Genomic DNA, 72089 nt, shown 5'->3' with positions numbered 1-72089 from the left:
ACATTGCAGCTCAATATTCAGTGAGGACAGGGCCTTTTTAAGTCGAAATGTGCAAAAAAGCATCCTATCGCTCTGAAACGGCTGTTTTGCTCTCCACCACATTTACTGTCAGACTGGCCGAATTAGACCGATTCTGCCTCTTTCTTGCCTCTACATGTGAAGAACAGGGTGCTTGTGAGCATATTGTGCAGTTTCACGCAGATAGCTGGCTTGGAACGGGACCGGTGGGGCAGAGCAATCCTAGCGGCTCGCCCGAGCAGTGGAAGCCGGCGAGGGTGCGCGTTCAGCCGGATGAATGGGGCGCTGTCAGGGCCCCTCTCGTGGAGGATAAAAATCATGCTTTTTCCCTCATTACACATCCCATGCGAGCTTGTAATGATAAAACCTCATCCAAATCACACATTGCAGCTCAATATTCAGTGAGGACAGGGCCTTTTTAAGTCGAAATGTGCAAAAAAGCATCCTATCGCTCTGAAACGGCTGTTTTGCACTCCACCACATTTACTGTCAGACTGGCCGAATTAGACCGATTCTGCCTCTTTCTTGCCTCTACATGTGAAGAACAGGGTGCTTGTGAGCATATTGTGCAGTTTCAAGCAGGTAGCTGGCTTGGAACGGGACCGGTGGGGCAGAGCAATCCTAGCGGCTCGCCCGAGCAGTGGAAGCCGGCGAGGGTGCGCGTTCAGCCGGATGAATGTGGCGCTGTCAGGGCCCCTCTCGTGGAGGATAAAAATCATGCTTTTTCCCTCATTACACATCCCATGCGAGCTTGTAATGATAAAACCTCATCCAAATCACACATTGCAGCTCAATATTCAGTGAGGACAGGGCCTTTTTAAGTCGAAATGTGCAAAAAAGCATCCTATCGCTCTGAAACGGCTGTTTTGCACTCCACCACATTTACTGTCAGACTGGCCGAATTAGACCGATTCTGCCTCTTTCTTGCCTCTACATGTGAAGAACAGGGTGCTTGTGAGCATATTGTGCAGTTTCAAGCAGGTAGCTGGCTTGGAACGGGACCGGTGGGGCAGAGCAATCCTAGCGGCTCGCCCGAGCAGTGGAAGCCGGCGAGGGTGCGCGTTCAGCCGGATGAATGGGGCGCTGTCAGGGCCCCTCTCGTGGAGGATAAAAATCATGCTTTTTCCCTCATTACACATCCCATGCGAGCTTGTAATGATAAAACCTCATCCAAATCACACATTGCAGCTCAATATTCAGTGAGGACAGGGCCTTTTTAAGTCGAAATGTGCAAAAAAGCATCCTATCGCTCTGAAACGGCTGTTTTGCACTCCACCACATTTACTGTCAGACTGGCCGAATTAGACCGATTCTGCCTCTTTCTTGCCTCTACATGTGAAGAACAGGGTGCTTGTGAGCATATTGTGCAGTTTCAAGCAGGTAGCTGGCTTGGAACGGGACCGGTGGGGCAGAGCAATCCTAGCGGCTCGCCCGAGCAGTGGAAGCCGGCGAGGGTGCGCGTTCAGCCGGATGAATGGGGCGCTGTCAGGGCCCCTCTCGTGGAGGATAAAAATCATGCTTTTTCCCTCATTACACATCCCATGCGAGCTTGTAATGATAAAACCTCATCCAAATCACACATTGCAGCTCAATATTCAGTGAGGACAGGGCCTTTTTAAGTCGAAATGTGCAAAAAAGCATCCTATCGCTCTGAAACGGCTGTTTTGCACTCCACCACATTTACTGTCAGACTGGCCGAATTAGACCGATTCTGCCTCTTTCTTGCCTCTACATGTGAAGAACAGGGTGCTTGTGAGCATATTGTGCAGTTTCAAGCAGGTAGCTGGCTTGGAACGGGACCGGTGGGGCAGAGCAATCCTAGCGGCTCGCCCGAGCAGTGGAAGCCGGCGAGGGTGCGCGTTCAGCCGGATGAATGGGGCGCTGTCAGGGCCCCTCTCGTGGAGGATAAAAATCATGCTTTTTCCCTCATTACACATCCCATGCGAGCTTGTAATGATAAAACCTCATCCAAATCACACATTGCAGCTCAATATTCAGTGAGGACAGGGCCTTTTTAAGTCGAAATGTGCAAAAAAGCATCCTATCGCTCTGAAACGGCTGTTTTGCTCTCCACCACATTTACTGTCAGACTGGTCGAATTAGACCGATTCTGCCTCTTTCTTGCCTCTACATGTGAAGAACAGGGTGCTTGTGAGCATATTGTGCAGTTTCACGCAGATAGCTGGCTTGGAACGGGACCGGTGGGGCAGAGCAATCCTAGCGGCTCGCCCGAGCAGTGGAAGCCGGCGAGGGTGCGCGTTCAGCCGGATGAATGGGGCGCTGTCAGGGCCCCTCTCGTGGAGGATAAAAATCATGCTTTTTCCCTCATTACACATCCCATGCGAGCTTGTAATGATAAAACCTCATCCAAATCACACATTGCAGCTCAATATTCAGTGAGGACAGGGCCTTTTTAAGTCGAAATGTGCAAAAAAGCATCCTATCGCTCTGAAACGGCTGTTTTGCACTCCACCACATTTACTGTCAGACTGGCCGAATTAGACCGATTCTGCCTCTTTCTTGCCTCTACATGTGAAGAACAGGGTGCTTGTGAGCATATTGTGCAGTTTCAAGCAGGTAGCTGGCTTGGAACGGGACCGGTGGGGCAGAGCAATCCTAGCGGCTCGCCCGAGCAGTGGAAGCCGGCGAGGGTGCGCGTTCAGCCGGATGAATGGGGCGCTGTCAGGGCCCCTCTCGTGGAGGATAAAAATCATGCTTTTTCCCTCATTACACATCCCATGCGAGCTTGTAATGATAAAACCTCATCCAAATCACACATTGCAGCTCAATATTCAGTGAGGACAGGGCCTTTTTAAGTCGAAATGTGCAAAAAAGCATCCTATCGCTCTGAAACGGCTGTTTTGCTCTCCACCACATTTACTGTCAGACTGGCCGAATTAGACCGATTCTGCCTCTTTCTTGCCTCTACATGTGAAGAACAGGGTGCTTGTGAGCATATTGTGCAGTTTCACGCAGGTAGCTGGCTTGGAACGGGACCGGTGGGGCAGAGCAATCCTAGCGGCTCGCCCGAGCAGTGGAAGCCGGCGAGGGTGCGCGTTCAGCCGGATGAATGGGGCGCTGTCAGGGCCCCTCTCGTGGAGGATAAAAATCATGCTTTTTCCCTCATTACACATCCCATGCGAGCTTGTAATGATAAAACCTCATCCAAATCACACATTGCAGCTCAATATTCAGTGAGGACAGGGCCTTTTTAAGTCGAAATGTGCAAAAAAGCATCCTATCGCTCTGAAACGGCTGTTTTGCACTCCACCACATTTACTGTCAGACTGGCCGAATTAGACCGATTCTGCCTCTTTCTTGCCTCTACATGTGAAGAACAGGGTGCTTGTGAGCATATTGTGCAGTTTCAAGCAGGTAGCTGGCTTGGAACGGGACCGGTGGGGCAGAGCAATCCTAGCGGCTCGCCCGAGCAGTGGAAGCCGGCGAGGGTGCGCGTTCAGCCGGATGAATGTGGCGCTGTCAGGGCCCCTCTCGTGGAGGATAAAAATCATGCTTTTTCCCTCATTACACATCCCATGCGAGCTTGTAATGATAAAACCTCATCCAAATCACACATTGCAGCTCAATATTCAGTGAGGACAGGGCCTTTTTAAGTCGAAATGTGCAAAAAAGCATCCTATCGCTCTGAAACGGCTGTTTTGCACTCCACCACATTTACTGTCAGACTGGCCGAATTAGACCGATTCTGCCTCTTTCTTGCCTCTACATGTGAAGAACAGGGTGCTTGTGAGCATATTGTGCAGTTTCAAGCAGGTAGCTGGCTTGGAACGGGACCGGTGGGGCAGAGCAATCCTAGCGGCTCGCCCGAGCAGTGGAAGCCGGCGAGGGTGCGCGTTCAGCCGGATGAATGGGGCGCTGTCAGGGCCCCTCTCGTGGAGGATAAAAATCATGCTTTTTCCCTCATTACACATCCCATGCGAGCTTGTAATGATAAAACCTCATCCAAATCACACATTGCAGCTCAATATTCAGTGAGGACAGGGCCTTTTTAAGTCGAAATGTGCAAAAAAGCATCCTATCGCTCTGAAACGGCTGTTTTGCACTCCACCACATTTACTGTCAGACTGGCCGAATTAGACCGATTCTGCCTCTTTCTTGCCTCTACATGTGAAGAACAGGGTGCTTGTGAGCATATTGTGCAGTTTCAAGCAGGTAGCTGGCTTGGAACGGGACCGGTGGGGCAGAGCAATCCTAGCGGCTCGCCCGAGCAGTGGAAGCCGGCGAGGGTGCGCGTTCAGCCGGATGAATGGGGCGCTGTCAGGGCCCCTCTCGTGGAGGATAAAAATCATGCTTTTTCCCTCATTACACATCCCATGCGAGCTTGTAATGATAAAACCTCATCCAAATCACACATTGCAGCTCAATATTCAGTGAGGACAGGGCCTTTTTGAGTCGAAATGTGCAAAAAAGCATCCTATCGCTCTGAAACGGCTGTTTTGCTCTCCACCACATTTACTGTCAGACTGGTCGAATTAGACCGATTCTGCCTCTTTCTTGCCTCTACATGTGAAGAACAGGGTGCTTGTGAGCATATTGTGCAGTTTCACGCAGGTAGCTGGCTTGGAACGGGACCGGTGGGGCAGAGCAATCCTAGCGGCTCGCCCGAGCAGTGGAAGCCGGCGAGGGTGCGCGTTCAGCCGGATGAATGGGGCGCTGTCAGGGCCCCTCTCGTGGAGGATAAAAATCATGCTTTTTCCCTCATTACACATCCCATGCGAGCTTGTAATGATAAAACCTCATCCAAATCACACATTGCAGCTCAATATTCAGTGAGGACAGGGCCTTTTTAAGTCGAAATGTGCAAAAAAGCATCCTATCGCTCTGAAACGGCTGTTTTGCACTCCACCACATTTACTGTCAGACTGGCCGAATTAGACCGATTCTGCCTCTTTCTTGCCTCTACATGTGAAGAACAGGGTGCTTGTGAGCATATTGTGCAGTTTCAAGCAGGTAGCTGGCTTGGAACGGGACCGGTGGGGCAGAGCAATCCTAGCGGCTCGCCCGAGCAGTGGAAGCCGGCGAGGGTGCGCGTTCAGCCGGATGAATGGGGCGCTGTCAGGGCCCCTCTCGTGGAGGATAAAAATCATGCTTTTTCCCTCATTACACATCCCATGCGAGCTTGTAATGATAAAACCTCATCCAAATCACACATTGCAGCTCAATATTCAGTGAGGACAGGGCCTTTTTAAGTCGAAATGTGCAAAAAAGCATCCTATCGCTCTGAAACGGCTGTTTTGCTCTCCACCACATTTACTGTCAGACTGGCCGAATTAGACCGATTCTGCCTCTTTCTTGCCTCTACATGTGAAGAACAGGGTGCTTGTGAGCATATTGTGCAGTTTCACGCAGGTAGCTGGCTTGGAACGGGACCGGTGGGGCAGAGCAATCCTAGCGGCTCGCCCGAGCAGTGGAAGCCGGCGAGGGTGCGCGTTCAGCCGGATGAATGGGGCGCTGTCAGGGCCCCTCTCGTGGAGGATAAAAATCATGCTTTTTCCCTCATTACACATCCCATGCGAGCTTGTAATGATAAAACCTCATCCAAATCACACATTGCAGCTCAATATTCAGTGAGGACAGGGCCTTTTTAAGTCGAAATGTGCAAAAAAGCATCCTATCGCTCTGAAACGGCTGTTTTGCACTCCACCACATTTACTGTCAGACTGGCCGAATTAGACCGATTCTGCCTCTTTCTTGCCTCTACATGTGAAGAACAGGGTGCTTGTGAGCATATTGTGCAGTTTCAAGCAGGTAGCTGGCTTGGAACGGGACCGGTGGGGCAGAGCAATCCTAGCGGCTCGCCCGAGCAGTGGAAGCCGGCGAGGGTGCGCGTTCAGCCGGATGAATGTGGCGCTGTCAGGGCCCCTCTCGTGGAGGATAAAAATCATGCTTTTTCCCTCATTACACATCCCATGCGAGCTTGTAATGATAAAACCTCATCCAAATCACACATTGCAGCTCAATATTCAGTGAGGACAGGGCCTTTTTAAGTCGAAATGTGCAAAAAAGCATCCTATCGCTCTGAAACGGCTGTTTTGCACTCCACCACATTTACTGTCAGACTGGCCGAATTAGACCGATTCTGCCTCTTTCTTGCCTCTACATGTGAAGAACAGGGTGCTTGTGAGCATATTGTGCAGTTTCAAGCAGGTAGCTGGCTTGGAACGGGACCGGTGGGACAGAGCAATCCTAGCGGCTCGCCCGAGCAGTGGAAGCCGGCGAGGGTGCGCGTTCAGCCGGATGAATGGGGCGCTGTCAGGGCCCCTCTCGTGGAGGATAAAAATCATGCTTTTTCCCTCATTACACATCCCATGCGAGCTTGTAATGATAAAACCTCATCCAAATCACACATTGCAGCTCAATATTCAGTGAGGACAGGGCCTTTTTAAGTCGAAATGTGCAAAAAAGCATCCTATCGCTCTGAAACGGCTGTTTTGCTCTCCACCACATTTACTGTCAGACTGGCCGAATTAGACCGATTCTGCCTCTTTCTTGCCTCTACATGTCAAGAACAGGGTGCTTGTGAGCATATTGTGCAGTTTCACGCAGGTAGCTGGCTTGGAACGGGACCGGTGGGGCAGAGCAATCCTAGCGGCTCGCCCGAGCAGTGGAAGCCGGCGAGGGTGCGCGTTCAGCCGGATGAATGGGGCGCTGTCAGGGCCCCTCTCGTGGAGGATAAAAATCATGCTTTTTCCCTCATTACACATCCCATGCGAGCTTGTAATGATAAAACCTCATCCAAATCACACATTGCAGCTCAATATTCAGTGAGGACAGGGCCTTTTTAAGTCGAAATGTGCAAAAAAGCATCCTATCGCTCTGAAACGGCTGTTTTGCACTCCACCACATTTACTGTCAGACTGGCCGAATTAGACCGATTCTGCCTCTTTCTTGCCTCTACATGTGAAGAACAGGGTGCTTGTGAGCATATTGTGCAGTTTCAAGCAGGTAGCTGGCTTGGAACGGGACCGGTGGGGCAGAGCAATCCTAGCGGCTCGCCCGAGCAGTGGAAGCCGGCGAGGGTGCGCGTTCAGCCGGATGAATGGGGCGCTGTCAGGGCCCCTCTCGTGGAGGATAAAAATCATGCTTTTTCCCTCATTACACATCCCATGCGAGCTTGTAATGATAAAACCTCATCCAAATCACACATTGCAGCTCAATATTCAGTGAGGACAGGGCCTTTTTGAGTCGAAATGTGCAAAAAAGCATCCTATCGCTCTGAAACGGCTGTTTTGCTCTCCACCACATTTACTGTCAGACTGGTCGAATTAGACCGATTCTGCCTCTTTCTTGCCTCTACATGTGAAGAACAGGGTGCTTGTGAGCATATTGTGCAGTTTCACGCAGGTAGCTGGCTTGGAACGGGACCGGTGGGGCAGAGCAATCCTAGCGGCTCGCCCGAGCAGTGGAAGCCGGCGAGGGTGCGCGTTCAGCCGGATGAATGGGGCGCTGTCAGGGCCCCTCTCGTGGAGGATAAAAATCATGCTTTTTCCCTCATTACACATCCCATGCGAGCTTGTAATGATAAAACCTCATCCAAATCACACATTGCAGCTCAATATTCAGTGAGGACAGGGCCTTTTTAAGTCGAAATGTGCAAAAAAGCATCCTATCGCTCTGAAACGGCTGTTTTGCACTCCACCACATTTACTGTCAGACTGGCCGAATTAGACCGATTCTGCCTCTTTCTTGCCTCTACATGTGAAGAACAGGGTGCTTGTGAGCATATTGTGCAGTTTCAAGCAGGTAGCTGGCTTGGAACGGGACCGGTGGGGCAGAGCAATCCTAGCGGCTCGCCCGAGCAGTGGAAGCCGGCGAGGGTGCGCGTTCAGCCGGATGAATGGGGCGCTGTCAGGGCCCCTCTCGTGGAGGATAAAAATCATGCTTTTTCCCTCATTACACATCCCATGCGAGCTTGTAATGATAAAACCTCATCCAAATCACACATTGCAGCTCAATATTCAGTGAGGACAGGGCCTTTTTAAGTCGAAATGTGCAAAAAAGCATCCTATCGCTCTGAAACGGCTGTTTTGCACTCCACCACATTTACTGTCAGACTGGCCGAATTAGACCGATTCTGCCTCTTTCTTGCCTCTACATGTGAAGAACAGGGTGCTTGTGAGCATATTGTGCAGTTTCAAGCAGGTAGCTGGCTTGGAACGGGACCGGTGGGGCAGAGCAATCCTAGCGGCTCGCCCGAGCAGTGGAAGCCGGCGAGGGTGCGCGTTCAGCCGGATGAATGGGGCGCTGTCAGGGCCCCTCTCGTGGAGGATAAAAATCATGCTTTTTCCCTCATTACACATCCCATGCGAGCTTGTAATGATAAAACCTCATCCAAATCACACATTGCAGCTCAATATTCAGTGAGGACAGGGCCTTTTTAAGTCGAAATGTGCAAAAAAGCATCCTATCGCTCTGAAACGGCTGTTTTGCTCTCCACCACATTTACTGTCAGACTGGCCGAATTAGACCGATTCTGCCTCTTTCTTGCCTCTACGTGTGAAGAACAGGGTGCTTGTGAGCATATTGTGCAGTTTCACGCAGGTAGCTGGCTTGGAACGGGACCGGTGGGGCAGAGCAATCCTAGCGGCTCGCCCGAGCAGTGGAAGCCGGGGAGGGTGCGCGTTCAGCCGGATGAATGGGGCGCTGTCAGGGCCCCTCTCGTGGAGGATAAAAATCATGCTTTTTCCCTCATTACACATCCCATGCGAGCTTGTAATGATAAAACCTCATCCAAATCACACATTGCAGCTCAATATTCAGTGAGGACAGGGCCTTTTTAAGTCGAAATGTGCAAAAAAGCATCCTATCGCTCTGAAACGGCTGTTTTGCACTCCAACACATTTACTGTCAGACTGGCCGAATTAGACCGATTCTGCCTCTTTCTTGCCTCTACATGTGAAGAACAGGGTGCTTGTGAGCATATTGTGCAGTTTCAAGCAGGTAGCTGGCTTGGAACGGGACCGGTGGGGCAGAGCAATCCTAGCGGCTCGCCCGAGCAGTGGAAGCCGGCGAGGGTGCGCGTTCAGCCGGATGAATGGGGCGCTGTCAGGGCCCCTCTCGTGGAGGATAAAAATCATGCTTTTTCCCTCATTACACATCCCATGCGAGCTTGTAATGATAAAACCTCATCCAAATCACACATTGCAGCTCAATATTCAGTGAGGACAGGGCCTTTTTAAGTCGAAATGTGCAAAAAAGCATCCTATCGCTCTGAAACGGCTGTTTTGCACTCCACCACATTTACTGTCAGACTGGCCGAATTAGACCGATTCTGCCTCTTTCTTGCCTCTACATGTGAAGAACAGGGTGCTTGTGAGCATATTGTGCAGTTTCAAGCAGGTAGCTGGCTTGGAACGGGACCGGTGGGGCAGAGCAATCCTAGCGGCTCGCCCGAGCAGTGGAAGCCGGCGAGGGTGCGCGTTCAGCCGGATGAATGGGGCGCTGTCAGGGCCCCTCTCGTGGAGGATAAAAATCATGCTTTTTCCCTCATTACACATCCCATGCGAGCTTGTAATGATAAAACCTCATCCAAATCACACATTGCAGCTCAATATTCAGTGAGGACAGGGCCTTTTTAAGTCGAAATGTGCAAAAAAGCATCCTATCGCTCTGAAACGGCTGTTTTGCACTCCACCACATTTACTGTCAGACTGGCCGAATTAGACCGATTCTGCCTCTTTCTTGCCTCTACATGTGAAGAACAGGGTGCTTGTGAGCATATTGTGCAGTTTCACGCAGGTAGCTGGCTTGGAACGGGACCGGTGGGGCAGAGCAATCCTAGCGGCTCGCCCGAGCAGTGGAAGCCGGCGAGGGTGCGCGTTCAGCCGGATGAATGGGGCGCTGTCAGGGCCCCTCTCGTGGAGGATAAAAATCATGCTTTTTCCCTCATTACACATCCCATGCGAGCTTGTAATGATAAAACCTCATCCAAATCACACATTGCAGCTCAATATTCAGTGAGGACAGGGCCTTTTTAAGTCGAAATGTGCAAAAAAGCATCCTATCGCTCTGAAACGGCTGTTTTGCACTCCACCACATTTACTGTCAGACTGGCCGAATTAGACCGATTCTGCCTCTTTCTTGCCTCTACATGTGAAGAACAGGGTGCTTGTGAGCATATTGTGCAGTTTCAAGCAGGTAGCTGGCTTGGAACGGGACCGGTGGGGCAGAGCAATCCTAGCGGCTCGCCCGAGCAGTGGAAGCCGGCGAGGGTGCGCGTTCAGCCGGATGAATGGGGCGCTGTCAGGGCCCCTCTCGTGGAGGATAAAAATCATGCTTTTTCCCTCATTACACATCCCATGCGAGCTTGTAATGATAAAACCTCATCCAAATCACACATTGCAGCTCAATATTCAGTGAGGACAGGGCCTTTTTAAGTCGAAATGTGCAAAAAAGCATCCTATCGCTCTGAAACGGCTGTTTTGCACTCCACCACATTTACTGTCAGACTGGCCGAATTAGACCGATTCTGCCTCTTTCTTGCCTCTACATGTGAAGAACAGGGTGCTTGTGAGCATATTGTGCAGTTTCAAGCAGGTAGCTGGCTTGGAACGGGACCGGTGGGGCAGAGCAATCCTAGCGGCTCGCCCGAGCAGTGGAAGCCGGCGAGGGTGCGCGTTCAGCCGGATGAATGGGGCGCTGTCAGGGCCCCTCTCGTGGAGGATAAAAATCATGCTTTTTCCCTCATTACACATCCCATGCGAGCTTGTAATGATAAAACCTCATCCAAATCACACATTGCAGCTCAATATTCAGTGAGGACAGGGCCTTTTTAAGTCGAAATGTGCAAAAAAGCATCCTATCGCTCTGAAACGGCTGTTTTGCACTCCACCACATTTACTGTCAGACTGGCCGAATTAGACCGATTCTGCCTCTTTCTTGCCTCTACATGTGAAGAACAGGGTGCTTGTGAGCATATTGTGCAGTTTCACGCAGGTAGCTGGCTTGGAACGGGACCGGTGGGGCAGAGCAATCCTAGCGGCTCGCCCGAGCAGTGGAAGCCGGCGAGGGTGCGCGTTCAGCCGGATGAATGGGGCGCTGTCAGGGCCCCTCTCGTGGAGGATAAAAATCATGCTTTTTCCCTCATTACACATCCCATGCGAGCTTGTAATGATAAAACCTCATCCAAATCACACATTGCAGCTCAATATTCAGTGAGGACAGGGCCTTTTTAAGTCGAAATGTGCAAAAAAGCATCCTATCGCTCTGAAACGGCTGTTTTGCACTCCACCACATTTACTGTCAGACTGGCCGAATTAGACCGATTCTGCCTCTTTCTTGCCTCTACATGTGAAGAACAGGGTGCTTGTGAGCATATTGTGCAGTTTCAAGCAGGTAGCTGGCTTGGAACGGGACCGGTGGGGCAGAGCAATCCTAGCGGCTCGCCCGAGCAGTGGAAGCCGGCGAGGGTGCGCGTTCAGCCGGATGAATGGGGCGCTGTCAGGGCCCCTCTCGTGGAGGATAAAAATCATGCTTTTTCCCTCATTACACATCCCATGCGAGCTTGTAATGATAAAACCTCATCCAAATCACACATTGCAGCTCAATATTCAGTGAGGACAGGGCCTTTTTAAGTCGAAATGTGCAAAAAAGCATCCTATCGCTCTGAAACGGCTGTTTTGCACTCCACCACATTTACTGTCAGACTGGCCGAATTAGACCGATTCTGCCTCTTTCTTGCCTCTACATGTGAAGAACAGGGTGCTTGTGAGCATATTGTGCAGTTTCAAGCAGGTAGCTGGCTTGGAACGGGACCGGTGGGGCAGAGCAATCCTAGCGGCTCGCCCGAGCAGTGGAAGCCGGCGAGGGTGCGCGTTCAGCCGGATGAATGGGGCGCTGTCAGGGCCCCTCTCGTGGAGGATAAAAATCATGCTTTTTCCCTCATTACACATCCCATGCGAGCTTGTAATGATAAAACCTCATCCAAATCACACATTGCAGCTCAATATTCAGTGAGGACAGGGCCTTTTTAAGTCGAAATGTGCAAAAAAGCATCCTATCGCTCTGAAACGGCTGTTTTGCACTCCACCACATTTACTGTCAGACTGGCCGAATTAGACCGATTCTGCCTCTTTCTTGCCTCTACATGTGAAGAACAGGGTGCTTGTGAGCATATTGTGCAGTTTCAAGCAGGTAGCTGGCTTGGAACGGGACCGGTGGGGCAGAGCAATCCTAGCGGCTCGCCCGAGCAGTGGAAGCCGGCGAGGGTGCGCGTTCAGCCGGATGAATGGGGCGCTGTCAGGGCCCCTCTCGTGGAGGATAAAAATCATGCTTTTTCCCTCATTACACATCCCATGCGAGCTTGTAATGATAAAACCTCATCCAAATCACACATTGCAGCTCAATATTCAGTGAGGACAGGGCCTTTTTAAGTCGAAATGTGCAAAAAAGCATCCTATCGCTCTGAAACGGCTGTTTTGCACTCCACCACATTTACTGTCAGACTGGCCGAATTAGACCGATTCTGCCTCTTTCTTGCCTCTACGTGTGAAGAACAGGGTGCTTGTGAGCATATTGTGCAGTTTCAAGCAGGTAGCTGGCTTGGAACGGGACCGGTGGGGCAGAGCAATCCTAGCGGCTCGCCCGAGCAGTGGAAGCCGGCGAGGGTGCGCGTTCAGCCGGATGAATGGGGCGCTGTCAGGGCCCCTCTCGTGGAGGATAAAAATCATGCTTTTTCCCTCATTACACATCCCATGCGAGCTTGTAATGATAAAACCTCATCCAAATCACACATTGCAGCTCAATATTCAGTGAGGACAGGGCCTTTTTAAGTCGAAATGTGCAAAAAAGCATCCTATCGCTCTGAAACGGCTGTTTTGCACTCCACCACATTTACTGTCAGACTGGCCGAATTAGACCGATTCTGCCTCTTTCTTGCCTCTACATGTGAAGAACAGGGTGCTTGTGAGCATATTGTGCAGTTTCAAGCAGGTAGCTGGCTTGGAACGGGACCGGTGGGGCAGAGCAATCCTAGCGGCTCGCCCGAGCAGTGGAAGCCGGCGAGGGTGCGCGTTCAGCCGGATGAATGGGGCGCTGTCAGGGCCCCTCTCGTGGAGGATAAAAATCATGCTTTTTCCCTCATTACACATCCCATGCGAGCTTGTAATGATAAAACCTCATCCAAATCACACATTGCAGCTCAATATTCAGTGAGGACAGGGCCTTTTTAAGTCGAAATGTGCAAAAAAGCATCCTATCGCTCTGAAACGGCTGTTTTGCACTCCACCACATTTACTGTCAGACTGGCCGAATTAGACCGATTCTGCCTCTTTCTTGCCTCTACATGTGAAGAACAGGGTGCTTGTGAGCATATTGTGCAGTTTCAAGCAGGTAGCTGGCTTGGAACGGGACCGGTGGGGCAGAGCAATCCTAGCGGCTCGCCCGAGCAGTGGAAGCCGGCGAGGGTGCGCGTTCAGCCGGATGAATGGGGCGCTGTCAGGGCCCCTCTCGTGGAGGATAAAAATCATGCTTTTTCCCTCATTACACATCCCATGCGAGCTTGTAATGATAAAACCTCATCCAAATCACACATTGCAGCTCAATATTCAGTGAGGACAGGGCCTTTTTAAGTCGAAATGTGCAAAAAAGCATCCTATCGCTCTGAAACGGCTGTTTTGCTCTCCACCACATTTACTGTCAGACTGGCCGAATTAGACCGATTCTGCCTCTTTCTTGCCTCTACGTGTGAAGAACAGGGTGCTTGTGAGCATATTGTGCAGTTTCACGCAGGTAGCTGGCTTGGAACGGGACCGGTGGGGCAGAGCAATCCTAGCGGCTCGCCCGAGCAGTGGAAGCCGGGGAGGGTGCGCGTTCAGCCGGATGAATGGGGCGCTGTCAGGGCCCCTCTCGTGGAGGATAAAAATCATGCTTTTTCCCTCATTACACATCCCATGCGAGCTTGTAATGATAAAACCTCATCCAAATCACACATTGCAGCTCAATATTCAGTGAGGACAGGGCCTTTTTAAGTCGAAATGTGCAAAAAAGCATCCTATCGCTCTGAAACGGCTGTTTTGCACTCCACCACATTTACTGTCAGACTGGCCGAATTAGACCGATTCTGCCTCTTTCTTGCCTCTACATGTGAAGAACAGGGTGCTTGTGAGCATATTGTGCAGTTTCAAGCAGGTAGCTGGCTTGGAACGGGACCGGTGGGGCAGAGCAATCCTAGCGGCTCGCCCGAGCAGTGGAAGCCGGCGAGGGTGCGCGTTCAGCCGGATGAATGGGGCGCTGTCAGGGCCCCTCTCGTGGAGGATAAAAATCATGCTTTTTCCCTCATTACACATCCCATGCGAGCTTGTAATGATAAAACCTCATCCAAATCACACATTGCAGCTCAATATTCAGTGAGGACAGGGCCTTTTTAAGTCGAAATGTGCAAAAAAGCATCCTATCGCTCTGAAACGGCTGTTTTGCACTCCACCACATTTACTGTCAGACTGGCCGAATTAGACCGATTCTGCCTCTTTCTTGCCTCTACGTGTGAAGAACAGGGTGCTTGTGAGCATATTGTGCAGTTTCAAGCAGGTAGCTGGCTTGGAACGGGACCGGTGGGGCAGAGCAATCCTAGCGGCTCGCCCGAGCAGTGGAAGCCGGCGAGGGTGCGCGTTCAGCCGGATGAATGGGGCGCTGTCAGGGCCCCTCTCGTGGAGGATAAAAATCATGCTTTTTCCCTCATTACACATCCCATGCGAGCTTGTAATGATAAAACCTCATCCAAATCACACATTGCAGCTCAATATTCAGTGAGGACAGGGCCTTTTTAAGTCGAAATGTGCAAAAAAGCATCCTATCGCTCTGAAACGGCTGTTTTGCACTCCACCACATTTACTGTCAGACTGGCCGAATTAGACCGATTCTGCCTCTTTCTTGCCTCTACATGTGAAGAACAGGGTGCTTGTGAGCATATTGTGCAGTTTCAAGCAGGTAGCTGGCTTGGAACGGGACCGGTGGGGCAGAGCAATCCTAGCGGCTCGCCCGAGCAGTGGAAGCCGGCGAGGGTGCGCGTTCAGCCGGATGAATGGGGCGCTGTCAGGGCCCCTCTCGTGGAGGATAAAAATCATGCTTTTTCCCTCATTACACATCCCATGCGAGCTTGTAATGATAAAACCTCATCCAAATCACACATTGCAGCTCAATATTCAGTGAGGACAGGGCCTTTTTAAGTCGAAATGTGCAAAAAAGCATCCTATCGCTCTGAAACGGCTGTTTTGCACTCCACCACATTTACTGTCAGACTGGCCGAATTAGACCGATTCTGCCTCTTTCTTGCCTCTACATGTGAAGAACAGGGTGCTTGTGAGCATATTGTGCAGTTTCAAGCAGGTAGCTGGCTTGGAACGGGACCGGTGGGGCAGAGCAATCCTAGCGGCTCGCCCGAGCAGTGGAAGCCGGCGAGGGTGCGCGTTCAGCCGGATGAATGGGGCGCTGTCAGGGCCCCTCTCGTGGAGGATAAAAATCATGCTTTTTCCCTCATTACACATCCCATGCGAGCTTGTAATGATAAAACCTCATCCAAATCACACATTGCAGCTCAATATTCAGTGAGGACAGGGCCTTTTTAAGTCGAAATGTGCAAAAAAGCATCCTATCGCTCTGAAACGGCTGTTTTGCTCTCCACCACATTTACTGTCAGACTGGCCGAATTAGACCGATTCTGCCTCTTTCTTGCCTCTACGTGTGAAGAACAGGGTGCTTGTGAGCATATTGTGCAGTTTCACGCAGGTAGCTGGCTTGGAACGGGACCGGTGGGGCAGAGCAATCCTAGCGGCTCGCCCGAGCAGTGGAAGCCGGGGAGGGTGCGCGTTCAGCCGGATGAATGGGGCGCTGTCAGGGCCCCTCTCGTGGAGGATAAAAATCATGCTTTTTCCCTCATTACACATCCCATGCGAGCTTGTAATGATAAAACCTCATCCAAATCACACATTGCAGCTCAATATTCAGTGAGGACAGGGCCTTTTTAAGTCCAAATGTGCAAAAAAGCATCCTATCGCTCTGAAACGGCTGTTTTGCACTCCACCACATTTACTGTCAGACTGGCCGAATTAGACCGATTCTGCCTCTTTCTTGCCTCTACATGTGAAGAACAGGGTGCTTGTGAGCATATTGTGCAGTTTCAAGCAGGTAGCTGGCTTGGAACGGGACCGGTGGGGCAGAGCAATCCTAGCGGCTCGCCCGAGCAGTGGAAGCCGGAGAGGGTGCGCGTTCAGCCGGATGAATGGGGCGCTGTCAGGGCCCCTCTCGTGGAGGATAAAAATCATGCTTTTTCCCTCATTACACATCCCATGCGAGCTTGTAATGATAAAACCTCATCCAAATCACACATTGCAGCTCAATATTCAGTGAGGACAGGGCCTTTTTAAGTCGAAATGTGCAAAAAAGCATCCTATCGCTCTGAAACGGCTGTTTTGCACTCCACCACATTTACTGTCAGACTGGCCGAATTAGACCGATTCTGCCTCTTTCTTGCCTCTACATGTGAAGAACAGGGTGCTTGTGAGCATATTGTGCAGTTTCAAGCAGGTAGCTGGCTTGGAACGGGACCGGTGGGGCAGAGCAATCCTAGCGGCTCGCCCGAGCAGTGGAAGCCGGCGAGGGTGCGCGTTCAGCCGGATGAATGGGGCGCTGTCAGGGCCCCTCTCGTGGAGGATAAAAATCATGCTTTTTCCCTCATTACACATCCCATGCGAGCTTGTAATGATAAAACCTCATCCAAATCACACATTGCAGCTCAATATTCAGTGAGGACAGGGCCTTTTTAAGTCGAAATGTGCAAAAAAGCATCCTATCGCTCTGAAACGGCTGTTTTGCACTCCACCACATTTACTGTCAGACTGGCCGAATTAGACCGATTCTGCCTCTTTCTTGCCTCTACATGTGAAGAACAGGGTGCTTGTGAGCATATTGTGCAGTTTCAAGCAGGTAGCTGGCTTGGAACGGGACCGGTGGGGCAGAGCAATCCTAGCGGCTCGCCCGAGCAGTGGAAGCCGGCGAGGGTGCGCGTTCAGCCGGATGAATGGGGCGCTGTCAGGGCCCCTCTCGTGGAGGATAAAAATCATGCTTTTTCCCTCATTACACATCCCATGCGAGCTTGTAATGATAAAACCTCATCCAAATCACACATTGCAGCTCAATATTCAGTGAGGACAGGGCCTTTTTAAGTCGAAATGTGCAAAAAAGCATCCTATCGCTCTGAAACGGCTGTTTTGCACTCCACCACATTTACTGTCAGACTGGCCGAATTAGACCGATTCTGCCTCTTTCTTGCCTCTACATGTGAAGAACAGGGTGCTTGTGAGCATATTGTGCAGTTTCAAGCAGGTAGCTGGCTTGGAACGGGACCGGTGGGGCAGAGCAATCCTAGCGGCTCGCCCGAGCAGTGGAAGCCGGCGAGGGTGCGCGTTCAGCCGGATGAATGGGGCGCTGTCAGGGCCCCTCTCGTGGAGGATAAAAATCATGCTTTTTCCCTCATTACACATCCCATGCGAGCTTGTAATGATAAAACCTCATCCAAATCACACATTGCAGCTCAATATTCAGTGAGGACAGGGCCTTTTTAAGTCGAAATGTGCAAAAAAGCATCCTATCGCTCTGAAACGGCTGTTTTGCACTCCACCACATTTACTGTCAGACTGGCCGAATTAGACCGATTCTGCCTCTTTCTTGCCTCTACATGTGAAGAACAGGGTGCTTGTGAGCATATTGTGCAGTTTCAAGCAGGTAGCTGGCTTGGAACGGGACCGGTGGGGCAGAGCAATCCTAGCGGCTCGCCCGAGCAGTGGAAGCCGGCGAGGGTGCGCGTTCAGCCGGATGAATGGGGCGCTGTCAGGGCCCCTCTCGTGGAGGATAAAAATCATGCTTTTTCCCTCATTACACATCCCATGCGAGCTTGTAATGATAAAACCTCATCCAAATCACACATTGCAGCTCAATATTCAGTGAGGACAGGGCCTTTTTAAGTCCAAATGTGCAAAAAAGCATCCTATCGCTCTGAAACGGCTGTTTTGCACTCCACCACATTTACTGTCAGACTGGCCGAATTAGACCGATTCTGCCTCTTTCTTGCCTCTACATGTGAAGAACAGGGTGCTTGTGAGCATATTGTGCAGTTTCAAGCAGGTAGCTGGCTTGGAACGGGACCGGTGGGGCAGAGCAATCCTAGCGGCTCGCCCGAGCAGTGGAAGCCGGCGAGGGTGCGCGTTCAGCCGGATGAATGGGGCGCTGTCAGGGCCCCTCTCGTGGAGGATAAAAATCATGCTTTTTCCCTCATTACACATCCCATGCGAGCTTGTAATGATAAAACCTCATCCAAATCACACATTGCAGCTCAATATTCAGTGAGGACAGGGCCTTTTTAAGTCGAAATGTGCAAAAAAGCATCCTATCGCTCTGAAACGGCTGTTTTGCACTCCACCACATTTACTGTCAGACTGGCCGAATTAGACCGATTCTGCCTCTTTCTTGCCTCTACATGTGAAGAACAGGGTGCTTGTGAGCATATTGTGCAGTTTCAAGCAGGTAGCTGGCTTGGAACGGGACCGGTGGGGCAGAGCAATCCTAGCGGCTCGCCCGAGCAGTGGAAGCCGGCGAGGGTGCGCGTTCAGCCGGATGAATGGGGCGCTGTCAGGGCCCCTCTCGTGGAGGATAAAAATCATGCTTTTTCCCTCATTACACATCCCATGCGAGCTTGTAATGATAAAACCTCATCCAAATCACACATTGCAGCTCAATATTCAGTGAGGACAGGGCCTTTTTAAGTCGAAATGTGCAAAAAAGCATCCTATCGCTCTGAAACGGCTGTTTTGCACTCCACCACATTTACTGTCAGACTGGCCGAATTAGACCGATTCTGCCTCTTTCTTGCCTCTACATGTGAAGAACAGGGTGCTTGTGAGCATATTGTGCAGTTTCAAGCAGGTAGCTGGCTTGGAACGGGACCGGTGGGGCAGAGCAATCCTAGCGGCTCGCCCGAGCAGTGGAAGCCGGCGAGGGTGCGCGTTCAGCCGGATGAATGGGGCGCTGTCAGGGCCCCTCTCGTGGAGGATAAAAATCATGCTTTTTCCCTCATTACACATCCCATGCGAGCTTGTAATGATAAAACCTCATCCAAATCACACATTGCAGCTCAATATTCAGTGAGGACAGGGCCTTTTTAAGTCGAAATGTGCAAAAAAGCATCCTATCGCTCTGAAACGGCTGTTTTGCACTCCACCACATTTACTGTCAGACTGGCCGAATTAGACCGATTCTGCCTCTTTCTTGCCTCTACATGTGAAGAACAGGGTGCTTGTGAGCATATTGTGCAGTTTCAAGCAGGTAGCTGGCTTGGAACGGGACCGGTGGGGCAGAGCAATCCTAGCGGCTCGCCCGAGCAGTGGAAGCCGGCGAGGGTGCGCGTTCAGCCGGATGAATGGGGCGCTGTCAGGGCCCCTCTCGTGGAGGATAAAAATCATGCTTTTTCCCTCATTACACATCCCATGCGAGCTTGTAATGATAAAACCTCATCCAAATCACACATTGCAGCTCAATATTCAGTGAGGACAGGGCCTTTTTAAGTCGAAATGTGCAAAAAAGCATCCTATCGCTCTGAAACGGCTGTTTTGCACTCCACCACATTTACTGTCAGACTGGCCGAATTAGACCGATTCTGCCTCTTTCTTGCCTCTACATGTGAAGAACAGGGTGCTTGTGAGCATATTGTGCAGTTTCAAGCAGGTAGCTGGCTTGGAACGGGACCGGTGGGGCAGAGCAATCCTAGCGGCTCGCCCGAGCAGTGGAAGCCGGCGAGGGTGCGCGTTCAGCCGGATGAATGGGGCGCTGTCAGGGCCCCTCTCGTGGAGGATAAAAATCATGCTTTTTCCCTCATTACACATCCCATGCGAGCTTGTAATGATAAAACCTCATCCAAATCACACATTGCAGCTCAATATTCAGTGAGGACAGGGCCTTTTTAAGTCCAAATGTGCAAAAAAGCATCCTATCGCTCTGAAACGGCTGTTTTGCACTCCACCACATTTACTGTCAGACTGGCCGAATTAGACCGATTCTGCCTCTTTCTTGCCTCTACATGTGAAGAACAGGGTGCTTGTGAGCATATTGTGCAGTTTCAAGCAGGTAGCTGGCTTGGAACGGGACCGGTGGGGCAGAGCAATCCTAGCGGCTCGCCCGAGCAGTGGAAGCCGGCGAGGGTGCGCGTTCAGCCGGATGAATGGGGCGCTGTCAGGGCCCCTCTCGTGGAGGATAAAAATCATGCTTTTTCCCTCATTACACATCCCATGCGAGCTTGTAATGATAAAACCTCATCCAAATCACACATTGCAGCTCAATATTCAGTGAGGACAGGGCCTTTTTAAGTCGAAATGTGCAAAAAAGCATCCTATCGCTCTGAAACGGCTGTTTTGCACTCCACCACATTTACTGTCAGACTGGCCGAATTAGACCGATTCTGCCTCTTTCTTGCCTCTACATGTGAAGAACAGGGTGCTTGTGAGCATATTGTGCAGTTTCAAGCAGGTAGCTGGCTTGGAACGGGACCGGTGGGGCAGAGCAATCCTAGCGGCTCGCCCGAGCAGTGGAAGCCGGCGAGGGTGCGCGTTCAGCCGGATGAATGGGGCGCTGTCAGGGCCCCTCTCGTGGAGGATAAAAATCATGCTTTTTCCCTCATTACACATCCCATGCGAGCTTGTAATGATAAAACCTCATCCAAATCACACATTGCAGCTCAATATTCAGTGAGGACAGGGCCTTTTTAAGTCGAAATGTGCAAAAAAGCATCCTATCGCTCTGAAACGGCTGTTTTGCACTCCACCACATTTACTGTCAGACTGGCCGAATTAGACCGATTCTGCCTCTTTCTTGCCTCTACATGTGAAGAACAGGGTGCTTGTGAGCATATTGTGCAGTTTCAAGCAGGTAGCTGGCTTGGAACGGGACCGGTGGGGCAGAGCAATCCTAGCGGCTCGCCCGAGCAGTGGAAGCCGGCGAGGGTGCGCGTTCAGCCGGATGAATGGGGCGCTGTCAGGGCCCCTCTCGTGGAGGATAAAAATCATGCTTTTTCCCTCATTACACATCCCATGCGAGCTTGTAATGATAAAACCTCATCCAAATCACACATTGCAGCTCAATATTCAGTGAGGACAGGGCCTTTTTAAGTCGAAATGTGCAAAAAAGCATCCTATCGCTCTGAAACGGCTGTTTTGCACTCCACCACATTTACTGTCAGACTGGCCGAATTAGACCGATTCTGCCTCTTTCTTGCCTCTACATGTGAAGAACAGGGTGCTTGTGAGCATATTGTGCAGTTTCAAGCAGGTAGCTGGCTTGGAACGGGACCGGTGGGGCAGAGCAATCCTAGCGGCTCGCCCGAGCAGTGGAAGCCGGCGAGGGTGCGCGTTCAGCCGGATGAATGGGGCGCTGTCAGGGCCCCTCTCGTGGAGGATAAAAATCATGCTTTTTCCCTCATTACACATCCCATGCGAGCTTGTAATGATAAAACCTCATCCAAATCACACATTGCAGCTCAATATTCAGTGAGGACAGGGCCTTTTTAAGTCGAAATGTGCAAAAAAGCATCCTATCGCTCTGAAACGGCTGTTTTGCACTCCACCACATTTACTGTCAGACTGGCCGAATTAGACCGATTCTGCCTCTTTCTTGCCTCTACATGTGAAGAACAGGGTGCTTGTGAGCATATTGTGCAGTTTCAAGCAGGTAGCTGGCTTGGAACGGGACCGGTGGGGCAGAGCAATCCTAGCGGCTCGCCCGAGCAGTGGAAGCCGGCGAGGGTGCGCGTTCAGCCGGATGAATGGGGCGCTGTCAGGGCCCCTCTCGTGGAGGATAAAAATCATGCTTTTTCCCTCATTACACATCCCATGCGAGCTTGTAATGATAAAACCTCATCCAAATCACACATTGCAGCTCAATATTCAGTGAGGACAGGGCCTTTTTAAGTCGAAATGTGCAAAAAAGCATCCTATCGCTCTGAAACGGCTGTTTTGCACTCCACCACATTTACTGTCAGACTGGCCGAATTAGACCGATTCTGCCTCTTTCTTGCCTCTACATGTGAAGAACAGGGTGCTTGTGAGCATATTGTGCAGTTTCAAGCAGGTAGCTGGCTTGGAACGGGACCGGTGGGGCAGAGCAATCCTAGCGGCTCGCCCGAGCAGTGGAAGCCGGCGAGGGTGCGCGTTCAGCCGGATGAATGGGGCGCTGTCAGGGCCCCTCTCGTGGAGGATAAAAATCATGCTTTTTCCCTCATTACACATCCCATGCGAGCTTGTAATGATAAAACCTCATCCAAATCACACATTGCAGCTCAATATTCAGTGAGGACAGGGCCTTTTTAAGTCGAAATGTGCAAAAAAGCATCCTATCGCTCTGAAACGGCTGTTTTGCACTCCACCACATTTACTGTCAGACTGGCCGAATTAGACCGATTCTGCCTCTTTCTTGCCTCTACATGTGAAGAACAGGGTGCTTGTGAGCATATTGTGCAGTTTCAAGCAGGTAGCTGGCTTGGAACGGGACCGGTGGGGCAGAGCAATCCTAGCGGCTCGCCCGAGCAGTGGAAGCCGGCGAGGGTGCGCGTTCAGCCGGATGAATGGGGCGCTGTCAGGGCCCCTCTCGTGGAGGATAAAAATCATGCTTTTTCCCTCATTACACATCCCATGCGAGCTTGTAATGATAAAACCTCATCCAAATCACACATTGCAGCTCAATATTCAGTGAGGACAGGGCCTTTTTAAGTCCAAATGTGCAAAAAAGCATCCTATCGCTCTGAAACGGCTGTTTTGCACTCCACCACATTTACTGTCAGACTGGCCGAATTAGACCGATTCTGCCTCTTTCTTGCCTCTACATGTGAAGAACAGGGTGCTTGTGAGCATATTGTGCAGTTTCAAGCAGGTAGCTGGCTTGGAACGGGACCGGTGGGGCAGAGCAATCCTAGCGGCTCGCCCGAGCAGTGGAAGCCGGCGAGGGTGCGCGTTCAGCCGGATGAATGGGGCGCTGTCAGGGCCCCTCTCGTGGAGGATAAAAATCATGCTTTTTCCCTCATTACACATCCCATGCGAGCTTGTAATGATAAAACCTCATCCAAATCACACATTGCAGCTCAATTTTCAGTGAGGACAGGGCCTTTTTAAGTCGAAATGTGCAAAAAAGCATCCTATCGCTCTGAAACGGCTGTTTTGCACTCCACCACATTTACTGTCAGACTGGCCGAATTAGACCGATTCTGCCTCTTTCTTGCCTCTACATGTGAAGAACAGGGTGCTTGTGAGCATATTGTGCAGTTTCAAGCAGGTAGCTGGCTTGGAACGGGACCGGTGGGGCAGAGCAATCCTAGCGGCTCGCCCGAGCAGTGGAAGCCGGCGAGGGTGCGCGTTCAGCCGGATGAATGGGGCGCTGTCAGGGCCCCTCTCGTGGAGGATAAAAATCATGCTTTTTCCCTCATTACACATCCCATGCGAGCTTGTAATGATAAAACCTCATCCAAATCACACATTGCAGCTCAATATTCAGTGAGGACAGGGCCTTTTTAAGTCGAAATGTGCAAAAAAGCATCCTATCGCTCTGAAACGGCTGTTTTGCACTCCACCACATTTACTGTCAGACTGGCCGAATTAGACCGATTCTGCCTCTTTCTTGCCTCTACATGTGAAGAACAGGGTGCTTGTGAGCATATTGTGCAGTTTCAAGCAGGTAGCTGGCTTGGAACGGGACCGGTGGGGCAGAGCAATCCTAGCGGCTCGCCCGAGCAGTGGAAGCCGGCGAGGGTGCGCGTTCAGCCGGATGAATGGGGCGCTGTCAGGGCCCCTCTCGTGGAGGATAAAAATCATGCTTTTTCCCTCATTACACATCCCATGCGAGCTTGTAATGATAAAACCTCATCCAAATCACACATTGCAGCTCAATATTCAGTGAGGACAGGGCCTTTTTAAGTCGAAATGTGCAAAAAAGCATCCTATCGCTCTGAAACGGCTGTTTTGCACTCCACCACATTTACTGTCAGACTGGCCGAATTAGACCGATTCTGCCTCTTTCTTGCCTCTACATGTGAAGAACAGGGTGCTTGTGAGCATATTGTGCAGTTTCAAGCAGGTAGCTGGCTTGGAACGGGACCGGTGGGGCAGAGCAATCCTAGCGGCTCGCCCGAGCAGTGGAAGCCGGCGAGGGTGCGCGTTTAGCCGGATGAATGGGGCGCTGTCAGGGCCCCTCTCGTGGAGGATAAAAATCATGCTTTTTCCCTCATTACACATCCCATGCGAGCTTGTAATGATAAAACCTCATCCAAATCACACATTGCAGCTCAATATTCAGTGAGGACAGGGCCTTTTTAAGTCGAAATGTGCAAAAAAGCATCCTATCGCTCTGAAACGGCTGTTTTGCACTCCACCACATTTACTGTCAGACTGGCCGAATTAGACCGATTCTGCCTCTTTCTTGCCTCTACATGTGAAGAACAGGGTGCTTGTGAGCATATTGTGCAGTTTCAAGCAGGTAGCTGGCTTGGAACGGGACCGGTGGGGCAGAGCAATCCTAGCGGCTCGCCCGAGCAGTGGAAGCCGGCGAGGGTGCGCGTTCAGCCGGATGAATGGGGCGCTGTCAGGGCCCCTCTCGTGGAGGATAAAAATCATGCTTTTTCCCTCATTACACATCCCATGCGAGCTTGTAATGATAAAACCTCATCCAAATCACACATTGCAGCTCAATATTCAGTGAGGACAGGGCCTTTTTAAGTCGAAATGTGCAAAAAAGCATCCTATCGCTCTGAAACGGCTGTTTTGCTCTCCACCACATTTACTGTCAGACTGGCCGAATTAGACCGATTCTGCCTCTTTCTTGCCTCTACATGTGAAGAACAGGGTGCTTGTGAGCATATTGTGCAGTTTCACGCAGGTAGCTGCCTTGGAACGGGACCGGTGGGGCAGAGCAATCCTAGCGGCTCGCCCGAGCAGTGGAAGCCGGCGAGGGTGCGCGTTCAGCCGGATGAATGGGGCGCTGTCAGGGCCCCTCTCGTGGAGGATAAAAATCATGCTTTTTCCCTCATTACACATCCCATGCGAGCTTGTAATGATAAAACCTCATCCAAATCACACATTGCAGCTCAATATTCAGTGAGGACAGGGCCTTTTTAAGTCGAAATGTGCAAAAAAGCATCCTATCGCTCTGAAACGGCTGTTTTGCACTCCACCACATTTACTGTCAGACTGGCCGAATTAGACCGATTCTGCCTCTTTCTTGCCTCTACATGTGAAGAACAGGGTGCTTGTGAGCATATTGTGCAGTTTCAAGCAGGTAGCTGGCTTGGAACGGGACCGGTGGGGCAGAGCAATCCTAGCGGCTCGCCCGAGCAGTGGAAGCCGGCGAGGGTGCGCGTTCAGCCGGATGAATGTGGCGCTGTCAGGGCCCCTCTCGTGGAGGATAAAAATCATGCTTTTTCCCTCATTACACATCCCATGCGAGCTTGTAATGATAAAACCTCATCCAAATCACACATTGCAGCTCAATATTCAGTGAGGACAGGGCCTTTTTAAGTCGAAATGTGCAAAAAAGCATCCTATCGCTCTGAAACGGCTGTTTTGCACTCCACCACATTTACTGTCAGACTGGCCGAATTAGACCGATTCTGCCTCTTTCTTGCCTCTACATGTGAAGAACAGGGTGCTTGTGAGCATATTGTGCAGTTTCAAGCAGGTAGCTGGCTTGGAACGGGACCGGTGGGGCAGAGCAATCCTAGCGGCTCGCCCGAGCAGTGGAAGCCGGCGAGGGTGCGCGTTCAGCCGGATGAATGGGGCGCTGTCAGGGCCCCTCTCGTGGAGGATAAAAATCATGCTTTTTCCCTCATTACACATCCCATGCGAGCTTGTAATGATAAAACCTCATCCAAATCACACATTGCAGCTCAATATTCAGTGAGGACAGGGCCTTTTTAAGTCGAAATGTGCAAAAAAGCATCCTATCGCTCTGAAACGGCTGTTTTGCACTCCACCACATTTACTGTCAGACTGGCCGAATTAGACCGATTCTGCCTCTTTCTTGCCTCTACATGTGAAGAACAGGGTGCTTGTGAGCATATTGTGCAGTTTCAAGCAGGTAGCTGGCTTGGAACGGGACCGGTGGGGCAGAGCAATCCTAGCGGCTCGCCCGAGCAGTGGAAGCCGGCGAGGGTGCGCGTTCAGCCGGATGAATGGGGCGCTGTCAGGGCCCCTCTCGTGGAGGATAAAAATCATGCTTTTTCCCTCATTACACATCCCATGCGAGCTTGTAATGATAAAACCTCATCCAAATCACACATTGCAGCTCAATATTCAGTGAGGACAGGGCCTTTTTAAGTCGAAATGTGCAAAAAAGCATCCTATCGCTCTGAAACGGCTGTTTTGCACTCCACCACATTTACTGTCAGACTGGCCGAATTAGACCGATTCTGCCTCTTTCTTGCCTCTACATGTGAAGAACAGGGTGCTTGTGAGCATATTGTGCAGTTTCAAGCAGGTAGCTGGCTTGGAACGGGACCGGTGGGGCAGAGCAATCCTAGCGGCTCGCCCGAGCAGTGGAAGCCGGCGAGGGTGCGCGTTCAGCCGGATGAATGGGGCGCTGTCAGGGCCCCTCTCGTGGAGGATAAAAATCATGCTTTTTCCCTCATTACACATCCCATGCGAGCTTGTAATGATAAAACCTCATCCAAATCACACATTGCAGCTCAATATTCAGTGAGGACAGGGCCTTTTTAAGTCGAAATGTGCAAAAAAGCATCCTATCGCTCTGAAACGGCTGTTTTGCTCTCCACCACATTTACTGTCAGACTGGTCGAATTAGACCGATTCTGCCTCTTTCTTGCCTCTACATGTGAAGAACAGGGTGCTTGTGAGCATATTGTGCAGTTTCACGCAGGTAGCTGGCTTGGAACGGGACCGGTGGGGCAGAGCAATCCTAGCGGCTCGCCCGAGCAGTGGAAGCCGGCGAGGGTGCGCGTTCAGCCGGATGAATGGGGCGCTGTCAGGGCCCCTCTCGTGGAGGATAAAAATCATGCTTTTTCCCTCATTACACATCCCATGCGAGCTTGTAATGATAAAACCTCATCCAAATCACACATTGCAGCTCAATATTCAGTGAGGACAGGGCCTTTTTAAGTCGAAATGTGCAAAAAAGCATCCTATCGCTCTGAAACGGCTGTTTTGCACTCCACCACATTTACTGTCAGACTGGCCGAATTAGACCGATTCTGCCTCTTTCTTGCCTCTACATGTGAAGAACAGGGTGCTTGTGAGCATATTGTGCAGTTTCAAGCAGGTAGCTGGCTTGGAACGGGACCGGTGGGGCAGAGCAATCCTAGCGGCTCGCCCGAGCAGTGGAAGCCGGCGAGGGTGCGCGTTCAGCCGGATGAATGGGGCGCTGTCAGGGCCCCTCTCGTGGAGGATAAAAATCATGCTTTTTCCCTCATTACACATCCCATGCGAGCTTGTAATGATAAAACCTCATCCAAATCACACATTGCAGCTCAATATTCAGTGAGGACAGGGCCTTTTTGAGTCGAAATGTGCAAAAAAGCATCCTATCGCTCTGAAACGGCTGTTTTGCTCTCCACCACATTTACTGTCAGACTGGTCAAATTAGACCGATTCTGCCTCTTTCTTGCCTCTACATGTGAAGAACAGGGTGCTTGTGAGCATATTGTGCAGTTTCACGCAGGTAGCTGGCTTGGAACGGGACCGGTGGGGCAGAGCAATCCTAGCGGCTCGCCCGAGCAGTGGAAGCCGGCGAGGGTGCGCGTTCAGCCGGATGAATGGGGCGCTGTCAGGGCCCCTCTCGTGGAGGATAAAAATCATGCTTTTTCCCTCATTACACATCCCATGCGAGCTTGTAATGATAAAACCTCATCCAAATCACACATTGCAGCTCAATATTCAGTGAGGACAGGGCCTTTTTAAGTCGAAATGTGCAAAAAAGCATCCTATCGCTCTGAAACGGCTGTTTTGCACTCCACCACATTTACTGTCAGACTGGCCGAATTAGACCGATTCTGCCTCTTTCTTGCCTCTACATGTGAAGAACAGGGTGCTTGTGAGCATATTGTGCAGTTTCAAGCAGGTAGCTGGCTTGGAACGGGACCGGTGGGGCAGAGCAATCCTAGCGGCTCGCCCGAGCAGTGGAAGCCGGCGAGGGTGCGCGTTCAGCCGGATGAATGGGGCGCTGTCAGGGCCCCTCTCGTGGAGGATAAAAATCATGCTTTTTCCCTCATTACACATCCCATGCGAGCTTGTAATGATAAAACCTCATCCAAATCACACATTGCAGCTCAATATTGAGTGAGGACAGGGCCTTTTTAAGTCGAAATGTGCAAAAAAGCATCCTATCGCTCTGAAACGGCTGTTTTGCACTCCACCACATTTACTGTCAGACTGGCCGAATTAGACCGATTCTGCCTCTTTCTTGCCTCTACATGTGAAGAACAGGGTGCTTGTGAGCATATTGTGCAGTTTCAAGCAGGTAGCTGGCTTGGAACGGGACCGGTGGGGCAGAGCAATCCTAGCGGCTCGCCCGAGCAGTGGAAGCCGGCGAGGGTGCGCGTTCAGCCGGATGAATGGGGCGCTGTCAGGGCCCCTCTCGTGGAGGATAAAAATCATGCTTTTTCCCTCATTACACATCCCATGCGAGCTTGTAATGATAAAACCTCATCCAAATCACACATTGCAGCTCAATATTCAGTGAGGACAGGGCCTTTTTAAGTCGAAATGTGCAAAAAAGCATCCTATCGCTCTGAAACGGCTGTTTTGCACTCCACCACATTTACTGTCAGACTGGCCGAATTAGACCGATTCTGCCTCTTTCTTGCCTCTACATGTGAAGAACAGGGTGCTTGTGAGCATATTGTGCAGTTTCAAGCAGGTAGCTGGCTTGGAACGGGACCGGTGGGGCAGAGCAATCCTAGCGGCTCGCCCGAGCAGTGGAAGCCGGCGAGGGTGCGCGTTCAGCCGGATGAATGGGGCGCTGTCAGGGCCCCTCTCGTGGAGGATAAAAATCATGCTTTTTCCCTCATTACACATCCCATGCGAGCTTGTAATGATAAAACCTCATCCAAATCACACATTGCAGCTCAATATTCAGTGAGGACAGGGCCTTTTTAAGTCGAAATGTGCAAAAAAGCATCCTATCGCTCTGAAACGGCTGTTTTGCACTCCACCACATTTACTGTCAGACTGGCCGAATTAGACCGATTCTGCCTCTTTCTTGCCTCTACATGTGAAGAACAGGGTGCTTGTGAGCATATTGTGCAGTTTCAAGCAGGTAGCTGGCTTGGAACGGGACCGGTGGGGCAGAGCAATCCTAGCGGCTCGCCCGAGCAGTGGAAGCCGGCGAGGGTGCGCGTTCAGCCGGATGAATGGGGCGCTGTCAGGGCCCCTCTCGTGGAGGATAAAAATCATGCTTTTTCCCTCATTACACATCCCATGCGAGCTTGTAATGATAAAACCTCATCCAAATCACACATTGCAGCTCAATATTCAGTGAGGACAGGGCCTTTTTAAGTCGAAATGTGCAAAAAAGCATCCTATCGCTCTGAAACGGCTGTTTTGCACTCCACCACATTTACTGTCAGACTGGCCGAATTAGACCGATTCTGCCTCTTTCTTGCCTCTACATGTGAAGAACAGGGTGCTTGTGAGCATATTGTGCAGTTTCAAGCAGGTAGCTGGCTTGGAACGGGACCGGTGGGGCAGAGCAATCCTAGCGGCTCGCCCGAGCAGTGGAAGCCGGCGAGGGTGCGCGTTCAGCCGGATGAATGGGGCGCTGTCAGGGCCCCTCTCGTGGAGGATAAAAATCATGCTTTTTCCCTCATTACACATCCCATGCGAGCTTGTAATGATAAAACCTCATCCAAATCACACATTGCAGCTCAATATTCAGTGAGGACAGGGCCTTTTTAAGTCGAAATGTGCAAAAAAGCATCCTATCGCTCTGAAACGGCTGTTTTGCACTCCACCACATTTACTGTCAGACTGGCCGAATTAGACCGATTCTGCCTCTTTCTTGCCTCTACATGTGAAGAACAGGGTGCTTGTGAGCATATTGTGCAGTTTCAAGCAGGTAGCTGGCTTGGAACGGGACCGGTGGGGCAGAGCAATCCTAGCGGCTCGCCCGAGCAGTGGAAGCCGGCGAGGGTGCGCGTTCAGCCGGATGAATGGGGCGCTGTCAGGGCCCCTCTCGTGGAGGATAAAAATCATGCTTTTTCCCTCATTACACATCCCATGCGAGCTTGTAATGATAAAACCTCATCCAAATCACACATTGCAGCTCAATATTCAGTGAGGACAGGGCCTTTTTAAGTCGAAATGTGCAAAAAAGCATCCTATCGCTCTGAAACGGCTGTTTTGCTCTCCACCACATTTACTGTCAGACTGGCCGAATTAGACCGATTCTGCCTCTTTCTTGCCTCTACGTGTGAAGAACAGGGTGCTTGTGAGCATATTGTGCAGTTTCACGCAGGTAGCTGGCTTGGAACGGGACCGGTGGGGCAGAGCAATCCTAGCGGCTCGCCCGAGCAGTGGAAGCCGGCGAGGGTGCGCGTTCAGCCGGATGAATGGGGCGCTGTCAGGGCCCCTCTCGTGGAGGATAAAAATCATGCTTTTTCCCTCATTACACATCCCATGCGAGCTTGTAATGATAAAACCTCATCCAAATCACACATTGCAGCTCAATATTCAGTGAGGACAGGGCCTTTTTAAGTCGAAATGTGCAAAAAAGCATCCTATCGCTCTGAAACGGCTGTTTTGCACTCCACCACATTTACTGTCAGACTGGCCGAATTAGACCGATTCTGCCTCTTTCTTGCCTCTACATGTGAAGAACAGGGTGCTTGTGAGCATATTGTGCAGTTTCAAGCAGGTAGCTGGCTTGGAACGGGACCGGTGGGGCAGAGCAATCCTAGCGGCTCGCCCGAGCAGTGGAAGCCGGCGAGGGTGCGCGTTCAGCCGGATGAATGGGGCGCTGTCAGGGCCCCTCTCGTGGAGGATAAAAATCATGCTTTTTCCCTCATTACACATCCCATGCGAGCTTGTAATGATAAAACCTCATCCAAATCACACATTGCAGCTCAATATTCAGTGAGGACAGGGCCTTTTTAAGTCGAAATGTGCAAAAAAGCATCCTATCGATCTGAAACGGCTGTTTTGCACTCCACCACATTTACTGTCAGACTGGCCGAATTAGACCGATTCTGCCTCTTTCTTGCCTCTACATGTGAAGAACAGGGTGCTTGTGAGCATATTGTGCAGTTTCAAGCAGGTAGCTGGCTTGGAACGGGACCGGTGGGGCAGAGCAATCCTAGCGGCTCGCCCGAGCAGTGGAAGCCGGCGAGGGTGCGCGTTCAGCCGGATGAATGGGGCGCTGTCAGGGCCCCTCTCGTGGAGGATAAAAATCATGCTTTTTCCCTCATTACACATCCCATGCGAGCTTGTAATGATAAAACCTCATCCAAATCACACATTGCAGCTCAATATTCAGTGAGGACAGGGCCTTTTTAAGTCGAAATGTGCAAAAAAGCATCCTATCGCTCTGAAACGGCTGTTTTGCACTCCACCACATTTACTGTCAGACTGGCCGAATTAGACCGATTCTGCCTCTTTCTTGCCTCTACATGTGAAGAACAGGGTGCTTGTGAGCATATTGTGCAGTTTCAAGCAGGTAGCTGGCTTGGAACGGGACCGGTGGGGCAGAGCAATCCTAGCGGCTCGCCCAAGCAGTGGAAGCCGGCGAGGGTGCGCGTTCAGCCGGATGAATGGGGCGCTGTCAGGGCCCCTCTCGTGGAGGATAAAAATCATGCTTTTTCCCTCATTACACATCCCATGCGAGCTTGTAATGATAAAACCTCATCCAAATCACACATTGCAGCTCAATATTCAGTGAGGACAGGGCCTTTTTAAGTCGAAATGTGCAAAAAAGCATCCTATCGCTCTGAAACGGCTGTTTTGCTCTCCACCACATTTACTGTCAGACTGGCCGAATTAGACCGATTCTGCCTCTTTCTTGCCTCTACATGTGAAGAACAGGGTGCTTGTGAGCATATTGTGCAGTTTCACGCAGGTAGCTGGCTTGGAACGGGACCGGTGGGGCAGAGCAATCCTAGCGGCTCGCCCGAGCAGTGGAAGCCGGCGAGGGTGCGCGTTCAGCCGGATGAATGGGGCGCTGTCAGGGCCCCTCTCGTGGAGGATAAAAATCATGCTTTTTCCCTCATTACACATCCCATGCGAGCTTGTAATGATAAAACCTCATCCAAATCACACATTGCAGCTCAATATTCAGTGAGGACAGGGCCTTTTTAAGTCGAAATGTGCAAAAAAGCATCCTATCGCTCTGAAACGGCTGTTTTGCTCTCCACCACATTTACTGTCAGACTGGCCGAATTAGACCGATTCTGCCTCTTTCTTGCCTCTACATGTGAAGAACAGGGTGCTTGTGAGCATATTGTGCAGTTTCACGCAGGTAGCTGGCTTGGAACGGGACCGGTGGGGCAGAGCAATCCTAGCGGCTCGCCCGAGCAGTGGAAGCCGGCGAGGGTGCGCGTTCAGCCGGATGAATGGGGCGCTGTCAGGGCCCCTCTCGTGGAGGATAAAAATCATGCTTTTTCCCTCATTACACATCCCATGCGAGCTTGTAATGATAAAACCTCATCCAAATCACACATTGCAGCTCAATATTCAGTGAGGACAGGGCCTTTTTAAGTCGAAATGTGCAAAAAAGCATCCTATCGCTCTGAAACGGCTGTTTTGCTCTCCACCACATTTACTGTCAGACTGGCCGAATTAGACAGATTCTGCCTCTTTCTTGCCTCTACGTGTGAAGAACAGGGTGCTTGTGAGCATATTGTGCAGTTTCACGCAGGTAGCTGGCTTGGAACGGGACCGGTGCGGCAGAGCAATCCTAGCGGCTCGCCCGAGCAGTGGAAGCCGGCGAGGGTGCGCGTTCAGCCGGATGAATGGGGCGCTGTCAGGGCCCCTCTCGTGGAGGATAAAAATCATGCTTTTTCCCTCATTACACATCCCATGCGAGCTTGTAATGATAAAACCTCATCCAAATCACACATTGCAGCTCAATATTCAGTGAGGACAGGGCCTTTTTAAGTCGAAATGTGCAAAAAAGCATCCTATCGCTCTGAAACGGCTGTTTTGCACTCCACCACATTTACTGTCAGACTGGCCGAATTAGACCGATTCTGCCTCTTTCTTGCCTCTACATGTGAAGAACAGGGTGCTTGTGAGCATATTGTGCAGTTTCAAGCAGGTAGCTGGCTTGGAACGGGACCGGTGGGGCAGAGCAATCCTAGCGGCTCGCCCGAGCAGTGGAAGCCGGCGAGGGTGCGCGTTCAGCCGGATGAATGGGGCGCTGTCAGGGCCCCTCTCGTGGAGGATAAAAATCATGCTTTTTCCCTCATTACACATCCCATGCGAGCTTGTAATGATAAAACCTCATCCAAATCACACATTGCAGCTCAATATTCAGTGAGGACAGGGCCTTTTTAAGTCGAAATGTGCAAAAAAGCATCCTATCGCTCTGAAACGGCTGTTTTGCTCTCCACCACATTTACTGTCAGACTGGCCGAATTAGACCGATTCTGCCTCTTTCTTGCCTCTACATGTGAAGAACAGGGTGCTTGTGAGCATATTGTGCAGTTTCACGCAGGTAGCTGGCTTGGAACGGGACCGGTGGGGCAGAGCAATCCTAGCGGCTCGCCCGAGCAGTGGAAGCCGGCGAGGGTGCGCGTTCAGCCGGATGAATGGGGCGCTGTCAGGGCCCCTCTCGTGGAGGATAAAAATCATGCTTTTTCCCTCATTACACATCCCATGCGAGCTTGTAATGATAAAACCTCATCCAAATCACACATTGCAGCTCAATATTCAGTGAGGACAGGGCCTTTTTAAGTCGAAATGTGCAAAAAAGCATCCTATCGCTCTGAAACGGCTGTTTTGCACTCCACCACATTTACTGTCAGACTGGCCGAATTAGACCGATTCTGCCTCTTTCTTGCCTCTACATGTGAAGAACAGGGTGCTTGTGAGCATATTGTGCAGTTTCAAGCAGGTAGCTGGCTTGGAACGGGACCGGTGGGGCAGAGCAATCCTAGCGGCTCGCCCGAGCAGTGGAAGCCGGCGAGGGTGCGCGTTCAGCCGGATGAATGGGGCGCTGTCAGGGCCCCTCTCGTGGAGGATAAAAATCATGCTTTTTCCCTCATTACACATCCCATGCGAGCTTGTAATGATAAAACCTCATCCAAATCACACATTGCAGCTCAATATTCAGTGAGGACAGGGCCTTTTTAAGTCGAAATGTGCAAAAAAGCATCCTATCGCTCTGAAACGGCTGTTTTGCTCTCCACCACATTTACTGTCAGACTGGCCGAATTAGACCGATTCTGCCTCTTTCTTGCCTCTACATGTGAAGAACAGGGTGCTTGTGAGCATATTGTGCAGTTTCACGCAGGTAGCTGGCTTGGAACGGGACCGGTGGGGCAGAGCAATCCTAGCGGCTCGCCCGAGCAGTGGAAGCCGGCGAGGGTGCGCGTTCAGCCGGATGAATGGGGCGCTGTCAGGGCCCCTCTCGTGGAGGATAAAAATCATGCTTTTTCCCTCATTACACATCCCATGCGAGCTTGTAATGATAAAACCTCATCCAAATCACACATTGCAGCTCAATATTCAGTGAGGACAGGGCCTTTTTAAGTCGAAATGTGCAAAAAAGCATCCTATCGCTCTGAAACGGCTGTTTTGCACTCCACCACATTTACTGTCAGACTGGCCGAATTAGACCGATTCTGCCTCTTTCTTGCCTCTACATGTGAAGAACAGGGTGCTTGTGAGCATATTGTGCAGTTTCACGCAGGTAGCTGGCTTGGAACGGGACCGGTGGGGCAGAGCAATCCTAGCGGCTCGCCCGAGCAGTGGAAGCCGGCGAGGGTGCGCGTTCAGCCGGATGAATGGGGCGCTGTCAGGGCCCCTCTCGTGGAGGATAAAAATCATGCTTTTTCCCTCATTACACATCCCATGCGAGCTTGTAATGATAAAACCTCATCCAAATCACACATTGCAGCTCAATATTCAGTGAGGACAGGGCCTTTTTAAGTCGAAATGTGCAAAAAAGCATCCTATCGCTCTGAAACGGCTGTTTTGCACTCCACCACATTTACTGTCAGACTGGCCGAATTAGACCGATTCTGCCTCTTTCTTGCCTCTACATGTGAAGAACAGGGTGCTTGTGAGCATATTGTGCAGTTTCAAGCAGGTAGCTGGCTTGGAACGGGACCGGTGGGGCAGAGCAATCCTAGCGGCTCGCCCGAGCAGTGGAAGCCGGCGAGGGTGCGCGTTCAGCCGGATGAATGGGGCGCTGTCAGGGCCCCTCTCGTGGAGGATAAAAATCATGCTTTTTCCCTCATTACACATCCCATGCGAGCTTGTAATGATAAAACCTCATCCAAATCACACATTGCAGCTCAATATTCAGTGAGGACAGGGCCTTTTTAAGTCGAAATGTGCAAAAAAGCATCCTATCGCTCTGAAACGGCTGTTTTGCTCTCCACCACATTTACTGTCAGACTGGCCGAATTAGACCGATTCTGCCTCTTTCTTGCCTCTACATGTGAAGAACAGGGTGCTTGTGAGCATATTGTGCAGTTTTACGCAGGTAGCTGGCTTGGAACGGGACCGGTGGGGCAGAGCAATCCTAGCGGCTCGCCCGAGCAGTGGAAGCCGGCGAGGGTGCGCGTTCAGCCGGATGAATGTGGCGCTGTCAGGGCCCCTCTCGTGGAGGATAAAAATCATGCTTTTTCCCTCATTACACATCCCATGCGAGCCTGTAATGATAAAACCTCATCCAAATCACACATTGCAGCTCAATATTCAGTGAGGACAGGGCCTTTTTAAGTCGAAATATGCAAAAAAGCATCCTATCGCTCTGAAACGGCTGTTTTGCACTCCACCACATTTACTGTCAGACTGGCCGAATTAGACCGATTCTGCCTCTTTCTTGCCTCTACATGTGAAGAACAGGGTGCTTGTGAGCATATTGTGCAGTTTCAAGCAGGTAGCTGGCTTGGAACGGGACCGGTGGGGCAGAGCAATCCTAGCGGCTCGCCCGAGCAGTGGAAGCCGGCGAGGGTGCGCGTTCAGCCGGATGAATGGGGCGCTGTCAGGGCCCCTCTCGTGGAGGATAAAAATCATGCTTTTTCCCTCATTACACATCCCATGCGAGCTTGTAATGATAAAACCTCATCCAAATCACACATTGCAGCTCAATATTCAGTGAGGACAGGGCCTTTTTGAGTCGAAATGTGCAAAAAAGCATCCTATCGCTCTGAAACGGCTGTTTTGCACTCCACCACATTTACTGTCAGACTGGCCGAATTAGACCGATTCTGCCTCTTTCTTGCCTCTACATGTGAAGAACAGGGTGCTTGTGAGCATATTGTGCAGTTTCACGCAGGTAGCTGGCTTGGAACGGGACCGGTGGGGCAGAGCAATCCTAGCGGCTCGCCCGAGCAGTGGAAGCCGGCGAGGGTGCGCGTTCAGCCGGATGAATGGGGCGCTGTCAGGGCCCCTCTCGTGGAGGATAAAAATCATGCTTTTTCCCTCATTACACATCCCATGCGAGCTTGTAATGATAAAACCTCATCCAAATCACACATTGCAGCTCAATATTCAGTGAGGACAGGGCCTTTTTGAGTCCAAATGTGCAAAAAAGCATCCTATCGCTCTGAAACGGCTGTTTTGCACTCCACCACATTTACTGTCAGACTGGCCGAATTAGACCGATTCTGCCTCTTTCTTGCCTCTACATGTGAAGAACAGGGTGCTTGTGAGCATATTGTGCAGTTTCACGCAGGTAGCTGGCTTGGAACGGGACCGGTGGGGCAGAGCAATCCTAGCGGCTCGCCCGAGCAGTGGAAGGCGGCGAGGGTGCGCGTTCAGCCGGATGAATGGGGCGCTGTCAGGGCCCCTCTCGTGGAGGATAAAAATCATGCTTTTTCCCTCATTACACATCCCATGCGAGCTTGTAATGATAAAACCTCATCCAAATCACACATTGCAGCTCAATATTCAGTGAGGACAGGGCCTTTTTAAGTCCAAATGTGCAAAAAAGCATCCTATCGCTCTGAAACGGCTGTTTTGCTCTCCACCACATTTACTGTCAGACTGGCCGAATTAGACCGATTCTGCCTCTTTCTTGCCTCTACATGTGAAGAACAGGGTGCTTGTGAGCATATTGTGCAGTTTCACGCAGGTAGCTGGCTTGGAACGGGACCGGTGGGGCAGAGCAATCCTAGCGGCTCGCCCGAGCAGTGGAAGCCGGCGAGGGTGCGCGTTCAGCCGGATGAATGGGGCGCTGTCAGGGCCCCTCTCGTGGAGGATAAAAATCATGCTTTTTCCCTCATTACACATCCCATGCGAGCTTGTAATGATAAAACCTCATCCAAATCACACATTGCAGCTCAATATTCAGTGAGGACAGGGCCTTTTTGAGTCCAAATGTGCAAAAAAGCATCCTATCGCTCTGAAACGGCTGTTTTGCACTCCACCACATTTACTGTCAGACTGGCCGAATTAGACCGATTCTGCCTCTTTCTTGCCTCTACATGTGAAGAACAGGGTGCTTGTGAGCATATTGTGCAGTTTCACGCAGGTAGCTGGCTTGGAACGGGACCGGTGGGGCAGAGCAATCCTAGCGGCTCGCCCGAGCAGTGGAAGGCGGCGAGGGTGCGCGTTCAGCCGGATGAATGGGGCGCTGTCAGGGCCCCTCTCGTGGAGGATAAAAATCATGCTTTTTCCCTCATTACACATCCCATGCGAGCTTGTAATGATAAAACCTCATCCAAATCACACATTGCAGCTCAATATTCAGTGAGGACAGGGCCTTTTTAAGTCCAAATGTGCAAAAAAGCATCCTATCGCTCTGAAACGGCTGTTTTGCTCTCCACCACATTTACTGTCAGACTGGCCGAATTAGACCGATTCTGCCTCTTTCTTGCCTCTACATGTGAAGAACAGGGTGCTTGTGAGCATATTGTGCAGTTTCACGCAGGTAGCTGGCTTGGAACGGGACCGGTGGGGCAGAGCAATCCTAGCGGCTCGCCCGAGCAGTGGAAGCCGGCGAGGGTGCGCGTTCAGCCGGATGAATGGGGCGCTGTCAGGGCCCCTCTCGTGGAGGATAAAAATCATGCTTTTTCCCTCATTACACATCCCATGCGAGCTTGTAATGATAAAACCTCATCCAAATCACACATTGCAGCTCAATATTCAGTGAGGACAGGGCCTTTTTGAGTCCAAATGTGCAAAAAAGCATCCTATCGCTCTGAAACGGCTGTTTTGCACTCCACCACATTTACTGTCAGACTGGCCGAATTAGACCGATTCTGCCTCTTTCTTGCCTCTACATGTGAAGAACAGGGTGCTTGTGAGCATATTGTGCAGTTTCACGCAGGTAGCTGGCTTGGAACGGGACCGGTGGGGCAGAGCAATCCTAGCGGCTCGCCCGAGCAGTGGAAGGCGGCGAGGGTGCGCGTTCAGCCGGATGAATGGGGCGCTGTCAGGGCCCCTCTCGTGGAGGATAAAAATCATGCTTTTTCCCTCATTACACATCCCATGCGAGCTTGTAATGATAAAACCTCATCCAAATCACACATTGCAGCTCAATATTCAGTGAGGACAGGGCCTTTTTAAGTCCAAATGTGCAAAAAAGCATCCTATCGCTCTGAAACGGCTGTTTTGCTCTCCACCACATTTACTGTCAGACTGGCCGAATTAGACCGATTCTGCCTCTTTCTTGCCTCTACATGTGAAGAACAGGGTGCTTGTGAGCATATTGTGCAGTTTCACGCAGGTAGCTGGCTTGGAACGGGACCGGTGGGGCAGAGCAATCCTAGCGGCTCGCCCGAGCAGTGGAAGCCGGCGAGGGTGCGCGTTCAGCCGGATGAATGGGGCGCTGTCAGGGCCCCTCTCGTGGAGGATAAAAATCATGCTTTTTCCCTCATTACACATCCCATGCGAGCTTGTAATGATAAAACCTCATCCAAATCACACATTGCAGCTCAATATTCAGTGAGGACAGGGCCTTTTTAAGTCGAAATGTGCAAAAAAGCATCCTATCGCTCTGAAACGGCTGTTTTGCACTCCACCACATTTACTGTCAGACTGGCCGAATTAGACCGATTCTGCCTCTTTCTTGCCTCTACATGTGAAGAACAGGGTGCTTGTGAGCATATTGTGCAGTTTCAAGCAGGTAGCTGGCTTGGAACGGGACCGGTGGGGCAGAGCAATCCTAGCGGCTCGCCCGAGCAGTGGAAGACGGCGAGGGTGCGCGTTCAGCCGGATGAATGGGGCGCTGTCAGGGCCCCTCTCGTGGAGGATAAAAATCATGCTTTTTCCCTCATTACACATCCCATGCGAGCTTGTAATGATAAAACCTCATCCAAATCACACATTGCAGCTCAATATTCAGTGAGGACAGGGCCTTTTTGAGTCGAAATGTGCAAAAAAGCATCCTATCGCTCTGAAACGGCTGTTTTGCTCTCCACCACATTTACTGTCAGACTGGCCGAATTAGACCGATTCTGCCTCTTTCTTGCCTCTACATGTGAAGAACAGGGTGCTTGTGAGCATATTGTGCAGTTTCACGCAGGTAGCTGGCTTGGAACGGGACCGGTGGGGCAGAGCAATCCTAGCGGCTCGCCCGAGCAGTGGAAGCCGGCGAGGGTGCGCGTTCAGCCGGATGAATGGGGCGCTGTCAGGGCCCCTCTCGTGGAGGATAAAAATCATGCTTTTTCCCTCATTACACATCCCATGCGAGCTTGTAATGATAAAACCTCATCCAAATCACACATTGCAGCTCAATATTCAGTGAGGACAGGGCCTTTTTAAGTCGAAATGTGCAAAAAAGCATCCTATCGCTCTGAAACGGCTGTTTTGCTCTCCACCACATTTACTGTCAGACTGGCCGAATTAGACCGATTCTGCCTCTTTCTTGCCTCTACATGTGAAGAACAGGGTGCTTGTGAGCATATTGTGCAGTTTCACGCAGGTAGCTGGCTTGGAACGGGACCGGTGGGGCAGAGCAATCCTAGCGGCTCGCCCGAGCAGTGGAAGCCGGCGAGGGTGCGCGTTCAGCCGGATGAATGGGGCGCTGTCAGGGCACCTCTCGTGGAGGATAAAAATCATGCTTTTTCCCTCATTACACATCCCATGCGAGCTTGTAATGATAAAACCTCATCCAAATCACACATTGCAGCTCAATATTCAGTGAGGACAGGGCCTTTTTAAGTCGAAATGTGCAAAAAAGCATCCTATCGCTCTGAAACGGCTGTTTTGCTCTCCACCACATTTACTGTCAGACTGGCCGAATTAGACCGATTCTGCCTCTTTCTTGCCTCTACATGTGAAGAACAGGGTGCTTGTGAGCATATTGTGCAGTTTCACGCAGGTAGCTGGCTTGGAACGGGACCGGTGGGGCAGAGCAATCCTAGCGGCTCGCCCGAGCAGTGGAAGCCGGCGAGGGTGCGCGTTCAGCCGGATGAATGGGGCGCTGTCAGGGCACCTCTCGTGGAGGATAAAAATCATGCTTTTTCCCTCATTACACATCCCATGCGAGCTTGTAATGATAAAACCTCATCCAAATCACACATTGCAGCTCAATATTCAGTGAGGACAGGGCCTTTTTGAGTCCAAATGTGCAAAAAAGCATCCTATCGCTCTGAAACGGCTGTTTTGCACTCCACCACATTTACTGTCAGACTGGCCGAATTAGACCGATTCTGCCTCTTTCTTGCCTCTACATGTGAAGAACAGGGTGCTTGTGAGCATATTGTGCAGTTTCACGCAGGTAGCTGGCTTGGAACGGGACCGGTGGGGCAGAGCAATCCTAGCGGCTCGCCCGAGCAGTGGAAGCCGGCGAGGGTGCGCGTTCAGCCGGATGAATGGGGCGCTGTCAGGGCCCCTCTCGTGGAGGATAAAAATCATGCTTTTTCCCTCATTACACATCCCATGCGAGCTTGTAATGATAAAACCTCATCCAAATCACACATTGCAGCTCAATATTCAGTGAGGACAGGGCCTTTTTGAGTCCAAATGTGCAAAAAAGCATCCTATCGCTCTGAAACGGCTGTTTTGCACTCCACCACATTTACTGTCAGACTGGCCGAATTAGACCGATTCTGCCTCTTTCTTGCCTCTACATGTGAAGAACAGGGTGCTTGTGAGCATATTGTGCAGTTTCACGCAGGTAGCTGGCTTGGAACGGGACCGGTGGGGCAGAGCAATCCTAGCGGCTCGCCCGAGCAGTGGAAGCCGGCGAGGGTGCGCGTTCAGCCGGATGAATGGGGCGCTGTCAGGGCCCCTCTCGTGGAGGATAAAAATCATGCTTTTTCCCTCATTACACATCCCATGCGAGCTTGTAATGATAAAACCTCATCCAAATCACACATTGCAGCTCAATATTCAGTGAGGACAGGGCCTTTTTAAGTCGAAATGTGCAAAAAAGCATCCTATCGCTCTGAAACGGCTGTTTTGCTCTCCACCACATTTACTGTCAGACTGGCCGAATTAGACCGATTCTGCCTCTTTCTTGCCTCTACATGTGAAGAACAGGGTGCTTGTGAGCATATTGTGCAGTTTCACGCAGGTAGCTGGCTTGGAACGGGACCGGTGGGGCAGAGCAATCCTAGCGGCTCGCCCGAGCAGTGGAAGCCGGCGAGGGTGCGCGTTCAGCCGGATGAATGGGGCGCAGTCAGGGCACCTCTCGTGGAGGATAAAAATCATGCTTTTTCCCTCATTACACATCCCATGCGAGCTTGTAATGATAAAACCTCATCCAAATCACACATTGCAGCTCAATATTCAGTGAGGACAGGGCCTTTTTGAGTCCAAATGTGCAAAAAAGCATCCTATCGCTCTGAAACGGCTGTTTTGCACTCCACCACATTTACTGTCAGACTGGCCGAATTAGACCGATTCTGCCTCTTTCTTGCCTCTACATGTGAAGAACAGGGTGCTTGTGAGCATATTGTGCAGTTTCACGCAGGTAGCTGGCTTGGAACGGGACCGGTGGGGCAGAGCAATCCTAGCGGCTCGCCCGAGCAGTGGAAGCCGGCGAGGGTGCGCGTTCAGCCGGATGAATGGGGCGCTGTCAGGGCCCCTCTCGTGGAGGATAAAAATCATGCTTTTTCCCTCATTACACATCCCATGCGAGCTTGTAATGATAAAACCTCATCCAAATCACACATTGCAGCTCAATATTCAGTGAGGACAGGGCCTTTTTGAGTCGAAATGTGCAAAAAAGCATCCTATCGCTCTGAAACGGCTGTTTTGCTCTCCACCACATTTACTGTCAGACTGGCCGAATTAGACCGATTCTGCCTCTTTCTTGCCTCTACATGTGAAGAACAGGGTGCTTGTGAGCATATTGTGCAGTTTCACGCAGGTAGCTGGCTTGGAACGGGACCGGTGGGGCAGAGCAATCCTAGCGGCTCGCCCGAGCAGTGGAAGCCGGCGAGGGTGCGCGTTCAGCCGGATGAATGGGGCGCTGTCAGGGCCCCTCTCGTGGAGGATAAAAATCATGCTTTTTCCCTCATTACACATCCCATGCGAGCTTGTAATGATAAAACCTCATCCAAATCACACATTGCAGCTCAATATTCAGTGAGGACAGGGCCTTTTTAAGTCGAAATGTGCAAAAAAGCATCCTATCGCTCTGAAACGGCTGTTTTGCTCTCCACCACATTTACTGTCAGACTGGCCGAATTAGACCGATTCTGCCTCTTTCTTGCCTCTACATGTGAAGAACAGGGTGCTTGTGAGCATATTGTGCAGTTTCACGCAGGTGGCTGGCTTGGAACGGGACCGGTGGGGCAGAGCAATCCTAGCGGCTCGCCCGAGCAGTGGAAGCCGGCGAGGGTGCGCGTTCAGCCGGATGAATGGGGCGCTGTCAGGGCCCCTCTCGTGGAGGATAAAAATCATGCTTTTTCCCTCATTACACATCCCATGCGAGCTTGTAATGATAAAACCTCATCCAAATCACACATTGCAGCTCAATATTCAGTGAGGACAGGGCCTTTTTAAGTCGAAATGTGCAAAAAAGCATCCTATCGCTCTGAAACGGCTGTTTTGCTCTCCACCACATTTACTGTCAGACTGGCCGAATTAGACCGATTCTGCCTCTTTCTTGCCTCTACATGTGAAGAACAGGGTGCTTGTGAGCATATTGTGCAGTTTCACGCAGGTGGCTGGCTTGGAACGGGACCGGTGGGCCAGAGCAATCCTAGCGGCTCGCCCGAGCAGTGGAAGCCGGCGAGGGTGCGCGTTCAGCCGGATGAATGGGGCGCTGTCAGGGCCCCTCTCGTGGAGGATAAAAATCATGCTTTTTCCCTCATTACACATCCCATGCGAGCTTGTAATGATAAAACCTCATCCAAATCACACATTGCAGCTCAATATTCAGTGAGGACAGGGCCTTTTTAAGTCGAAATGTGCAAAAAAGCATCCTATCGCTCTGAAACGGCTGTTTTGCTCTCCACCACATTTACTGTCAGACTGGCCGAATTAGACCGATTCTGCCTCTTTCTTGCCTCTACATGTGAAGAACAGGGTGCTTGTGAGCATATTGTGCAGTTTCACGCAGGTAGCTGGCTTGGAACGGGACCGGTGGGGCAGAGCAATCCTAGCGGCTCGCCCGAGCAGTGGAAGCCGGCGAGGGTGCGCGTTCAGCCGGATGAATGGGGCGCTGTCAGGGCCCCTCTCGTGGAGGATAAAAATCATGCTTTTTCCCTCATTACACATCCCATGCGAGCTTGTAATGATAAAACCTCATCCAAATCACACATTGCAGCTCAATATTCAGTGAGGACAGGGCCTTTTTAAGTCGAAATGTGCAAAAAAGCATCCTATCGCTCTGAAACGGCTGTTTTGCACTCCACCACATTTACTGTCAGACTGGCCGAATTAGACCGATTCTGCCTCTTTCTTGCCTCTACATGTGAAGAACAGGGTGCTTGTGAGCATATTGTGCAGTTTCACGCAGGTAGCTGGCTTGGAACGGGACCGGTGGGGCAGAGCAATCCTAGCGGCTCGCCCGAGCAGTGGAAGCCGGCGAGGGTGCGCGTTCAGCCGGATGAATGGGGCGCTGTCAGGGCCCCTCTCGTGGAGGATAAAAATCATGCTTTTTCCCTCATTACACATCCCATGCGAGCTTGTAATGATAAAACCTCATCCAAATCACACATTGCAGCTCAATATTCAGTGAGGACAGGGCCTTTTTGAGTCCAAATGTGCAAAAAAGCATCCTATCGCTCTGAAACGGCTGTTTTGCTCTCCACCACATTTACTGTCAGACTGGCCGAATTAGACCGATTCTGCCTCTTTCTTGCCTCTACATGTGAAGAACAGGGTGCTTGTGAGCATATTGTGCAGTTTCACGCAGGTAGCTGGCTTGGAACGGGACCGGTGGGGCAGAGCAATCCTAGCGGCTCGCCCGAGCAGTGGAAGCCGGCGAGGGTGCGCGTTCAGCCGGATGAATGGGGCGCTGTCAGGGCCCCTCTCGTGGAGGATAAAAATCATGCTTTTTCCCTCATTACACATCCCATGCGAGCTTGTAATGATAAAACCTCATCCAAATCACACATTGCAGCTCAATATTCAGTGAGGACAGGGCCTTTTTAAGTCGAAATGTGCAAAAAAGCATCCTATCGCTCTGAAACGGCTGTTTTGCTCTCCACCACATTTACTGTCAGACTGGCCGAATTAGACCGATTCTGCCTCTTTCTTGCCTCTACATGTGAAGAACAGGGTGCTTGTGAGCATATTGTGCAGTTTCACGCAGGTGGCTGGCTTGGAACGGGACCGGTGGGGCAGAGCAATCCTAGCGGCTCGCCCGAGCAGTGGAAGCCGGCGAGGGTGCGCGTTCAGCCGGATGAATGGGGCGCTGTCAGGGCCCCTCTCGTGGAGGATAAAAATCATGCTTTTTCCCTCATTACACATCCCATGCGAGCTTGTAATGATAAAACCTCATCCAAATCACACATTGCAGCTCAATATTCAGTGAGGACAGGGCCTTTTTAAGTCGAAATGTGCAAAAAAGCATCCTATCGCTCTGAAACGGCTGTTTTGCTCTCCACCACATTTACTGTCAGACTGGCCGAATTAGACCGATTCTGCCTCTTTCTTGCCTCTACATGTGAAGAACAGGGTGCTTGTGAGCATATTGTGCAGTTTCACGCAGGTGGCTGGCTTGGAACGGGACCGGTGGGGCAGAGCAATCCTAGCGGCTCGCCCGAGCAGTGGAAGCCGGCGAGGGTGCGCGTTCAGCCGGATGAATGGGGCGCTGTCAGGGCCCCTCTCGTGGAGGATAAAAATCATGCTTTTTCCCTCATTACACATCCCATGCGAGCTTGTAATGATAAAACCTCATCCAAATCACACATTGCAGCTCAATATTCAGTGAGGACAGGGCCTTTTTAAGTCGAAATGTGCAAAAAAGCATCCTATCGCTCTGAAACGGCTGTTTTGCTCTCCACCACATTTACTGTCAGACTGGCCGAATTAGACCGATTCTGCCTCTTTCTTGCCTCTACATGTGAAGAACAGGGTGCTTGTGAGCATATTGTGCAGTTTCACGCAGGTGGCTGGCTTGGAACGGGACCGGTGGGGCAGAGCAATCCTAGCGGCTCGCCCGAGCAGTGGAAGCCGGCGAGGGTGCGCGTTCAGCCGGATGAATGGGGCGCTGTCAGGGCCCCTCTCGTGGAGGATAAAAATCATGCTTTTTCCCTCATTACACATCCCATGCGAGCTTGTAATGATAAAACCTCATCCAAATCACACATTGCAGCTCAATATTCAGTGAGGACAGGGCCTTTTTAAGTCGAAATGTGCAAAAAAGCATCCTATCGCTCTGAAACGGCTGTTTTGCTCTCCACCACATTTACTGTCAGACTGGCCGAATTAGACCGATTCTGCCTCTTTCTTGCCTCTACATGTGAAGAACAGGGTGCTTGTGAGCATATTGTGCAGTTTCACGCAGGTGGCTGGCTTGGAACGGGACCGGTGGGCCAGAGCAATCCTAGCGGCTCGCCCGAGCAGTGGAAGCCGGCGAGGGTGCGCGTTCAGCCGGATGAATGGGGCGCTGTCAGGGCCCCTCTCGTGGAGGATAAAAATCATGCTTTTTCCCTCATTACACATCCCATGCGAGCTTGTAATGATAAAACCTCATCCAAATCACACATTGCAGCTCAATATTCAGTGAGGACAGGGCCTTTTTAAGTCGAAATGTGCAAAAAAGCATCCTATCGCTCTGAAACGGCTGTTTTGCTCTCCACCACATTTACTGTCAGACTGGCCGAATTAGACCGATTCTGCCTCTTTCTTGCCTCTACATGTGAAGAACAGGGTGCTTGTGAGCATATTGTGCAGTTTCACGCAGGTAGCTGGCTTGGAACGGGACCGGTGGGGCAGAGCAATCCTAGCGGCTCGCCCGAGCAGTGGAAGCCGGCGAGGGTGCGCGTTCAGCCGGATGAATGGGGCGCTGTCAGGGCCCCTCTCGTGGAGGATAAAAATCATGCTTTTTCCCTCATTACACATCCCATGCGAGCTTGTAATGATAAAACCTCATCCAAATCACACATTGCAGCTCAATATTCAGTGAGGACAGGGCCTTTTTAAGTCGAAATGTGCAAAAAAGCATCCTATCGCTCTGAAACGGCTGTTTTGCTCTCCACCACATTTACTGTCAGACTGGCCGAATTAGACCGATTCTGCCTCTTTCTTGCTTCTACATGTGAAGAACAGGGTGCTTGTGAGCATATTGTGCAGTTTCACGCAGGTAGCTGGCTTGGAACGGGACCGGTGGGGCAGAGCAATCCTAGCGGCTCGCCCGAGCAGTGGAAGCCGGCGAGGGTGCGCGTTCAGCCGGATGAATGGGGCGCTGTCAGGGCCCCTCTCGTGGAGGATAAAAATCATGCTTTTTCCCTCATTACACATCCCATGCGAGCTTGTAATGATAAAACCTCATCCAAATCACACATTGCAGCTCAATATTCAGTGAGGACAGGGCCTTTTTGAGTCCAAATGTGCAAAAAAGCATCCTATCGCTCTGAAACGGCTGTTTTGCTCTCCACCACATTTACTGTCAGACTGGCCGAATTAGACCGATTCTGCCTCTTTCTTGCCTCTACATGTGAAGAACAGGGTGCTTGTGAGCATATTGTGCAGTTTCACGCAGGTAGCTGGCTTGGAACGGGACCGGTGGGGCAGAGCAATCCTAGCGGCTCGCCCGAGCAGTGGAAGCCGGCGAGGGTGCGCGTTCAGCCGGATGAATGGGGCGCTGTCAGGGCCCCTCTCGTGGAGGATAAAAATCATGCTTTTTCCCTCATTACACATCCCATGCGAGCTTGTAATGATAAAACCTCATCCAAATCACACATTGCAGCTCAATATTCAGTGAGGACAGGGCCTTTTTAAGTCGAAATGTGCAAAAAAGCATCCTATCGCTCTGAAACGGCTGTTTTGCTCTCCACCACATTTACTGTCAGACTGGCCGAATTAGACCGATTCTGCCTCTTTCTTGCCTCTACATGTGAAGAACAGGGTGCTTGTGAGCATATTGTGCAGTTTCACGCAGGTGGCTGGCTTGGAACGGGACCGGTGGGGCAGAGCAATCCTAGCGGCTCGCCCGAGCAGTGGAAGCCGGCGAGGGTGCGCGTTCAGCCGGATGAATGGGGCGCTGTCAGGGCCCCTCTCGTGGAGGATAAAAATCATGCTTTTTCCCTCATTACACATCCCATGCGAGCTTGTAATGATAAAACCTCATCCAAATCACACATTGCAGCTCAATATTCAGTGAGGACAGGGCCTTTTTAAGTCGAAATGTGCAAAAAAGCATCCTATCGCTCTGAAACGGCTGTTTTGCTCTCCACCACATTTACTGTCAGACTGGCCGAATTAGACCGATTCTGCCTCTTTCTTGCCTCTACATGTGAAGAACAGGGTGCTTGTGAGCATATTGTGCAGTTTCACGCAGGTGGCTGGCTTGGAACGGGACCGGTGGGGCAGAGCAATCCTAGCGGCTCGCCCGAGCAGTGGAAGCCGGCGAGGGTGCGCGTTCAGCCGGATGAATGGGGCGCTGTCAGGGCCCCTCTCGTGGAGGATAAAAATCATGCTTTTTCCCTCATTACACATCCCATGCGAGCTTGTAATGATAAAACCTCATCCAAATCACACATTGCAGCTCAATATTCAGTGAGGACAGGGCCTTTTTAAGTCGAAATGTGCAAAAAAGCATCCTATCGCTCTGAAACGGCTGTTTTGCTCTCCACCACATTTACTGTCAGACTGGCCGAATTAGACCGATTCTGCCTCTTTCTTGCCTCTACATGTGAAGAACAGGGTGCTTGTGAGCATATTGTGCAGTTTCACGCAGGTGGCTGGCTTGGAACGGGACCGGTGGGGCAGAGCAATCCTAGCGGCTCGCCCGAGCAGTGGAAGCCGGCGAGGGTGCGCGTTCAGCCGGATGAATGGGGCGCTGTCAGGGCCCCTCTCGTGGAGGATAAAAATCATGCTTTTTCCCTCATTACACATCCCATGCGAGCTTGTAATGATAAAACCTCATCCAAATCACACATTGCAGCTCAATATTCAGTGAGGACAGGGCCTTTTTAAGTCGAAATGTGCAAAAAAGCATCCTATCGCTCTGAAACGGCTGTTTTGCTCTCCACCACATTTACTGTCAGACTGGCCGAATTAGACCGATTCTGCCTCTTTCTTGCCTCTACATGTGAAGAACAGGGTGCTTGTGAGCATATTGTGCAGTTTCACGCAGGTGGCTGGCTTGGAACGGGACCGGTGGGCCAGAGCAATCCTAGCGGCTCGCCCGAGCAGTGGAAGCCGGCGAGGGTGCGCGTTCAGCCGGATGAATGGGGCGCTGTCAGGGCCCCTCTCGTGGAGGATAAAAATCATGCTTTTTCCCTCATTACACATCCCATGCGAGCTTGTAATGATAAAACCTCATCCAAATCACACATTGCAGCTCAATATTCAGTGAGGACAGGGCCTTTTTAAGTCGAAATGTGCAAAAAAGCATCCTATCGCTCTGAAACGGCTGTTTTGCTCTCCACCACATTTACTGTCAGACTGGCCGAATTAGACCGATTCTGCCTCTTTCTTGCCTCTACATGTGAAGAACAGGGTGCTTGTGAGCATATTGTGCAGTTTCACGCAGGTAGCTGGCTTGGAACGGGACCGGTGGGGCAGAGCAATCCTAGCGGCTCGCCCGAGCAGTGGAAGCCGGCGAGGGTGCGCGTTCAGCCGGATGAATGGGGCGCTGTCAGGGCCCCTCTCGTGGAGGATAAAAATCATGCTTTTTCCCTCATTACACATCCCATGCGAGCTTGTAATGATAAAACCTCATCCAAATCACACATTGCAGCTCAATATTCAGTGAGGACAGGGCCTTTTTAAGTCCAAATGTGCAAAAAAGCATCCTATCGCTCTGAAACGGCTGTTTTGCTCTCCACCACATTTACTGTCAGACTGGCCGAATTAGACCGATTCTGCCTCTTTCTTGCCTCTACATGTGAAGAACAGGGTGCTTGTGAGCATATTGTGCAGTTTCACGCAGGTAGCTGGCTTGGAACGGGACCGGTGGGGCAGAGCAATCCTAGCGGCTCGCCCGAGCAGTGGAAGCCGGCGAGGGTGCGCGTTCAGCCGGATGAATGGGGCGCTGTCAGGGCCCCTCTCGTGGAGGATAAAAATCATGCTTTTTCCCTCATTACACATCCCATGCGAGCTTGTAATGATAAAACCTCATCCAAATCACACATTGCAGCTCAATATTCAGTGAGGACAGGGCCTTTTTAAGTCGAAATGTGCAAAAAAGCATCCTATCGCTCTGAAACGGCTGTTTTGCTCTCCACCACATTTACTGTCAGACTGGCCGAATTAGACCGATTCTGCCTCTTTCTTGCCTCTACATGTGAAGAACAGGGTGCTTGTGAGCATATTGTGCAGTTTCACGCAGGTAGCTGGCTTGGAACGGGACCGGTGGGGCAGAGCAATCCTAGCGGCTCGCCCGAGCAGTGGAAGCCGGCGAGGGTGCGCGTTCAGCCGGATGAATGGGGCGCTGTCAGGGCCCCTCTCGTGGAGGATAAAAATCATGCTTTTTCCCTCATTACACATCCCATGCGAGCTTGTAATGATAAAACCTCATCCAAATCACACATTGCAGCTCAATATTCAGTGAGGACAGGGCCTTTTTAAGTCGAAATGTGCAAAAAAGCATCCTATCGCTCTGAAACGGCTGTTTTGCACTCCACCACATTTACTGTCAGACTGGCCGAATTAGACCGATTCTGCCTCTTTCTTGCCTCTACATGTGAAGAACAGGGTGCTTGTGAGCATATTGTGCAGTTTCAAGCAGGTAGCTGGCTTGGAACGGGACCGGTGGGGCAGAGCAATCCTAGCGGCTCGCCCGAGCAGTGGAAGCCGGCGAGGGTGCGCGTTCAGCCGGATGAATGGGGCGCTGTCAGGGCCCCTCTCGTGGAGGATAAAAATCATGCTTTTTCCCTCATTACACATCCCATGCGAGCTTGTAATGATAAAACCTCATCCAAATCACACATTGCAGCTCAATATTCAGTGAGGACAGGGCCTTTTTAAGTCGAAATGTGCAAAAAAGCATCCTATCGCTCTGAAACGGCTGTTTTGCACTCCACCACATTTACTGTCAGACTGGCCGAATTAGACCGATTCTGCCTCTTTCTTGCCTCTACATGTGAAGAACAGGGTGCTTGTGAGCATATTGTGCAGTTTCACGCAGGTAGCTGGCTTGGAACGGGACCGGTGGGGCAGAGCAATCCTAGCGGCTCGCCCGAGCAGTGGAAGCCGGCGAGGGTGCGCGTTCAGCCGGATGAATGGGGCGCTGTCAGGGCCCCTCTCGTGGAGGATAAAAATCATGCTTTTTCCCTCATTACACATCCCATGCGAGCTTGTAATGATAAAACCTCATCCAAATCACACATTGCAGCTCAATATTCAGTGAGGACAGGGCCTTTTTGAGTCCAAATGTGCAAAAAAGCATCCTATCGCTCTGAAACGGCTGTTTTGCTCTCCACCACATTTACTGTCAGACTGGCCGAATTAGACCGATTCTGCCTCTTTCTTGCCTCTACATGTGAAGAACAGGGTGCTTGTGAGCATATTGTGCAGTTTCACGCAGGTAGCTGGCTTGGAACGGGACCGGTGGGGCAGAGCAATCCTAGCGGCTCGCCCGAGCAGTGGAAGCCGGCGAGGGTGCGCGTTCAGCCGGATGAATGGGGCGCTGTCAGGGCCCCTCTCGTGGAGGATAAAAATCATGCTTTTTCCCTCATTACACATCCCATGCGAGCTTGTAATGATAAAACCTCATCCAAATCACACATTGCAGCTCAATATTCAGTGAGGACAGGGCCTTTTTAAGTCGAAATGTGCAAAAAAGCATCCTATCGCTCTGAAACGGCTGTTTTGCTCTCCACCACATTTACTGTCAGACTGGCCGAATTAGACCGATTCTGCCTCTTTCTTGCCTCTACATGTGAAGAACAGGGTGCTTGTGAGCATATTGTGCAGTTTCACGCAGGTGGCTGGCTTGGAACGGGACCGGTGGGGCAGAGCAATCCTAGCGGCTCGCCCGAGCAGTGGAAGCCGGCGAGGGTGCGCGTTCAGCCGGATGAATGGGGCGCTGTCAGGGCCCCTCTCGTGGAGGATAAAAATCATGCTTTTTCCCTCATTACACATCCCATGCGAGCTTGTAATGATAAAACCTCATCCAAATCACACATTGCAGCTCAATATTCAGTGAGGACAGGGCCTTTTTAAGTCGAAATGTGCAAAAAAGCATCCTATCGCTCTGAAACGGCTGTTTTGCTCTCCACCACATTTACTGTCAGACTGGCCGAATTAGACCGATTCTGCCTCTTTCTTGCCTCTACATGTGAAGAACAGGGTGCTTGTGAGCATATTGTGCAGTTTCACGCAGGTGGCTGGCTTGGAACGGGACCGGTGGGGCAGAGCAATCCTAGCGGCTCGCCCGAGCAGTGGAAGCCGGCGAGGGTGCGCGTTCAGCCGGATGAATGGGGCGCTGTCAGGGCCCCTCTCGTGGAGGATAAAAATCATGCTTTTTCCCTCATTACACATCCCATGCGAGCTTGTAATGATAAAACCTCATCCAAATCACACATTGCAGCTCAATATTCAGTGAGGACAGGGCCTTTTTAAGTCGAAATGTGCAAAAAAGCATCCTATCGCTCTGAAACGGCTGTTTTGCTCTCCACCACATTTACTGTCAGACTGGCCGAATTAGACCGATTCTGCCTCTTTCTTGCCTCTACATGTGAAGAACAGGGTGCTTGTGAGCATATTGTGCAGTTTCACGCAGGTGGCTGGCTTGGAACGGGACCGGTGGGGCAGAGCAATCCTAGCGGCTCGCCCGAGCAGTGGAAGCCGGCGAGGGTGCGCGTTCAGCCGGATGAATGGGGCGCTGTCAGGGCCCCTCTCGTGGAGGATAAAAATCATGCTTTTTCCCTCATTACACATCCCATGCGAGCTTGTAATGATAAAACCTCATCCAAATCACACATTGCAGCTCAATATTCAGTGAGGACAGGGCCTTTTTAAGTCGAAATGTGCAAAAAAGCATCCTATCGCTCTGAAACGGCTGTTTTGCTCTCCACCACATTTACTGTCAGACTGGCCGAATTAGACCGATTCTGCCTCTTTCTTGCCTCTACATGTGAAGAACAGGGTGCTTGTGAGCATATTGTGCAGTTTCACGCAGGTGGCTGGCTTGGAACGGGACCGGTGGGGCAGAGCAATCCTAGCGGCTCGCCCGAGCAGTGGAAGCCGGCGAGGGTGCGCGTTCAGCCGGATGAATGGGGCGCTGTCAGGGCCCCTCTCGTGGAGGATAAAAATCATGCTTTTTCCCTCATTACACATCCCATGCGAGCTTGTAATGATAAAACCTCATCCAAATCACACATTGCAGCTCAATATTCAGTGAGGACAGGGCCTTTTTAAGTCGAAATGTGCAAAAAAGCATCCTATCGCTCTGAAACGGCTGTTTTGCTCTCCACCACATTTACTGTCAGACTGGCCGAATTAGACCGATTCTGCCTCTTTCTTGCCTCTACATGTGAAGAACAGGGTGCTTGTGAGCATATTGTGCAGTTTCACGCAGGTAGCTGGCTTGGAACGGGACCGGTGGGGCAGAGCAATCCTAGCGGCTCGCCCGAGCAGTGGAAGCCGGCGAGGGTGCGCGTTCAGCCGGATGAATGGGGCGCTGTCAGGGCCCCTCTCGTGGAGGATAAAAATCATGCTTTTTCCCTCATTACACATCCCATGCGAGCTTGTAATGATAAAACCTCATCCAAATCACACATTGCAGCTCAATATTCAGTGAGGACAGGGCCTTTTTAAGTCCAAATGTGCAAAAAAGCATCCTATCGCTCTGAAACGGCTGTTTTGCTCTCCACCACATTTACTGTCAGACTGGCCGAATTAGACCGATTCTGCCTCTTTCTTGCCTCTACATGTGAAGAACAGGGTGCTTGTGAGCATATTGTGCAGTTTCACGCAGGTAGCTGGCTTGGAACGGGACCGGTGGGGCAGAGCAATCCTAGCGGCTCGCCCGAGCAGTGGAAGCCGGCGAGGGTGCGCGTTCAGCCGGATGAATGGGGCGCTGTCAGGGCCCCTCTCGTGGAGGATAAAAATCATGCTTTTTCCCTCATTACACATCCCATGCGAGCTTGTAATGATAAAACCTCATCCAAATCACACATTGCAGCTCAATATTCAGTGAGGACAGGGCCTTTTTAAGTCGAAATGTGCAAAAAAGCATCCTATCGCTCTGAAACGGCTGTTTTGCTCTCCACCACATTTACTGTCAGACTGGCCGAATTAGACCGATTCTGCCTCTTTCTTGCCTCTACATGTGAAGAACAGGGTGCTTGTGAGCATATTGTGCAGTTTCACGCAGGTAGCTGGCTTGGAACGGGACCGGTGGGGCAGAGCAATCCTAGCGGCTCGCCCGAGCAGTGGAAGCCGGCGAGGGTGCGCGTTCAGCCGGATGAATGGGGCGCTGTCAGGGCCCCTCTCGTGGAGGATAAAAATCATGCTTTTTCCCTCATTACACATCCCATGCGAGCTTGTAATGATAAAACCTCATCCAAATCACACATTGCAGCTCAATATTCAGTGAGGACAGGGCCTTTTTAAGTCGAAATGTGCAAAAAAGCATCCTATCGCTCTGAAACGGCTGTTTTGCTCTCCACCACATTTACTGTCAGACTGGCCGAATTAGACCGATTCTGCCTCTTTCTTGCCTCTACATGTGAAGAACAGGGTGCTTGTGAGCATATTGTGCAGTTTCAAGCAGGAAGCTGGCTTGGAACGGGACCGGTGGGGCAGAGCAATCCTAGCGGCTCGCCCGAGCAGTGGAAGCCGGCGAGGGTGCGCGTTCAGCCGGATGAATGGGGCGCTGTCAGGGCCCCTCTCGTGGAGGATAAAAATCATGCTTTTTCCCTCATTACACATCCCATGCGAGCTTGTAATGATAAAACCTCATCCAAATCACACATTGCAGCTCAATATTCAGTGAGGACAGGGCCTTTTTAAGTCGAAATGTGCAAAAAAGCATCCTATCGCTCTGAAACGGCTGTTTTGCTCTCCACCACATTTACTGTCAGACTGGCCGAATTAGACCGATTCTGCCTCTTTCTTGCCTCTACATGTGAAGAACAGGGTGCTTGTGAGCATATTGTGCAGTTTCACGCAGGTAGCTGGCTTGGAACGGGACCGGTGGGGCAGAGCAATCCTAGCGGCTCGCCCGAGCAGTGGAAGCCGGCGAGGGTGCGCGTTCAGCCGGATGAATGGGGCGCTGTCAGGGCACCTCTCGTGGAGGATAAAAATCATGCTTTTTCCCTCATTACACATCCCATGCGAGCTTGTAATGATAAAACCTCATCCAAATCACACATTGCAGCTCAATATTCAGTGAGGACAGGGCCTTTTTAAGTCGAAATGTGCAAAAAAGCATCCTATCGCTCTGAAACGGCTGTTTTGCTCTCCACCACATTTACTGTCAGACTGGCCGAATTAGACCGATTCTGCCTCTTTCTTGCCTCTACATGTGAAGAACAGGGTGCTTGTGAGCATATTGTGCAGTTTCACGCAGGTAGCTGGCTTGGAACGGGACCGGTGGGGCAGAGCAATCCTAGCGGCTCGCCCGAGCAGTGGAAGCCGGCGAGGGTGCGCGTTCAGCCGGATGAATGGGGCGCTGTCAGGGCCCCTCTCGTGGAGGATAAAAATCATGCTTTTTCCCTCATTACACATCCCATGCGAGCTTGTAATGATAAAACCTCATCCAAATCACACATTGCAGCTCAATATTCAGTGAGGACAGGGCCTTTTTAAGTCGAAATGTGCAAAAAAGCATCCTATCGCTCTGAAACGGCTGTTTTGCACTCCACCACATTTACTGTCAGACTGGCCGAATTAGACCGATTCTGCCTCTTTCTTGCCTCTACATGTGAAGAACAGGGTGCTTGTGAGCATATTGTGCAGTTTCAAGCAGGTAGCTGGCTTGGAACGGGACCGGTGGGGCAGAGCAATCCTAGCGGCTCGCCCGAGCAGTGGAAGCCGGCGAGGGTGCGCGTTCAGCCGGATGAATGGGGCGCTGTCAGGGCCCCTCTCGTGGAGGATAAAAATCATGCTTTTTCCCTCATTACACATCCCATGCGAGCTTGTAATGATAAAACCTCATCCAAATCACACATTGCAGCTCAATATTCAGTGAGGACAGGGCCTTTTTAAGTCCAAATGTGCAAAAAAGCATCCTATCGCTCTGAAACGGCTGTTTTGCTCTCCACCACATTTACTGTCAGACTGGCCGAATTAGACCGATTCTGCCTCTTTCTTGCCTCTACATGTGAAGAACAGGGTGCTTGTGAGCATATTGTGCAGTTTCACGCAGGTAGCTGGCTTGGAACGGGACCGGTGGGGCAGAGCAATCCTAGCGGCTCGCCCGAGCAGTGGAAGCCGGCGAGGGTGCGCGTTCAGCCGGATGAATGGGGCGCTGTCAGGGCCCCTCTCGTGGAGGATAAAAATCATGCTTTTTCCCTCATTACACATCCCATGCGAGCTTGTAATGATGAAACCTCATCCAAATCACACATTGCAGCTCAATATTCAGTGAGGACAGGGCCTTTTTAAGTCGAAATGTGCAAAAAAGCATCCTATCGCTCTGAAACGGCTGTTTTGCACTCCACCACATTTACTGTCAGACTGGCCGAATTAGACCGATTCTGCCTCTTTCTTGCCTCTACATGTGAAGAACAGGTGCTTGTGAGCATATTGTGCAGTTTCAAGCAGGTAGCTGGCTTGGAACGGGACCGGTGGGGCAGAGCAATCCTAGCGGCTCGCCCGAGCAGTGGAAGCCGGCGAGGGTGCGCGTTCAGCCGGATGAATGGGGCGCTGTCAGGGCCCCTCTCGTGGAGGATAAAAATCATGCTTTTTCCCTCATTACACATCCCATGCGAGCTTGTAATGATAAAACCTCATCCAAATCACACATTGCAGCTCAATATTCAGTGAGGGACAGGGCCTTTTTAAGTCGAAATGTGCAAAAAAGCATCCTATCGCTCTGAAACGGCTGTTTTGCTCTCCACCACATTTACTGTCAGACTGGCCGAATTAGACCGATTCTGCCTCTTTCTTGCCTCTACATGTGAAGAACAGGGTGCTTGTGAGCATATTGTGCAGTTTCACGCAGGTGGCTGGCTTGGAACGGGACCGGTGGGGCAGAGCAATCCTAGCGGCTCGCCCGAGCAGTGGAAGCCGGCGAGGGTGCGCGTTCAGCCGGATGAATGGGGCGCTGTCAGGGCCCCCTCTCGTGGAGGATAAAAATCATGCTTTTTCCCTCATTACACATCCCATGCGAGCTTGTAATGATAAAACCTCATCCAAATCACACATTGCAGCTCAATATTCAGTGAGGACAGGGCCTTTTTAAGTCGAAATGTGCAAAAAAGCATCCTATCGCTCTGAAACGGCTGTTTTGCTCTCCACCACATTTACTGTCAGACTGGCCGAATTAGACCGATTCTGCCTCTTTCTTGCCTCTACATGTGAAGAACAGGGTGCTTGTGAGCATATTGTGCAGTTTCACGCAGGTAGCTGGCTTGGAACGGGACCGGTGGGGCAGAGCAATCCTAGCGGCTCGCCCGAGCAGTGGAAGCCGGCGAGGGTGCGCGTTCAGCCGGATGAATGGGGCGCTGTCAGGGCCCCTCTCGTGGAGGATAAAAATCATGCTTTTTCCCTCATTACACATCCCATGCGAGCTTGTAATGATAAAACCTCATCCAAATCACACATTGCAGCTCAATATTCAGTGAGGGACAGGGCCTTTTTAAGTCGAAATGTGCAAAAAAGCATCCTATCGCTCTGAAACGGCTGTTTTGCTCTCCACCACATTTACTGTCAGACTGGCCGAATTAGACCGATTCTGCCTCTTTCTTGCCTCTACATGTGAAGAACAGGGTGCTTGTGAGCATATTGTGCAGTTTCACGCAGGTAGCTGGCTTGGAACGGGACCGGTGGGGCAGAGCAATCCTAGCGGCTCGCCCGAGCAGTGGAAGCCGGCGAGGGTGCGCGTTCAGCCGGATGAATGGGGCGCTGTCAGGGCCCCTCTCGTGGAGGATAAAAATCATAGCTTTTTCCCTCATTACACATCCCATGCGAGCTTGTAATGATAAAACCTCATCCAAATCACACATTGCAGCTCAATATTCAGTGAGGACAGGCCTTTTTGAGTCCAAATGTGCAAAAAAGCATCCTATCGCTCTGAAACGGCTGTTTTGCTCTCCACCACATTTACTGTCAGACTGGCCGAATTAGACCGATTCTGCCTCTTTCTTGCCTCTACATGTGAAGAACAGGGTGCTTGTGAGCATATTGTGCAGTTTCACGCAGGTAGCTGGCTTGGAACGGGACCGGTGGGGCAGAGCAATCCTAGCGGCTCGCCCGAGCAGTGGAAGCCGGCGAGGGTGCGCGTTCAGCCGGATGAATGGGGCGCTGTCAGGGCCCCTCTCGTGGAGGATAAAAAATCATGCTTTTTCCCTCATTACACATCCCATGCGAGCTTGTAATGATAAAACCTCATCCAAATCACACATTGCAGCTCAATATTCAGTGAGGACAGGGCCTTTTTAAGTCGAAATGTGCAAAAAAGCATCCTATCGCTCTGAAACGGCTGTTTTGCTCTCCACCACATTTACTGTCAGACTGGCCGAATTAGACCGATTCTGCCTCTTTCTTGCCTCTGCATGTGAAGAACAGGTGCTTGTGAGCATATTGTGCAGTTTCACGCAGGTAGCTGCCTTGGAACGGGACCGGTGGGGCAGAGCAATCCTAGCGGCTCGCCCGAGCAGTGGAAGCCGGCGAGGGTGCGCGTTCAGCCGGATGAATGGGGCGCTGTCAGGGCCCCTCTCGTGGAGGATAAAAATCATGCTTTTTCCCTCATTACACATCCCATGCGAGCTTGTAATGATAAAACCTCATCCAAATCACACATTGCAGCTCAATATTCAGTGAGGACAGGGCCTTTTTGAGTCCAAATGTGCAAAAAAGCATCCTATCGCTCTGAAACGGCTGTTTTGCTCTCCACCACATTTACTGTCAGACTGGCCGAATTAGACCGATTCTGCCTCTTTCTTGCCTCTACATGTGAAGAACAGGGTGCTTGTGAGCATATTGTGCAGTTTCACGCAGGTAGCTGGCTTGGAACGGGACCGGTGGGGCAGAGCAATCCTAGCGGCTCGCCCGAGCAGTGGAAGCCGGCGAGGGTGCGCGTTCAGCCGGATGAATGGGGCGCTGTCAGGGCCCCTCTCGTGGAGGATAAAAATCATGCTTTTTCCCTCATTACACATCCCATGCGAGCTTGTAATGATAAAACCTCATCCAAATCACACATTGCAGCTCAATATTCAGTGAGGACAGGGCCTTTTTAAGTCGAAATGTGCAAAAAAGCATCCTATCGCTCTGAAACGGCTGTTTTGCTCTCCACCACATTTACTGTCAGACTGGCCGAATTAGAATCGATTCTAATTCGGCCAGTCTGACAGTAAATGTGGTGGAGAGCAAAACAGCCGTTCAGAGCGATAGGATGCTTTTTTTGCACATTTCGACTTAAAAAGGCCCTGTCCTCACTGAATATTGAGCTGCAATGTGTGATTTGGATGAGGTTTTATCATTACAAGCTCGCATGGGATGTGTAATGAGGGAAAAAGCATGATTTTTATCCTCCACGAGAGGGGCCCTGACAGCGCCCCATTCATCCGGCTGAACGCGCACCCTCGCCGGCTTCCACTGCTCGGGCGAGCCGCTAGGATTGCTCTGCCCCACCGGTCCCGTTCCAAGCCAGCTACCTGCGTGAAACTGCACAATATGCTCACAAGCACCCTGTTCTTCACATGTAGAGGCAAGAAAGAGGCAGAATCGGTCTAATTCGGCCAGTCTGACAGTAAATGTGGTGGAGAGCAAAACAGCCGTTTCAGAGCGATAGGATGCTTTTTTGCACATTTGGACTCAAAAAGGCCCTGTCCTCACTGAATATTGAGCTGCAATGTGTGATTTGGATGAGGTTTTATCATTACAAGCTCGCATGGGATGTGTAATGAGGGAAAAAGCATGATTTTTATCCTCCACGAGAGGGGCCCTGACAGCGCCCCATTCATCCGGCTGAACGCGCACCCTCGCCGGCTTCCACTGCTCGGGCGAGCCGCTAGGATTGCTCTGCCCCACCGGTCCCGTTCCAAGGCAGCTACCTGCGTGAAACTGCACAATATGCTCACAAGCACCCTGTTCTTCACATGCAGAGGCAAGAAAGAGGCAGAATCGGTCTAATTCGGCCAGTCTGACAGTAAATGTGGTGGAGAGCAAAACAGCCGTTTCAGAGCGATAGGATGCTTTTTTGCACATTTCGACTTAAAAAGGCCCTGTCCTCACTGAATATTGAGCTGCAATGTGTGATTTGGATGAGGTTTTATCATTACAAGCTCGCATGGGATGTGTAATGAGGGAAAAAGCATGATTTTTATCCTCCACGAGAGGGGCCCTGACAGCGCCCCATTCATCCGGCTGAACGCGCACCCTCGCCGGCTTCCACTGCTCGGGCGAGCCGCTAGGATTGCTCTGCCCCACCGGTCCCGTTCCAAGCCAGCTACCTGCGTGAAACTGCACAATATGCTCACAAGCACCCTGTTCTTCACATGTAGAGGCAAGAAAGAGGCAGAATCGGTCTAATTCGGCCAGTCTGACAGTAAATGTGGTGGGAGAGCAAAACAGCCGTTTCAGAGCGATAGGATGCTTTTTTGCACATTTGGACTCAAAAAGGCCCTGTCCTCACTGAATATTGAGCTGCAATGTGTGATTTGGATGAGGTTTTATCATTACAAGCTCGCATGGGATGTGTAATGAGGGAAAAAGCATGATTTTTATCCTCCACGAGAGGGGCCCTGACAGCGCCCCATTCATCCGGCTGAACGCGCACCCTCGCCGGCTTCCACTGCTCGGGCGAGCCGCTAGGATTGCTCTGCCCCACCGGTCCCGTTCCAAGCCAGCTACCTGCGTGAAACTGCACAATATGCTCACAAGCACCCTGTTCTTCACATGTAGAGGCAAGAAAGAGGCAGAATCGGTCTAATTCGGCCAGTCTGACAGTAAATGTGGTGGAGAGCAAAACAGCCGTTTCAGAGCGATAGGATGCTTTTTTGCACATTTCGACTTAAAAAGGCCCTGTCCTCACTGAATATTGAGCTGCAATGTGTGATTTGGATGAGGTTTTATCATTACAAGCTCGCATGGGATGTGTAATGAGGGAAAAAGCATGATTTTTATCCTCCACGAGAGGGGCCCTGACAGCGCCCCATTCATCCGGCTGAACGCGCACCCTCGCCGGCTTCCACTGCTCGGGCGAGCCGCTAGGATTGCTCTGCCCCACCGGTCCCGTTCCAAGCCAGCTACCTGCGTGAAACTGCACAATATGCTCACAAGCACCCTGTTCTTCACATGTAGAGGCAAGAAAGAGGCAGAATCGGTCTAATTCGGCCAGTCTGACAGTAAATGTGGTGGAGAGCAAAACAGCCGTTTCAGAGCGATAGGATGCTTTTTTGCACATTTCGACTTAAAAAGGCCCTGTCCTCACTGAATATTGAGCTGCAATGTGTGATTTGGATGAGGTTTTATCATTACAAGCTCGCATGGGATGTGTAATGAGGGAAAAAGCATGATTTTTATCCTCCACGAGAGGGGCCCTGACAGCGCCCCATTCATCCGGCTGAACGCGCACCCTCGCCGGCTTCCACTGCTCGGGCGAGCCGCTAGGATTGCTCTGCCCCACCGGTCCCGTTCCAAGCCAGCTACCTGCTTGAAACTGCACAATATGCTCACAAGCACCCTGTTCTTCACATGTAGAGGCAAGAAAGAGGCAGAATCGGTCTAATTCGGCCAGTCTGACAGTAAATGTGGTGGAGAGCAAAACAGCCGTTTCAGAGCGATAGGATGCTTTTTTGCACATTTCGACTTAAAAAGGCCCTGTCCTCACTGAATATTGAGCTGCAATGTGTGATTTGGATGAGGTTTTATCATTACAAGCTCGCATGGGATGTGTAATGAGGGAAAAAGCATGATTTTTATCCTCCACGAGAGGGGCCCTGACAGCGCCCCATTCATCCGGCTGAACGCGCACCCTCGCCGGCTTCCACTGCTCGGGCGAGCCGCTAGGATTGCTCTGCCCCACCGGTCCCGTTCCAAGCCAGCTACCTGCTTGAAACTGCACAATATGCTCACAAGCACCCTGTTCTTCACATGCAGAGGCAAGAAAGAGGCAGAATCGGTCTAATTCGGCCAGTCTGACAGTAAATGTGGTGGAGAGCAAAACAGCCGTTTCAGAGCGATAGGATGCTTTTTTGCACATTTCGACTTAAAAAGGCCCTGTCCTCACTGAATATTGAGCTGCAATGTGTGATTTGGATGAGGTTTTATCATTACAAGCTCGCATGGGATGTGTAATGAGGGAAAAAGCATGATTTTTATCCTCCACGAGAGGGGCCCTGACAGCGCCCCATTCATCCGGCTGAACGCGCACCCTCGCCGGCTTCCACTGCTCGGGCGAGCCGCTAGGATTGCTCTGCCCCACCGGTCCCGTTCCAAGCCAGCTACCTGCTTGAAACTGCACAATATGCTCACAAGCACCCTGTTCTTCACATGTAGAGGCAAGAAAGAGGCAGAATCGGTCTAATTCGGCCAGTCTGACAGTAAATGTGGTGGAGAGCAAAACAGCCGTTTCAGAGCGATAGGATGCTTTTTTGCACATTTCGACTTAAAAAGGCCCTGTCCTCACTGAATATTGAGCTGCAATGTGTGATTTGGATGAGGTTTTATCATTACAAGCTCGCATGGGATGTGTAATGAGGGAAAAAGCATGATTTTTATCCTCCACGAGAGGGGCCCTGACAGCGCCCCATTCATCCGGCTGAACGCGCACCCTCGCCGGCTTCCACTGCTCGGGCGAGCCGCTAGGATTGCTCTGCCCCACCGGTCCCGTTCCAAGCCAGCTACCTGCTTGAAACTGCACAATATGCTCACAAGCACCCTGTTCTTCACATGTAGAGGCAAGAAAGAGGCAGAATCGGTCTAATTCGGCCAGTCTGACAGTAAATGTGGTGGAGAGCAAAACAGCCGTTTCAGAGCGATAGGATGCTTTTTTGCACATTTCGACTTAAAAAGGCCCTGTCCTCACTGAATATTGAGCTGCAATGTGTGATTTGGATGAGGTTTTATCATTACAAGCTCGCATGGGATGTGTAATGAGGGAAAAAGCATGATTTTTATCCTCCACGAGAGGGGCCCTGACAGCGCCCCATTCATCCGGCTGAACGCGCACCCTCGCCGGCTTCCACTGCTCGGGCGAGCCGCTAGGATTGCTCTGCCCCACCGGTCCCGTTCCAAGCCAGCTACCTGCTTGAAACTGCACAATATGCTCACAAGCACCCTGTTCTTCACATGTAGAGGCAAGAAAGAGGCAGAATCGGTCTAATTCGGCCAGTCTGACAGTAAATGTGGTGGAGAGCAAAACAGCCGTTTCAGAGCGATAGGACGCTTTTTTGCACATTTCGACTTAAAAAGGCCCTGTCCTCACTGAATATTGAGCTGCAATGTGTGATTTGGATGAGGTTTTATCATTACAAGCTCGCATGGGATGTGTAATGAGGGAAAAAGCATGATTTTTATCCTCCACGAGAGGGGCCCTGACAGCGCCCCATTCATCCGGCTGAACGCGCACCCTCGCCGGCTTCCACTGCTCGGGCGAGCCGCTAGGATTGCTCTGCCCCACCGGTCCCGTTCCAAGCCAGCTACCTGCTTGAAACTGCACAATATGCTCACAAGCACCCTGTTCTTCACATGCAGAGGCAAGAAAGAGGCAGAATCGGTCTAATTCGGCCAGTCTGACAGTAAATGTGGTGGAGAGCAAAACAGCCGTTTCAGAGCGATAGGATGCTTTTTTGCACATTTCGACTTAAAAAGGCCCTGTCCTCACTGAATATTGAGCTGCAATGTGTGATTTGGATGAGGTTTTATCATTACAAGCTCGCATGGGATGTGTAATGAGGGAAAAAGCATGATTTTTATCCTCCACGAGAGGGGCCCTGACAGCGCCCCATTCATCCGGCTGAACGCGCACCCTCGCCGGCTTCCACTGCTCGGGCGAGCCGCTAGGATTGCTCTGCCCCACCGGTCCCGTTCCAAGCCAGCTTCCTGCTTGAAACTGCACAATATGCTCACAAGCACCCTGTTCTTCACATGTAGAGGCAAGAAAGAGGCAGAATCGGTCTAATTCGGCCAGTCTGACAGTAAATGTGGTGGAGAGCAAAACAGCCGTTTCAGAGCGATAGGATGCTTTTTTGCACATTTCGACTTAAAAAGGCCCTGTCCTCACTGAATATTGAGCTGCAATGTGTGATTTGGATGAGGTTTTATCATTACAAGCTCGCATGGGATGTGTAATGAGGGAAAAAGCATGATTTTTATCCTCCACGAGAGGGGCCCTGACAGCGCCCCATTCATCCGGCTGAACGCGCACCCTCGCCGGCTTCCACTGCTCGGGCGAGCCGCTAGGATTGCTCTGCCCCACCGGTCCCGTTCCAAGCCAGCTACCTGCTTGAAACTGCACAATATGCTCACAAGCACCCTGTTCTTCACATGTAGAGGCAAGAAAGAGGCAGAATCGGTCTAATTCGGCCAGTCTGACAGTAAATGTGGTGGAGAGCAAAACAGCCGTTTCAGAGCGATAGGATGCTTTTTTGCACATTTCGACTTAAAAAGGCCCTGTCCTCACTGAATATTGAGCTGCAATGTGTGATTTGGATGAGGTTTTATCATTACAAGCTCGCATGGGATGTGTAATGAGGGAAAAAGCATGATTTTTATCCTCCACGAGAGGGGCCCTGACAGCGCCCCATTCATCCGGCTGAACGCGCACCCTCGCCGGCTTCCACTGCTCGGGCGAGCCGCTAGGATTGCTCTGCCCCACCGGTCCCGTTCCAAGCCAGCTACCTGCTTGAAACTGCACAATATGCTCACAAGCACCCTGTTCTTCACATGTAGAGGCAAGAAAGAGGCAGAATCGGTCTAATTCGGCCAGTCTGACAGTAAATGTGGTGGAGAGCAAAACAGCCGTTTCAGAGCGATAGGATGCTTTTTTGCACATTTCGACTTAAAAAGGCCCTGTCCTCACTGAATATTGAGCTGCAATGTGTGATTTGGATGAGGTTTTATCATTACAAGCTCGCATGGGATGTGTAATGAGGGAAAAAGCATGATTTTTATCCTCCACGAGAGGGGCCCTGACAGCGCCCCATTCATCCGGCTGAACGCGCACCCTCGCCGGCTTCCACTGCTCGGGCGAGCCGCTAGGATTGCTCTGCCCCACCGGTCCCGTTCCAAGCCAGCTACCTGCTTGAAACTGCACAATATGCTCACAAGCACCCTGTTCTTCACATGTAGAGGCAAGAAAGAGGCAGAATCGGTCTAATTCGGCCAGTCTGACAGTAAATGTGGTGGAGAGCAAAACAGCCGTTTCAGAGCGATAGGATGCTTTTTTGCACATTTCGACTTAAAAAGGCCCTGTCCTCACTGAATATTGAGCTGCAATGTGTGATTTGGATGAGGTTTTATCATTACAAGCTCGCATGGGATGTGTAATGAGGGAAAAAGCATGATTTTTATCCTCCACGAGAGGGGCCCTGACAGCGCCCCATTCGTCCGGCTGAACGCGCACCCTCGCCGGCTTCCACTGCTCGGGCGAGCCGCTAGGATTGCTCTGCCCCACCGGTCCCGTTCCAAGCCAGCTACCTGCTTGAAACTGCACAATATGCTCACAAGCACCCTGTTCTTCACATGCAGAGGCAAGAAAGAGGCAGAATCGGTCTAATTCGGCCAGTCTGACAGTAAATGTGGTGGAGAGCAAAACAGCCGTTTCAGAGCGATAGGATGCTTTTTTGCACATTTCGACTTAAAAAGGCCCTGTCCTCACTGAATATTGAGCTGCAATGTGTGATTTGGATGAGGTTTTATCATTACAAGCTCGCATGGGATGTGTAATGTGGGAAAAAGCATGATTTTTATCCTCCACGAGAGGGGCCCTGACAGCGCCCCATTCATCCGGCTGAACGCGCACCCTCGGCCGGCTTCCACTGCTCGGGCGAGCCGCTATGATTGCTCTGCCCCGACCGTCCCGTTCCAAGCTTCCACGCAGAAGCTGGCAGCAATATGCTCACAAGCACCTGTTTTCAAGTATGAGAGCAAAGAGTTTCAGATCAGATAGGATGCATTTTGCATTTCGACTTAAGCCCTGTCCTCCTGATTATTGAAGTGAAATGTGGTGGGAGTGCATACTGCTGTTTCAGAGTTCGATAGGATGCTTTTTTGCACATTTCGACTTAAAAGGCCTCCAGGTGTCCTCAGGAATATTGAGCTGCAATGTGTGATTTGGATTGAGGGTTTTAAGTCGATTACAAGCTCGCATGGATGTGTAATGATGGTAAGAAAGCAAGATGTTCTTCACAGTAGAGGGCAAGAAGAGCATGAATCGGTCTAATTCGGCAGTATGACAGTAATGGTGGTGGAGAGCAAAGCGTTTCAGAGCGAGTCGACTAAGGCTGTCTTATTGAATTTAGAGGGGAGCTGCAGTGCTGAGCCGCTAGGGATTGCTCTGCCCCACAGGTCCCGTTCCAAGCAGCCACCTGCTGTGGGCAATGCAATTTGCTAAGAAGCCCTGTTCTTCACATGTGAGGCAAGAAAGAGGCAGAATCGGTCTAATAATTCGGCAGATCTGACAGTAAATGTGGTGAGAGCAAACAGCCGTTTCAGAGCGATAGGATGCTTTTTTGCACATTTCGACTTAAAAAGGCCCTGTCCTCACTGAATATTGAGCTGCAATGTGTGATTTGGATGAGGTTTATCATTACAAGCTCCATGATGTTGAGGAATGGGATGAGTTAATGATGGAAAGTTGAATAGCTCCATCTCGGAGAGGGGCCCTGACAGATGGTGGGCCTGACGGCATTCTTCGGACCTGTGCGCGAAAATTATTGAAAGTATGAGAAAATGGATAAGGAGGCTAGGATTGCTCTGCCCCACCGGTCCCGTTCCAACCAAGCCAGCACCTGCGTGAAAACTGCACAATATGCTCACAAGCACCCTGTTCTTCACCAATGAGAGCAAGAAAGAGGCAGAATCGGTCTAATTCGGCCAGTCTGACAGTAAATGTTGGTGGAGAGCAAAACAGCCGTTTCAGAGCGATAGGATGCTTTTTTGCACATTTCGACTTCAAAAAGGCCCTGTCCTCACTGAATATTGAGCTGCAATGTGTGATTTGGATGAGGTTTTATCATTACAAGCTCGCATGGGATGTGTAATGAGGGAAAAAGCATGATTTTTATCCTCCACGAGAGGGGCCCTGACAGCGCCCCATTCATCCGGCTGAACGCGCACCCTCGCCGGCTTCCACTGCTCGGGCGAGCCGCTAGGATTGCTCTGCCCCACCGGTCCCGTTCCAAGCCAGCTACCTGCGTGAAACTGCACAATATGCTCACAAGCACCCTGTTCTTCACATGTAGAGGCAAGAAAGAGGCAGAATCGGTCTAATTCGGCCAGTCTGACAGTAAATGTGGTGGAGAGCAAAACAGCCGTTTCAGAGCGATAGGATGCTTTTTTGCACATTTCGACTTAAAAAGGCCCTGTCCTCACTGAATATTGAGCTGCAATGTGTGATTTGGATGAGGTTTTATCATTACAAGCTCGCATGGGATGTGTAATGAGGGAAAAAGCATGATTTTTATCCTCCACGAGAGGGGCCCTGACAGCGCCCCATTCATCCGGCTGAACGCGCACCCTCGCCGGCTTCCACTGCTCGGGCGAGCCGCTAGGATTGCTCTGCCCCACCGGTCCCGTTCCAAGCCAGCTACCTGCTGTGAAACTGCACAATATGCTCACAAGCACCCTGTTCTTCACAAAGTAGAGGCAAGAAAGAGGCAGAATCGGTCTAATTCGGCCAGTCTGACAGTAAATGTGGTGGAGTGCAAAACAGCCGTTTCAGAGCGATAGGATGCTTTTTGCACATTTCGACTTAAAAAGGCCCTGTCCTCACTGAATATTGAGCTGCAATGTGTGATTTGGATGAGGTTTTATCATTACAAGCTCGCATGGGATGTGTAATGAGGGAAAAAGCATGATTTTTATCCTCCACGAGAGGGGCCCTGACAGCGCCCCATTCATCCGGTCTGAACGCGCACCCTCGCCGGCTTCCACTGCTCGGGCGAGCCGCTAGGATTGCTCTGCCCCACCGGTCCCGTTCCAAGCCAGCTACCTGCGTGAAACTGCACAATATGCTCACAAGCACCCTGTTCTTCACATGTAGAGGCAAGAAAGAGGCAGAATCGGTCTAATTCGGCCAGTCTGACAGTAAATGTGGTGGAGAGCAAAACAGCCGTTTCAGAGCGATAGGATGCTTTTTTGCACATTTCGATCTTAAAAAGGCCCTGTCCTCACTGAATATTGAGCTGCAATGTGTGATTTGGATGAGGTTTTATCATTACAAGCTCGCATGGGATGTGTAATGAGGGAAAAAGCATGATTTTTATCCTCCACGAGAGGGGCCCCTGACAGCGCCCCCATTCATCCGGCTGAACGCGCACCCTCGCCGGCTTCCACTGCTCGGGCGAGCCGCTAGGATTGCTCTGCCCCACCGGTCCCGTTCCAAGCCAGCTACCTGCGTGAAACTGCACAATATGCTCACAAGCACCCTGTTCTTCACATGTAGAGGCAAGAAAGAGGCAGAATCGGTCTAATTCGGCAGTCTGACAGTAAATGTGGTGGAGAGCAAAACAGCCGTTTCAGAGCGATAGGATGCTTTTTTGCACATTTGGACTTAAAAAGGCCCTGTCCTCACTGAATATTGAGCTGCAATGTGTGATTTGGATGAGGTTTTATCATTACAAGCTCGCATGGGATGTGTAATGAGGGAAAAAGCATGATTTTTATCCTCCACGAGAGGGGCCCTGACAGCGCCCCATTCATCCGGCTGAACGCGCACCCTCGCCGGCTTCCACTGCTCGGAGCGAGCCGCTAGGATTGCTCTGCCCCACCGGTCCCGTTCCAAGCCAGCTACCTGCGTGAAACTGCACAATATGCTCACAAGCACCCTGTTCTTCACATGTAGAGGCAAGAAAGAGGCAGAATCGGTCTAATTCGGCCAGTCTGACAGTAAATGTGGTGGAGAGCAAACAGCGTTTCAGAGCGATAGGATGCTTTTTTGCACATTTCGACTTAAAAAGGCCCTGTCCTCACTGAATATTGAGCTGCAATGTGTGATTTGGATGAGGTTTTATCATTACAAGCTCGCATGGGATGTGTAATGAGGGAAAAAGCATGATTTTTATCCTCCACGAGAGGGGCCCTGACAGCGCCCCATTCATCCGGCTGAACGCGCACCCTCGCCGGCTTCCACTGCTCGGGCGAGCCGCTAGGAATTGCTCTGGCCCCACCGGTCCCGTTCCAAGCCAGCCACCTGCGTGAAACTGCACAATATGCTCACAAGCACCCTGTTCTTCACATGTAGAGGCAAGAAAGAGGCAGAATCGGTCCTAATTCGGCCCAGGTCTGACAGTAAATGTGGTGGAGAGCAAAACAGCCGTTTCAGAGCGATAGGATGCTTTTTTGCACATTTCGACTTAAAAAGGCCCTGTCCTCACTGAATATTGAGCTGCAATGTGTGATTTGGATGAGGTTTTATCATTACAAGCTCGCATGGGATGTGTAATGAGGGAAAAAGCATGATTTTTATCCTCCACGAGAGGGGCCCTGACAGCGCCCCATTCATCCGGCTGAACGCGCACCCTCGCCGGCTTCCACTGCTCGGGCGAGCCGCTAGGATTGCTCTGCCCCACCGGTCCCGTTCCAAGCCAGCCACCTGCGTGAAACTGCACAATATGCTCACAAGCACCCTGTTCTTCACATGTAGAGGCAAGAAAGAGGCAGAATCGGTCTAATTCGGCCAGTCTGACAGTAAATGTGGTGGAGAGCAAAACAGCCGTTTCAGAGCGATAGGATGCTTTTTTGCACATTTCGACTTAAAAAGGCCCTGTCCTCACTGAATATTGAGCTGCAATGTGTGATTTGGATGAGGTTTTATCATTACAAGCTCGCATGGGATGTGTAATGAGGGAAAAAGCATGATTTTTATCCTCCACGAGAGGGGCCCTGACAGCGCCCCATTCATCCGGCTGAACGCGCACCCTCGCCGGCTTCCACTGCTCGGGCGAGCCGCTAGGATTGCTCTGCCCCACCGGTCCCGTTCCAAGCCAGCCACCTGCGTGAAACTGCACAATATGCTCACAAGCACCCTGTTCTTCACATGTAGAGGCAAGAAAGAGGCAGAATCGGTCTAATTCGGCCAGTCTGACAGTAAATGTGGTGGAGAGCAAAACAGCCGTTTCAGAGCGATAGGATGCTTTTTTGCACATTTCGACTTAAAAAGGCCCTGTCCTCACTGAATATTGAGCTGCAATGTGTGATTTGGATGAGGTTTTATCATTACAAGCTCGCATGGGATGTGTAATGAGGGAAAAAGCATGATTTTTATCCTCCACGAGAGGGGCCCTGACAGCGCCCCTTTCATCCGGCTGAACGCGCACCCTCGCCGGCTTCCACTGCTCGGGCGAGCCGCTAGGATTGCTCTGCCCACCGGTCCCGTTCCAAGGCCAGCCACCTGCGTGAAACTGCACAATATGCTCACAAGCACCCTGTTCTTCACATGTAGAGGCAAGAAAGAGGCAGAATCGGTCTAATTCGGCCAGTCTGACAGTAAATGTGGTGGAGAGCAAAACAGCCGTTTCAGAGCGATAGGATGCTTTTTTGCACATTTCGACTTAAAAAGGCCCTGTCCTCACTGAATATTGAGCTGCAATGTGTGATTTGGATGAGGTTTTATCATTACAAGCTCGCATGGGATGTGTAATGAGGGAAAAAGCATGATTTTTATCCTCCACGAGAGGGGCCCTGACAGCGCCCCATTCATCCGGCTGAACGCGCACCCTCGCCGGCTTCCACTGCTCGGGCGAGCCGCTAGGATTGCTCTGCCCCACCGGTCCCGTTCCAAGCCAGCTACCTGCGTGAAACTGCACAATATGCTCACAAGCACCCTGTTCTTCACATGTAGAGGCAAGAAAGAGGCAGAATCGGTCTAATTCGGCCAGTCTGACAGTAAATGTGGTGGAGAGCAAAACAGCCGTTTCAGAGCGATAGGATGCTTTTTTGCACATTTGGACTCAAATAAGGCCCTGTCCTCACTGAATATTGAGCTGCAATGTGTGATTTGGATGAGGTTTTATCATTACAAGCTCGCATGGGATGTGTAATGAGGGAAAAAGCATGATTTTTATCCTCCACGAGAGGGGCCCTGACAGCGCCCCATTCATCCGGCTGAACGCGCACCCTCGCCGGCTTCCACTGCTCGGGCGAGCCGCTAGGATTGCTCTGCCCCACCGGTCCCGTTCCAAGCCAGCTACCTGCGTGAAACTGCACAATATGCTCACAAGCACCTGTTCTTCACATGTAGAAGCAAGAAAGAGGCAGAATCGGTCTAATTCGGCCAGTCTGACAGTAAATGTGGTGGAGAGCAAAACAGCCGTTTCAGAGCGATAGGATGCTTTTTTGCACATTTCGACTTAAAAAGGCCCTGTCCTCACTGAATATTGAGCTGCAATGTGTGATTTGGATGAGGTTTTATCATTACAAGCTCGCATGGGATGTGTAATGAGGGAAAAAGCATGATTTTTATCCTCCACGAGAGGGGCCCTGACAGCGCCCCATTCATCCGGCTGAACGCGCACCCTCGCCGGCTTCCACTGCTCGGGGCGAGCCGCTAGGATTGCTCTGCCCCACCGGTCCCGTTCCAAGCCAGCTACCTGCGTGAAACTGCACAATATGCTCACAAGCACCCTGTTCTTCACATGTAGAGGCAAGAAAGAGGCAGAATCGGTCTAATTCGGCCAGTCTGACAGTAAATGTGGTGGAGAGCAAAACAGCCGTTTCAGAGCGATAGGATGCTTTTTTGCACATTTCGACTTAAAAAGGCCCTGTCCTCACTGAATATTGAGCTGCAATGTGTGATTTGGATGAGGTTTTATCATTACAAGCTCGCATGGGATGTGTAATGAGGGAAAAAGCATGATTTTTATCCTCCACGAGAGGGGCCCTGACAGCGCCCCATTCATCCGGCTGAACGCGCACCCTCGCCGGCTTCCACTGCTCGGGCGAGCCGCTAGGATTGCTCTGGCCCACCGGTCCCGTTCCAAGCCAGCCACCTGCGTGAAACTGCACAATATGCTCACAAGCACCCTGTTCTTCACATGTAGAGGCAAGAAAGAGGCAGAATCGGTCTAA

This window comes from Chelon labrosus (genome assembly GCF_963514085.1).
Source record: "Chelon labrosus genome assembly, contig: SCAFFOLD_36, whole genome shotgun sequence".
NCBI lineage: Eukaryota > Metazoa > Chordata > Actinopteri > Mugiliformes > Mugilidae > Chelon > Chelon labrosus.
This window is presented reverse-complemented; position numbering follows the sequence as displayed.